Below are 71604 nucleotides of genomic sequence, written 5' to 3' on the forward strand. Positions count from 1 at the left end.
TGATTCAATTAAAAGTAGAGGGAAGAGGATGTGGACTTGTTACTTGTTACTTGGGAAGATCCACCCAGGTACCCATGCGTGAAAGGTTAACTTGAATCATACCCGGATTATTAAGTGATGATTGAGGTGAACTTGAATCATACCCGGATTATTAAGTGATGTCAATCATCATGAAGAACTTAAAAGAAGGAATGATGTTGAAATTAAGATGCTCAAATTTGCAGTTTTTTAGTTAGATCATATTTGTCATCTATCTTGTCACAATTTTTTTTATTTTTTTTCTTATTGGCTCCTTTTATATTTCATAGAAACATCCAAACGATTTTATTGTCACAATTGAAATTGAATTCCTTACAAAATGTACTAATTTTATTGAAATTGAATGGTTATGAAATTTTGTTGTGCAAATAGTATGAAATGGTACTTTGTATGTTTTGTGCTGTGTTTTGTATGTACACTATTAGAAGATATATATGGTTATATTATTATTATAGAATAGTTGTATTTGATATAGAATATGATTCATCCCTGAATTAGAGGAGGGACACCATGTATATATTAGGATTATTGGTTTATGAGAATCATCGAATTTTATCAGTTATCATGGTATCACAGCCATACCTGTAACCCTAGCTGTAAACCTTCCCTCCTCTAATGTCCTTTCTCCCTCTCATATCAATTTCTTTTCAGATTTTTTTCTCTTTTCTTCTAAATGGATAAAATACATCCAGTGGTTACCGTTACTAATATCAAGAACTTCATCCCCCTTGTTCTTGAAACCGAAAGCTCCCAATACAACTCATGGGCGGAGTTATTCAGAATTCATTGCAGAGCTTTCGAGGTTACTAACCACATCGATCCTAAGGCCCTCAAACCTGCTTCCTCATCAACAGATAAAGCTGAATCAGCATCTGTTAGCCCAGCCCTATGGAGTCGGTTAGACGCGATTATGCTCCAGTGGATTTATGCCACCATCTCTCATGATCTGTTACATACTATCCTAAAACCTCAGTCCACTGCTCTTCAAGCATTGACAACTTTGGATAATATCTTTAAAGATAACCAAGCCACACGAGCCGTCTACCTTGGTAGAAAATTCGCCTCCACCCGTTTGGATGATTTTCCAAACATGTCAGCATATTTTCAAGCCTTAAAAATGTTGTTTGATCAGCTTGCTAATGTGAACACACCGATGGAAGAGAACAAGTTGGTGATTCAACTCATAACAGGTTTGAATGAAAATTACGAAAGCACAACTCAAATTCTTGAAGGCACTACTCCCATGCCAAGTTTTTATGAAGCCCGATCTAAGCTCGTTAACGACGAAACAAGGAAACAACATCAGACCGCGATTAGCTCGCTTCATTCTGGTGGTACAACCCTTCATGCTTCCAATAACCGCACCAACGACACACACTACCACCAGTCCGATTCCCATGCTGGTTCTAGGGGACGGAGACGTGGTCGTGGTGGTCGAGGTAAAGGACAGTCTTCAAGCAGTCGTGGCAGGGGGTATTCGGGTCAGCAAGGGCCTGGTCATCATGGGTATGGCTCGGGTCAGCAGGTTTACGGGTCTGGGCATCAACACCTGGGATACAGTCAAACATCTTATCAGCATAATTCTGGTAAGCCATATTACCGACCCAACACTCAACAGGTTCCATGGGGCCAACATACTTGGGCTTACCCACCTTGCCCATACCCTACGCGGCAGCCTCCAACATTGGGCCCAAGACAGTCCTTAAACCCATCTTATGGTTCGCAAACAGGTAATGGACCTGGAATTCTTGCCCCCCCCCCAACAGGCTTACGGGGCGTCGGAAGCGAGCTATACACCGACCGATATTTAACAAGCCTTCAATACTATGACTCTTCACCCTCCTGATCATACCTGGTATGCAGATTCAGGAGCAACCGCACACATGGCACACTCCTCAGGTAACTTCTCGTCTTATTTTAATAAGGGTCCTTTTCGGAACATTATTGTCGGTAATGGGTCCCATATTCCAATCCAAGGTACGGGACATCAATACCTACCCAACCCGTTTCCACCTTTAAACTTGTCTAACGTACTTCACGTACCTGATATAATTAAAAACCTTTTGTCAGTACGTCGTTTTACAACTGATAATAACCTTTCTATGGAATTTGACTCGTTTGGTTTTGATATGAAAGACTTCCCGACGCGAACACCCATCCTTAGATGCAACAGCACCGGGGACCTCTGTCCATTTACTCTCCAGTCCCCATCCAAGCTTACAAGTCCAGCAGCCTTTGCATCAACAACCAAAGAGCTATGGCATCATCGTCTCGGTCACTCGGGATCATCTATCTTATTATCTTTGAAAAACAATTTGCCTTTTGATTCAGGTAATAAACAATCTTTTTCTGTTTGTTCTTCTTGTGTGTTTGGGAAACATATTAAATTACCTTTTATCAAGTCTACTACTTTTACTTATCTACCTTTTGATATTGTACATAGCGATTTATGGGCATCGCCCGTTCTATCATCAAGTGGTCATCGTTACTACATATTATTTTTGGATGATAAAACAAATATTTTATGGACCTACCCTCTCACTAATAAATCGCAGGTCGTCACAATTTTTAAACAATTTAATACACTCATTAAAACCCAATTCAACAAGCAAATCAAAACCATACAATGTGATAACGGTCGTGAATACAATAACTCTTTGTTTCAATCCTTTTGTACCTCAAACGGTCTACAATTTCGTTTTTCCTACCCATACACATCCCCACAAAACGGGAAAGCCGAGCGAAAAATTCGTTCATCAATAACATCATTCGCACCATCCTCGCCCACTCGTCGGTCCCTACAACCTTTTGGCACCATGCCCTTCAACACGCTACCTATTTACTCAATATCCTACCATCTGGCACCCTCAACAATATCTCTCATACCCAACTCCTTTACAACCGACATCCCAGTTATACACACCTTCGCACCTTCGGGTGCCTGTGTTACCCCCTCACACCTTCCATTAACATTAACAAACTAGATAAACGCTCCGCTCCTTGTGTCTTTCTGGGTTATCCATCCAACCACTGGGGATACAAATGCTACAATACCCAAACTCAACAAATCACCATATCCCGTCATGTCGTATTTGAAGAGACGGTCTTTCCCTTTGCTAATCCCGCTCCCGCTCCGACTGATCCTGCCTCATACAATTTTTTTACTAATCAACCCTCTAGAAATCCTTTATTCTGGTATGCTTCTCAGCCTTCCATTCCACCCTCTATAAATCATCTCCCAACCCCCCCCCCCCCCCTGTTAGTTAATACTTACTCCCGCCGTCCCAAACCGACATCAGCGGCTCCCACCGCTCAACCCACCTCAACACAACAATCTGTTGTGAACACACACCAACCATCTCCTACTCCCACTCTCCCGGCTACGGCTTCCACAGCTCAATGAACCCACCACCTCGCACGGTTCATACTCGCAGTATGTCCGGTGTCAATCTTAATGTTTCCACACACTCTCCTCTTCCCCGAAACCCTACCGTTGCTCTCCGTAACAAGGATTGGAACATGGCCATGAACGACGAGTTCCGAGCCCTTAATGATAATAATACGTGGGAGTTAGTCCCGAGACCTAATCATGCGAATGTGGTTCGCAGTATGTGGATTTTTAAACATAAGACTAAATCTGACGGTTCTTTAGAGCGTTACAAGGCTTGTTTAGTTTGTGATGGCAGGTCTCAGCTGGTTGGAATTGATTGCGGGGAAACATTTAGTCCGGTGGTAAAACCAGCTACCATCCGCACCGTTCTATCGCTAGCAGTATCTTACTCTTGGCCCATTCACTAGCTCGATTTCAAAAACGCTTTTTTGCATGGTAGCTTGCAGGAAACGGTGTATATGTATCAACCACCAGGCTTTCGGGACACTCGGTACCCGAACCACGTTTGTTTGCTAAAGAAGTCACTTTATGGCCTCAAACAGGCTCCACACGCTTGGTACCAACGGTTCGCCGATTACGCAACAAAACTTGGATTTCACCACAGCAAATGTGATCATTCACTTTTTATTTATAAACAGGGCCGAGAAATAGCATACATCCTACTTTATGTTGATGACATACTTTTGGTCACATCATCCAACCAGTTACGGGACAAATTCATGCTTCATTTGTCCACCGAGTTAGCCATGAAGGACTTGGGTCCCCTGAGTTATTTTTTGGGCATTTCGGTTACCAGCATGCGGGATTCTCTTTTCTTGTCACAACAGAAATATGCCTATGAATTGTTGGAACGAGCCGGCATGAGCTCGTGTAAACCGATTGCTACTACAGTTGACACAAATTCCAAGCTCAGTGCCACGGTCGGGCTGCCACTTGACGACGGGGGTACAAAATACCGTCAACTGGCTAGGGCCCTTCAGTGCCTAACATTTACACGCCCCGACATCAGCTACGCAGTTCAACAAGTTTGTATGCATATGCATGCGCCACGAACGGTTCACATGAATGCCTTAAATTGCATCTTAAGGTACATACATGGCACTATTACTCAGGGTTTGCACATATTTAAATCGTTAGTTGGCAAACTACTCTCATACACTGACGCCAATTGGGCTGGGTGTCCCGACACACGTTGCTCCACTTCTGGTTACTGTGTGTATTTGGGTGATAATCTTCTCTCGTGGTCGTCCAAACGTCAGGCCGTCATTTCCCGATCCAGCGCCAAGGCGGAGTTCCGAGGCGTCACCAACTTCGTGTCAGAAACTTGTTGGTTGCGAAACTTATTACTCGAACTTCATTGTGCACCATCTCATGCAACTCTAGTATGGTGTGACAATATAAGTGTCGTGTACCTGTCCAGCAACCCAGTTCAACATCAGCGAACAAAGCACATCGAATTGGACATTCATTTTGTTCGTGACAAAGTTGCAAGAGGTGAAGTTCGGGTTCTTCACGTTCCATCTCGTCATCAAATTGCAGATATCTTCACCAAAGGCTTGCCCTCATTTCTGTTTGATGACTTCAAATCCAGTCTCAACATTTGTGAACCTCCAGTTTAGACTGCGGGGATGTATTAGAAGATATATATGGTTATATTATTATTATAGAATAGTTGTATTTGATATAGAATATGATTCATCCCTGAATTATAGGAGGGACACCATGTATATATTAGGGATTATTGGTTTATGAGAATCATCGAATTTTATCAGTTATCATACACTACTCAAATGCACTAATGGTATGAAATGGCACCGTGTTCGTAAATGGTATTGTGAAAATGTTTGTATGTACCGTGGTTTGTCTTGTGCAAATGGTCTGTAAGGTGTTTGGCATTATGGTTAATTGGTTATGCAAATTGAACGGATTTGCAATTCAACTTAACAACATGGAATGGCTATGCAACAATACACATACATACACTGCCCACCATAGTCTTTATCATGAAAATAAGTCATTATTCTCTAATATAAAACATTGAGTTAAAATTAATTAACGAAACCAAGCTTGACAAAATTAGATGTTGGAAAATCACCATATAGGTCACTGGAGCAAATTGTCCGCATTCATCATGAACCCACACCATAGTCTCACCACCATTTTGTTGATTGGTATTTTGGTGATGGATTGAAGCAACCAATGATGAAGCAAGGATTGTGATATTGAATTCCGATGAAACGGTAACATGGAGATAGAGATATATGGTATTTCAAAGGTTTATTGATTGAATTTAAAACCAAGGAATAAATGGATTTAACTCAAAATTGACAATTTTGCCCCCCATGTGAGTGAGTACAAACAAATTTAGCGTAATAATAATTACAATAGTTTTGGACGGAAATAAACAATGCAGCACGTTCATATTATTTTAATGTGAAAATGCTTCATATAATCCTTTTAGGGAGAGAGAAAATGTGTTTTAACCTAAAATTTATAATTTTATTAAAAATATTTATATTACATGTTGTTGTGGACGGATTAAACTTGAATCTTGTCAGTGTATACGGATTAAAAATAAATCTTGTCGGTGTGGACAATATTTCAACTTATTCAAAGCCATAATCTCGTCTCCTTGGTACAAATTCCGTCTTCCAAGACTGCTTTTGAGATAAATATTTAGTAAGAAAATATGGACGTCTTTCTCAGTATTTTCAAAATTTTGGCCGGATTATCAGGAGTTCTTACATGTGATAAATTACCATTAGTCTAGATTTCTCGTCGGATCTTTCCCAATGTGTCATATCAGTCCATATCTTATTAGTTATTTTAATTTTGAAGAATTTCCCTATTTTAATTTTGAAAAAATTACAATTTTTGTCCTTTTGAATATGCAAAATTACGGATTGGATCCTTTTTGAAAATGAGTTTCACTATTTATCCTTTATTTGGATGTTTTGCTCGGTTTTTGTCCTTTGAACTAACGGCCATCCAAAAACCCAATTAAATGTTGGTATGTGCCAAACATGTGAGGGCAAAAATGTAATTTCCAATCTATATTATAACAAAAGGAATATATAATATATTTTAGAGGTTGTGTGCCCATCTGATCATCATCTCCCTTAATGTATCATACTCATCAAACCGTCATCCAATATTGACCATTAATCGGACCACAGTTACAACCATTCGGCTTACACCACCACCACCACTCTGCCACCATCTTAATTCATCAAAACCCTACTCTTTCCCTTTCACCATTTAAAACCCACCAACACACCACCATCAGTTCGTAACTCAGGATCGTATGATTCTAAACCCTAGCCCTAAGTCGAAACCAGAATCGAACATTTTTCTGAGCCTTATAATACGAATCGGCCATGCATATCATATATTTGGACATCATACAAGGTATCCAATGGCTTCGACTGTTTCACAGCCTCCCTTCACGTCCACGTAAATTCATATCCTCAGGAATCGAGCTTTAAGAAGCTACCGACGTCTATCTCCACGATTATCGTTGCCCACTGGCTCCACCACTACATGTATGAAGTCATCAGAAGCACCTCGGTACTATCCTAATGTTTATATTGTTGTTACCAGCGGCTGCCGCATGTGGTTGCTAATGGCAGTTAGTAGTGGTGGTGGTGGGTTAGGGTTAATTGGTGAAAGAAGAAGAGGGTTTTTGATGAAAATGAAGATTGTGGTTAAAGTGGTATAAGCGGCGGTTGCCGGTTGCTCAATGGTGGTCGGAGTTGTGGTAGTGGTTGAGATTAGGGTTGAAGAATATTTGATGGAGATGAAGCTTTGATAAAGATACGAGAGAAGATCTAATGGGCCACAAATCCAGAGTTCTTAAAATATATTATTTAATCTTTTTATTATAATTTTTTTCTATGATTTTGATTTATTATAATATAGATTGGAAATTACATTTTGCCCTCACATGTTTGGCACATACCAACATTTAACTGGGTTTTTGGATGACCGTTAGTTCAAAGGACAAAAACCGAGCAAAACATCCAAATAAAGGATAAATAATGAAACTCATTTTCAAAAAGGACCCAATACATAATTTTACATATTCAAAATGTTCTTTAATATTCAAAAGGACAAAAATTGTAATTTTTTCTTTAATTTTTAACAAGAAAAATATTCTTTAATATTCAAAAGGACCCAATACGTAATTTTTTCTTTATAAATTGGTTGTGGCTCAATGGTAGAGCACTCACTTTACTAGTGAGGCCATGTGTAGTGGGGCTACAATTTGGGCGATTTTGGGCGCAAAGGGGCGCGGACACCACCCCTGGGCGATTTTTGGGCGAAAAGGGGCGGGGGCGAGGTCGGCATATATGGATGTGTTATATATATATATATATATATATATATATATATATATATATATATATATTACTAGTTGTAGCCCCTACACCATTACACCCCAAAAACAAATTCTCACCCCTTGCTGACTGGGCGCCACATGGCGCAAAACGCCACAAGTTGTAGCCCCTCCAATACGCATAGCCTGAGAGGTAGGAGTTCAAACCTCACTACCACCAATTTATATGGGAGATATGAGGGATGACCATGGTTTGCCATGGTTCGAGTCCTGAGCTCACCCGGTTTTAGCGGTTCCTCGCTGTCGTGCCATTTGACGGGCGTGGGGGTCGGGTTTTATCCGGTGAATCCCTCAATAGGTGGACCGCTAGGGGCTTCGTCCGTCCGGACTAGTGGCCGGATCGGGCTACCTTTAGCCAATGGGGGCTGCGTACAAAGTACACGGCGTTACTTAGTTGGTCGTTAAAAAAAACAAAACAAGAAAAATACAAAATCCGACTTGGATTTGAAAGAAAGTACACATACATGGAAGCAATGTTGTAAAAGTAGGATTACAAGGCCGAGTACTCTCCGAGTACTCACTACAAGGTATGTCACCGAAGCGAGTTTCTGTAAATCCGCCTAGTTACTAAGAATCGGTCAAATGTGGTCAACCTCAGTCAGAATCACATCTTATTGGTGAACTTGGACCGATTTTGACTCAAAAAAAATAAAAAATAATTGTTATTTCAATAATATTAAATAACAAATATAATTTTTTTAATTAATGATTAGTAATTTTTAGAATATTATATATTTAAAAATGTATTTCCTTTATTTATATTGATATTTAACTATTTTGTTATAAGTATTAGTAAACTTATGATATTTGACATATATATAATAACCAAATATTATTTTTCTTTATATTTATCATGTTCGAGTACTCTCCGATTACTCCCTGAGTACTCTGAGTACTCCTTCCAAAAAAATCGGCCGCTTAGAGACCGCTTAGCGACTTTTGCAACGTTGCATGGAAGTAAAAATTCAAAACCACCAAGACCGGTGTATTCAAATTCAACCACCAAACACTGAGTAGCGTGGTGGCAATTTCGTAATTTCCAGTACCCACAAGGGCCGATCCATTTCAAAAAACTTCCACCTAAGAAAACAACCCCAACTTCTTCCACTTGACCTTTCCCTCTTCTCTAAACCACCGAACGACGCCGTTTGAGCGTGATCGGGATGGGGCAGCAGTCGTTGATCTACAGTTTCGTGGCGAGAGGAACGGTTATTCTCTCCGAGTACACCGAGTTCACCGGCAACTTCACCTCCATCGCTGCTCAGTGCCTCCAGAAGCTTCCTGCTACTAATAACAAGTTCACCTACAACTGCGACGGTCATACGTTTAATTATCTCGTGGAAGATGGATTCAGTGAGTCTCATCTCATCGCATCCGATCTAACCTACTCCGATCTGATCGTGTTTATTCGAATCGATTATTTGTGATTGTGAAATTAGGTTTCATTTGGAATTTATACGCGTTGTGACGATTGTACCTATTATTATTATTATTATTATTATTATTATTATTATTATTAAATGTTAGAATGCCTTAATTTGATTTTAGCTTGACTTGTGCTTATTTGAACTGGATTTATGTGATAAGCATCTTAGATTTAGATGTAGGTCTTGTTGATGAGCATAATGCTATTGATCCACTTCTATTGTATTTCGACCTTAATCTCTAACATACATTTGTTTAGCAAAATCCATAGGTAGAATCTTATTGATAAATTCTCCATATGTTGCAATATGTGAACTTCCATCAGTTTAAAGTGTCCGAATAAGCAGAGTAATTATTATTATTATGCTACATTTTTGAACTAGAGTAATATTTCTTTAATACACTACATTGTTTTTGAAATAAAGTAATAACTATTACACTACTTCATTTTGTTGTTGTGTTATAATTGTTGCACTACAACAAATGATGTGGTGTAACAATAATTACTTTAAAAACTATAGCGTGTGATTACTTTAGTTGTTTGTATGCTTCTTGTGTTAAAATTTGTTGGTATTTGATACGTGCCTAACTAGATATTGTAATATCTGTTCATACTTTATACACATGGTTACTAACTTATTTTTTTAACTTTTTAAATTATGAAGCATACTGTGTTGTGGCGGTTGAATCGGTTGGTAGGCAGGTTCCAATGGCGTTTCTTGAGCGAGTCAAGGAGGATTTCACGAAGAAATATGGAGGTGGGAAAGCTGCAACAGCTGTTGCCAATAGTCTGAGCAAAGAATTTGGGTAATCTCATGCAGTCATGCATACTTTGTTTAATTTGAGGCTCTGGTTTTTTAACTGACATGGTTCTTATGTATCAGCCCGAAATTGAAGGAGCAGATGCAGTATTGTGTGGACCATCCAGAAGAGATCAGCAAACTTGCGAAGGTCAAAGCTCAGGTTTCGGAAGTCAAAGGTGTGATGATGGAAAATATTGAGAAGGTAAGATTTAGTGTGTGTTGTAATTAAAGTTTGTAACTCCTTTTGTTAGAGGTTATTTATTTTTTAATTTTGGAATTTGCAGGTTCTTGACCGTGGAGAGAAGATTGAGCTTTTGGTGGATAAAACAGAAAACCTTCGCTCTCAGGTCAGTTTTACTAATTTATAAACTGAACACATTGTTGTCTATGTTTACTTTTATTCAGTGTTCACTCGGTTATGTTGGTTCATATATGTTTATACTATTTACAAATGAACAGAACACACTCATTTTCTTAACGAACAAACTCAAACAAGAAAGCTCTGTTTGTTTAGTTGATGTTTGACCATTTGTTCGGTTAAAGTTAAACGAACAAACACAAACATGCCACGTTTGTTTTCGTTCAGTTTGTTTACAAGTCTATCAGTGAGTCATGATGTTTCTGTTTACCCTATTAAACCAGAAATCCTTTTATCCAAATAATTAGATTATTATTGCAATAATAGTTGTATTCTCCTAGTTTATTAATTATTTATAGAAAAACTGAAAATCAACACAAAAATAAAATTGAGGGTGGTGAATGGTTTGTAGGCGCAAGATTTCAGGACACAAGGAACACAAATGAGGAGGAAAATGTGGCTGCAAAACATGAAGATTAAACTGATAGTTCTTGGAATCATCATTGCCTTGATTCTCATTATCGTGTTATCGGCTTGTGGCGGGTTTAATTGTGGGAAGTGAAGTAGATGTTTGTGGTCTCATGTTTGTTTGTCAATGATCATCTTTTGTTAGTTTCTCATCTTTTGTGACAAAGAAGGTTTTATTTTGTGATATAGTGGTTGTATAGTTTGTACCTTGTGTGGCTATGAATGTCAACATCTTGCTAGGAAACAATTTGATTAGTGTTTAATGTTTTGTGTTTTTTTTTCTTTAAGATGGATGTTTGCAGAGGTTGTTTGTACTAGTACCATTATATTCTCTGAAAGGCAACTACTTGCCCCAAGTTTTAGGCCTCTCTCAAACAACATACACCTTAAGTCCAAACACAAAAATTATATTTTGCTTAGCTTGTTTGATAAGGAAATATGAGTTTGAATTCTTACTAATTGCCCTTATGCCATTTTGGACATAAGAGCACTTGCAATTCTGTCACATGAAAACTTAAATTTCTCTAAGAAGCTAATCGAACACTCGACAATGGTTCATGGTGATCAACATTTTTTTTACAAGGACTCAAGATAGAGTTTCGTATATATTTTTTTCGGTTGTAAGTCCCCGCCAGTGCCTTGCTAACTAATCCGATTAGGTAAACAACAATTTGTGTTAACAATTTTTTCATGTAAAGCATACAAAGTAGTCATGATGTGGCACGCATTGGTTATCATGATGTGTTTCGCATATTTTGAACAAAGAATATGTGCACTATTATAATATAACACCATAATTGCATAACACACACATATATGATTAAGCTCAACTTTATAATCAACATGTGAATAATTACACGACATATGTTTATTATTGCATAACGTTATACACGAGTTACCAACATTTTCTATATGAATCATCGTTTTTGGTTTTAAAATATTACAATAATATGCTTAAATATAAAGATAATAAAATTGTTGATAAAAATTATTTGAATTCAAAAAGTTGGTGGAACAAAATTAATCAAAAAAAATTAATAGAGGTTTTTCGTTTCAGCTTCTTTCAAACAATTTCTATTTACAAACTTATTACCGTCTCAGCCTCAACTATCAAAACAGTTTCATCAACAGTCCAGAATCAATCACTTTCACTTATGAAGAGGACAAGTGATATTAGAAAAATAACAGTCAAAACAGTTGGTAGAGATGGTGAAATGAAGGCGGCAGGCAGAGAGCGAATAACAGTCAGTCAGGCCAGGGAACCAGTTGCATCAAAGTGTCAAAACTCATAATAATACAAACAATTTGAGTTGTTAATTCCTACCAATTTTTTCAACATAAAAACAACACCATTTATTACTTTACCCACTCACTTTATAAGAGTTTTTCATAATATAACACTCCACGAGTCAACTTAATATTATTTATTTCTCCTAATTCGCAATTATATTGCTATGATTGGTAAAAGTGAAAACTGAAAGGATGTTGCGCTCTCTCTCTCTCTCTCTCTCTCTTTATATAGAGGGAACTCAAAAAAAGTGGAACATTGTTGAGACGTACGTTCCCTCGTCTCTTATATCACACGAAGCCGATCTCTATATTTCTGCAACTCAAGGTTAATTCGTGCCTTCAGAATGCTCTTGATTGTACAATTGTCGGAATCCATTTTTTTGTTGTGTGTGGTGTTTTCATTCTCTTCTTATAGACAAGGTTTTATAAATTTTTTAATCTTTGTTTTTTGATTGTTGAAGAAACTTATTGTAATAGTTAGTTTCATATAGCTATGATTACACTATAAGTTACTTAATAACTGAAATAAGTATTATTACAATATAAGCATGATGACACTGCTAGTTCAAAATATGTAGTTGAACGTATTTATTGAATGTCTAATGAATTAAATCTTTAATTTTTTTCTCAATAAATTTTAGATTATCATTTGAACATTTAAATTTTAAAATCCTTTTTTTCCGATAAATTTACTATGTATGTTTTTGTTTTGTTTCATATTTTTGTTTATTTACGAGGGAGCAATTCTCAACCTGTCACCACACACACAATTTATTTGCACTTTTCACCACAAAAAGCTCAAACCTATCACCAAAAATGGATTGTCAAGGTTCCTCATCTGCATCATCATTTTCACCATATTTGTTAAAGACGTGTTGTTGAAGAAGATTAAAGACCAAATCCAAAAATATTAAAAATGCCGTGATAACACAAGATGAGTTCGTTAAATTTGCTGGTGTTAATATGGATTTGACGGATGATATAACAAAATGGCTAGTTAACATGTCTGGTAGTACTATTAATGATCTTTGTGCTTTGTTTCTGGTTGACATAGAAAACAGGGAGGTAGATGATCTTTGTGCCTTGTCTTTGTGCTTTGTTTTTGAAGACGGACTTTGTCAAATCTATATTGGATTAGAGTAATTCTATGTTTCTATGTATTTTGAATATCAAATTCAATCTTCTTTTTTTTTTTTTGTGAATCTTAATAATCAACTTGCTTGAAGTAGGTTTTGAGTTGGACTTCACATTCAACTCACCTTTTTCCATTATCGAATGCAGTTTTGGATTTCGATTGTTTGATTTTTGATGAACTGGGTATTTTATAGAAGATGATGATCGGGGGAAGTTTAATTGAATAAACTAATTTCAATCGATGACGAAAATACCCTTTTGATAACCGATGTAGCAAGAATTCAGTTGAATTTATATATGTCATTGCGATATGATCGAAGTTCTACGATGTCACGTACCATATACCATATGTAAGATAATGCATTATTGTACATTAACCATCCCTACCTATAGATAAGATATATTTACCCAGACAGCACAAGTGAAACGATGCAGTGTAGAAACGCCTGCAGAAGAAAACCCAAGTGCCCATGTAACCCCATAAACTGTCAGAAACTTTTTTAAGTATTAGATTCCATATCCCAATATCATTTCCTTCTCTCCTATCAGGTTTTCATTTCACAATAATAATCCAGAAAAATTAATCATATACCATATGAATATTAATATTTATTACATGGGTATTTCCATACGTGACACGTGTCTTAGTATAATTGTGTAATTAGTTAAAACTTGACTAGTCCTCTATCTCTCCCTCTCTCTATATATGTGTGTATATATTTATATATAATATAAAATCTTTGCAGTAGTATGCAGAAACACGTATTGGTGCACACTTATTCACCTATCCCTCTCTTATCTCTTCTGTTCCCAAGCCCATACAATACACCCCCTCTTACTACTCCATCTCTCTCTCTCTCTACAAACACATACATGTACACATATATATATATATATATATATATATTAACAGCTCACCTTCACATTTCCCAAACACAATAACTAGTTTCTGAACTCAACTCTCCTACTTCTAAACATCTTTTAACTCTGGAAAAATATATTTTGGATTGATTTTGCCTTCTGGTCACCTTTTCTAAATTCAAGGTTTCTTGAATCTATATAATGAGTTTTAACTTAAAAGTTAATTCCAATGAGAGTAAATTATAACTCATGTTTGAATTTTCTCATTGTTTCAGGCAAAAACAAATGGAAGGTGGAAATGAAGAACACAAAACCATCAAGTCTTTCCCATGTCAATTTTGTTCTAGAAAGTTCTACAGCTCTCAAGCTTTAGGAGGCCATCAAAATGCTCACAAGAAAGAAAGATCAGCAGCAAGAAGAGCTAAAAGGGCAGCAGCAGCAGCAGCAGCAGTTAATAATGCTACTTCTTTGATTCAACAACCTCCATTATTGTTTGCTCCAACAAATCATATTGGGTTTGTTAATCCAGCTGTTTATATGAATGCACATGCAACAGCCAATTTTTGTCAGTTTCAAGCTCATCAGTTTGGATCGGTGGATAATATTATGTTCTACAGAAGCAACTACTTCAATCAGAACCCTTATTATCAAGAATATGAAGATGAGCATCAAAATTTCTTGAATGCACCAAAAGATACTCAAAAGCTTGATCTTTCACTCCATTTATAAATGGATATAAGTTTCTTAAGATGATGTGAGGGTTGGTTTTATGTTGTAGAAACTAGAAAAAGAAAAAGGAGAAAACTTTTTTAAGATTCTTAGTTTTTTCTACTTTTGGCAAGTTTTAGAATTTTAGTCTTTGATTTCTAGGAATAAGAGAGAGATGGTGGAATTATGAAGCAGGAGTATTGAAAAGAACATGTTTGCATTTTGGAGATTAATTTGATGGATTTCATTTTATCAATTAATAATATAGTACAATGTTGATTTGCATACATGTTGGGACACTAGACAAGTTACAAACATAGATTTTCTTTGTTCTTTATGGTTTTTGCCTAGTACTTTTTGACTTCAACATTTTATATATGTATATATATTATATATACACACACTCACAAGAAAAATATATAAAATTTTATATAGCAAGAGAGTTGTTCATTTCAGAACCAAGAATATGTTGAACTGCAGAACCACATAATACAATTGTACGTAGTGTTGTAAATGTGATACAGAAACGCACCACTTTCCCGCTCTCGCTACTTTGACCATCTTCTATGCACTATGTACAAATGCATTATATGGTCCGCGCATGTATTAACATATTCTTGGTTCTTAAAAGGATTCTTATTTTTGAAATGAGTGCCTCTAAAAATTTGTACAGTATGCAACATGTATAAACGGTTTTTCTTAAGCCAGTAAACGAATCACACTTTCAGTGAACAGTTCAACGTGAATTTCGTTTATTTAACAAACGAACAACCTTGAACAAATTTTTTATTCATTTACTTAAATGAACGAACACAAACACATGCCTTATTCGCTCATTCATGTTCGTCAACGTCCATTTACATTTTATCATTTACGTTCGTTTATATACTCACTTCATTTTTTGGGACCATTATAATTAAGTCTAGTTTATGAAATTAAGATGTCATCCATTAAACTTTAACAAACTTTTATTTAATTTTAGACCCGATAAATTGATGTTCAGATTACTTATAATTGGCGATCGACCAATTATGTTTGTTCATCAACTTTCAACTATGTTTGTTCGCTTACGTTCGAGGACCGTTCGTTTATGCTATTAACAAATGTTGTCAAACGAATACGAACCTTCTCATTTTCTTAACAAAAAAACCATGTTTGTTAAATTATTCGTGGTCAATCGTTTGTTCAGTTAATTTAAAAACAATCAAACACGAACATGCTTCATTCGTGTATTCAGTAAGTTAACTCTGTTTTCAATCGTTTTTAACTTCATTGTTTCCATAACACAGGAACAAAAGAGAGACTAAACTAAAACCATTTAACTAGCAAATATTATAAGAGGACAAGATAACGATCTCAGCTTGCACCATCTACTTGAACCAAGAAACTACCGAAAACAAAAACAGAAAACTAATATACGAACTCCAGAGATCACTTACAGATGCATCCAAATGCTAAGAACTTAATCCATTCCCCATTGCCCTAAGCTCCTCCAACTTTGACTTCACTTCATCTTGCATCAACTCTATCCTCTTCGAATAAACCTCCAATTCCAACACGCGTTGCTTCCTCCATTTCTCATCACTCATGTCCCCAACACCATTCATATCCATTAACCCTAAACCTAAACCACTTGCATTGCCATAAGTCGGCCCATTCGACGAGCACTTAACCAGTTCTTTAAATAACGGCAGTAAAGACCTCTTCAAAGCCTCTTCAACCGCATTCGCATCCACAGCGTCTTCTTTCTGCTGCTGACTGCAATTCTCTTCAATTTTAACCGTATCCGACCTCGATCTCTTTTTCGACCTCCGTACTTTCTTCTCTGAGTAATTAGGATCATCAATTTCATTACCATTAGGTTTAGGCTTAGGAGTAGGGTTAATATTATTAAGTTCTTCATCGTCGATTCCGACGGGTATAGTAGCTAGGGTTTGATTCCAGATCTTACAAGATAAATCAAAAGTGGACTGATCGTGAGGGCTTTTAAACACGTAGCCTTTACCAGAACTAATTTTACTTAAAACATTCCTATACTTCTTCTTCAACCTTCTAATCTTCTCAACAAATTGATTCTTATTAAACTCCAGCTGCAATTTACCTTTAACCTGGTCATAAAACGCCGTCGTATCATGGTGATGGTGTCCACGTTGAACAATGTAGTCCAGAAGCCCGTTCAAAAGCTCAATTTCATCCTCATCCGTCCACAAACGCTGAAACAGCCGTCTGGAGTCGTCAACAGCTGCAGGCTTTTTGGATTCTGTAATTGGAGTGGCGGCGATTGGTGTGGTGGTGGTGTTTGGAGTGTCGGTGATGGAGATTGTGACGTCACCGGCGGCGGATGACGTGGAATCGTCTTCTTCTTCTTCTTCGTCGTCGTCGTCGATCACATCAACGTCGTCTTCGTTGTCAACGTGTTGATGTTCGTCTTGTTGTTCTTGTTCGCTTTCGTCGTCTTCTTCTTCGTCGTTGAGAAATTCATCGCCGTACGCGGTGGCGGTGTGATCGTCGTCATCGGAAGCCATCGTGATCGGCCGTCGTTGAGTACGTTGGTGTGTGCAGGGTTAGTTAATTAGGGCTCGCTGTTAAATGAACCAGCCGGCCCATATAAAAGTTAGGCCTATGATGACTTGGATAACCAGCCCATATGAAATTGTGTTTAAAAATTCGAACATTTTAGCAGAAAAAAGCAAAAAGAGTTCCTTTTATGGACTCTACACTCTCGTAGAGGTGTTCAAATCGGGTTTTTCTAGTACCCCGTTTTTAGGTATAGAATCGGGATCGGGTGTTGGAATTATGGTATTGGTAATACCCGGGTTCAGTTCCGAGTATTGTCTCTAAAAACCATACGCTATGCATCGTGTTTAAGTTGGTTGTAGAATCGTATATTTGAATACCCTATTTTGGGTATAGATTTGGCTTTTTTAAGGGACTGCATTTTTTGTGTATTTTTGTGGTATTTTTCAGGTATATACGAGTATAGATCGGGTATTTGGAATACCCAGGACTCTTGGGTGTTGGAAAAACCCGATTACGCTTTTCAGGTATTACCGGATACGAATCGGGTTTGGTTCCGGGTATGGGTTTTGGAACAAAAATTCATGTCCTATCCATACCCTACGCGGAGTAGGGTTAGGAAGTAAAAACATGGGTACAAAAAACCGACTCCGGGTTTGTTTGTTTGTTTATTTGGTCCGATTAGGTTCTTTGTGCACCTCTAGACTCTAGTGTTCTCAATAGCTATGTGTTACATTGTCACAACATTGTTCATTATTCATTTTCAACTCAACGACATACCATCACCTCCATCGTTTAAACCCACCATTTTGCCTAAGTTACACATATCATTCACCATTCACACTTTTTTCATAAAACATGTATTCGATAACAACGAACACAAGAGTAGCAAAGATATGAAAAACTTACGTAATTAATATCGAATATGTGATTCATTTCTACTTTAAATTTCTACCAATTTGGTGAGATCATAACAAATTGTATTAGAAACCAAGACAAACAATGTAACAAGACGAAACAATACAAAGCAACTAAATCGAATACTAAGTTCATCAAGAACTCAAAGACGAACTTCAACGATCAGAGAAGACGATGCTACTACCGGTTTCATTGTTGGTTTGTTGGTAGTGAATAAAGACTAACATGATTGAGAAACTATCTTGATGATGTGGTCCTTTTACTCTTATTTTCAAGATGTGAACCCGTAACAACATTTAACCAATTATGGGTCAGGCCCACTCTCTAAGTTGTGTCCCGTAATGTCGATTTACAAGTAAGACATTGAAAATATACAAGCTAAAAAGAAAAAAAATCAAAAGTAAGAAACTTTTTAGGTAACCAATACAAGCGAATAAGTGTCACCACAAAACAAAAGGAAATAAACAAATATTAAAGGGTTTTCGATAAACTTGTTTGCAAGTGAAATTTTGCATTGTTATTGGAAACAAAAAAAACAGAAGCAGCCCAATCAGTAAGGAGTGAGAACTTGTGTCACGTGTGCCACGTGGAGTGGAGGGGCTATAATTAGGGGCGAATTGTGCCACGTGACGTCCAGTCAGCAAGGAGTGAGAATTTGTTTTTGGGGTGTAATGGTGTAGGGGCTACAAGTTGGGCCCACAGTATCTTTTTTATTATTTTCTTTTTATAATTAAACTAATTAAATAAAAACCAATTTATTTAAATAATTAAATAAAAATGCATTAAAATTAAAAAGGAATACAAAAAAAATACATCACTAAAAATATAAAAAAAAACATATAGCTCGGTTGGCGTACATGTTTAGGTTCGGTCGGGAAATTGAAACGGATAGCTCGGTTGGTTTAGGTTCATCGAGTTCCATTGTAAGTTCACGTTCGGTTGGTTTTGCGAACCATGGTGTTGACCGAAAGGAGGAAATGGTTGGTTCGGGTTGTTTCTAGTATTCATTTTGCATATACATATATATACACACACAACATATATGCATATACATACACATATACATATATCACACACACAACATATATACATATACATATACATATACATATACATATACATATACATATACATATACATATACATATACACACACACAACATATATACATATACATATATATACAATAGTAATATAATAATAATAATAATATATAATATAATAATAATATTCTTCATCTTCTCTCCGGGCGATAAAAGAACTCCGCCTCCGCCCCAAATCGCCTGGGGGACGGTGTTCTAGCTCCTTCGCGCCTCAAAATCGCCCGAACCGGCGCCCAGTACAGTTACAATATAGAATTAAAGAGTGAGAATGCATAAACAACTTTACCTTTTGTTTTAACTGTTATACTTGTTTACAAACTCATTTAATTATAAAAAAACTATGCCAAAACCATGAACAACTCAAACATAATAATCAAAGACGGCCCAAAACTAATAATTCTTAACATTCCAGATACGAAAAATACAATATAATGCTTCTTTTAATCATACTATATAGAAAGCTATCTTGATGCATACTGCAAACTAAAAGTATCCGGTAAAACAAAATCCAACCCAACCCGAACTGACTCGAACCAAATAATCAAAAAGGTGCATCCCTTCCACTTCTTGTTTCAGCCGGGCTATACAAAGCCGACCGGTTCCTCGGTCTATTCTCCTCGAGCTGCTTCACAACTTCATCCATCGACGGTCTAACTGATGCAACCGGTGCACAACAACCCATGGCTAACTTCAATGCCTGAACCACTCCGTCTTCCATTGGGCTCCGAATCCCTTTTAACACATCAAGATCAAAAACCTCCATTGTTGTTTCCTCCAAAACCGCCACTTTCACAACAGCTGGTAAATCAACAAACCCGTCACGAGTACCCGGTTTTCCTGGGCTTTTCCCTAATAATATCTCTAATAATAGTATCCCGAACGCGTACACGTCGGTTCTTGAATTGCAGTTTTTCATCTTTTGAAGCTCGGGGGCTTTGTAGCCGTCGGTTTTTGCGGATGCGATGATTTCATCGTCTACTGCAGGGATCATGAGCTTGTAGAGACCGAAGTCTGTGAGCCGGGCCACGAAGAAGTCGTCTACCAGAACGTTTCTTGATCGCACGTTGCCGTGAGTGATGGGTGTGTCGATGCTTGAATGGAGATGGGCTAGTCCTTTGGCTTTGGCTAAAGCGATTTTGTGGCGGCAGGCCCAGTTCAGCACGGGCTTCCCAGGCTGCGGCTCTGAAGAAAACAAATCACATTTTATTAATCGGCTGCAAAACGGGGTCAAGCTGACATGAAAACTTTCGATTCAAAATTTTATGAATTTGTAAGAATTAATTAGTGCATGGTGTGTCAAACATGATTACAAAAACTATGTTAACTAATTACGAAAACACGATGTATAAATGTGCAAATTTAGGTGATATCTATTCATAATGGGTCAAACATATAAAAGGAAAAATGAACTGTTAGTATGATGGTTAGAAACTTCATTCACTTATATGGTTGTATCAAGCATTAGCTAATAACTAGTATTAACACCACAAAATGCATAGCCAAAAAAAGATAGCATGTGGCCACCAAACAACTAATCAACAACGAGCATCCAAATATCCAATATGCATATATTCATACCATGATGCACATTATGCAACGTAAAATCGTTATATAGTACATTATGTAACCATATATCACATGTAGTAAAGCAAGTTTGTAAATGTTATGCATATATATTGGGGCTTGTTACACAAAAGTGTAAGTTTACTTTCATATTTGCGTTTATAAATGCCAGAAACGCTTATAGGCGTATTTTCATTTTTTATACCATTATATGTGGGTAACCATTTGTAAGACTATAACAGGTAAAACGGTGACATGACACCACATAGAGTAATGTCACCATTTTACCTATTAGCATTTTACCTGTTAACAAAAGGTTACCCGCATATAATGGTAAAAAATGAAAATATGGAAAAGAAACAACTTTTCTTACATTCATAAACGGAAATACGAAAGTAAAGTTACATTATACTTTATAGAAGGTTACATAGATGCAATGCTAAAAGAATGAACTCAAAGATAAGAACACATTATTAAGGTTATATGATGCATGATCTCAACATTAATCAATAATAATTCATTCACTTGTATGAGTTAAAGGATATTACCATGTAAAAGCTCATGTAGAGTTTTGTTCTTGAGATAATCATAAATCAACAACTTCTCCCCTCTCTTCCCTTGATAAAACGCCCTTAACGGAATCAAACTTTCATGTCGAATCCTTCCCAACTGTTTAATAATCGGAAAACAAAACCCGACATCTTTACAACTTCCTTCCCTCAACAACCTCAATGCGATAGCCCCCCCATCCGCTAGTTTCACTTTATAAATCGTCCCATAACTCGTCTTCTCCATAACCTGACCGGTAGCATTCAACACATCTTCCAAAGTCAAATGTTCACCACCCTGAAACAATATCAACTTCCCTTCACCACCACCACCGTTATCATCTTCTTCACCGTTCTCATCAAACCCGTCGTCCTCTTCGTCAAAATGCTTCTTCTTTTTCCCTTGCGAGTAACCAATCAACAACGAAGCGGAAACTACGACCCCCATCATCAAACTAATCACAATCCCCGCAACCGCACCCGAACTCAACCCACCCGACCTTCCCCCACATCCACCCAACGGCGGCCCGCATAAATTCACATTCCCTTCAAACGACTCTGCCCCGAACTTCGACAAATCCGGTAACACCCCACTAAAATTATTATAAGAAAGATTCAATTTTTCCAAATTCAATCTATTCAATTCATCAGGTACTTCACCAGTCAAGTTATTATTACTAACATCAACTTCTCTAAGCGCCTTAAAACCGGTAAAAAACCGAGGAAAATTACCAGAAAACTGACCAAAGTCAAAATACAACAAATTCCCACAACTAGCATTTGGTAAAACCGGTTCGGGTATTGACCCGGATAACAAATTCCCATGAACCCGAATAGAAATCAACCGATCACAAAGATTCCAAACCGACGCCGGAACCGACCCGGTTAATAAATTGTTACCCAAATCAATATCCGATAACGAAGAGCTGTACTCGATTTCAAGCGGGATGGGTCCAGATAAAAAATTAACCGCCAAGTACAAGCTTTGAAGAGTCGAAAACTCTCCAAGCTCCGGCGGGAGTGTGACGGAGAGATTCGCCGACGGGAGCTGGAGCGAGAGGAGGTGGAGAGATGGGTCTTTGGCTAGGGTTAGGTTGGACCACTGTGGTGATGAAATGTCCGTACAGGTTAACGGAGATCCGTTAGTGTACGTCCATTTCAAACCCCTCCATTGGCAGAGGGGTACGGATGTGTTCCATGTTTCGAGTAAAAGGTTTTTAGTATTCCCGGTTTGGCCACCGAGTGCCGGTTTGATTCGGGTTAGAAGCAAATCGACGTCGGTGGAAACCGGGAATGTATTTAATGGAAACATGGAACAACAGAGGAAGAATAATAAGAAGAATGTGGAAGTTGCTGCCATGGTATGGTGGTGGGTGAATGAAGGTTGGGAGTGAGAGTGTGGGAATATGTGGAGGGAAAGAGAAAGGAGTGGTAGTGATTTTGTTCCCACTTTAACGTATTTGAAAATGTTAATATTATAATAAGTAATGATATGATAATATTATGGTGCTTTAAGTGTGGGCCGTTGGATGGTGATCGGATGGTAGGAAAGTAGGAGGATTGTTTGGGGAATCATAATAAAGGATGTGTATTTGTGTAAGATTTGTTGGATTCATGTCGTTTGACTTATTTACAACAATCCATGGTTTTAGACAATAACCGTTTCAAACTTTATTAATGATTTTCACAACTTTTTTTAAATAAAGTATGACGAAAATTTAATGTTAAAATTGAATGTTTATGAGCATTAATTGAAAAAGAAAGCAGTTTTGGTAATGTTAAAATGTATCATGTGAAGGCGCAGATTAAGTATGTGCGACCAGGAGACAGTAAAGCAGTATTTAAGGATTTCAGTTTAATATTATATAACGGCAATTCGCTAAAGATAGTTCGGTTTTTTTGTTATTAAATTTTAGCGTTGAATGTACATTATCAAGCATGACACGACACGTTGTTACATTAATTTTCGAAGGGATCTTATTATTTCCATGACTTTCTCTAATATGGTTATTTATAAGTTTCTTCTTAATAAAAGGGAGTCAAAAAAATTTTAAAAGTTTACTTTTTGAAAAAAAGACCAAAGATTACTTCCATTATAAATAATTTATAAAATGATCTAGAAGAAGGTATGCAATAGTGCCATTATCCTCATAAGTTGATGTTGATCTCATGGTCTTAGATCATGGTGTCAATTTTGAAAGGAGATGACAAAGAGATTTAAAAGAAGTATCATGCCACAGGAAATGTTCTATATGACCCACGTGTTTTGTGTGTATTGGTGGTGAATTAGATAAGAACTACACATTTAAGATTGTCTAGATGATGTTTTAGAAAGTCTTTATTTTAAAATGACCAAAAACAAAGTCTTGTATTCTTTGTGCCATCTACTCTTGAATTTACCATTTACTATATGATTATCACCATGTTTATAAGTGATGCATTACTTACTAATCCGCAGGGGCGCACCCACATAGTGTGGATCGGGGTCCCGGGACACCAATGTTTTTTAAAAATTTATTATAAGCGGTATATTAAATTTTTTGAGGACCCCATAAGATTTAATACTTGGAACCCATACTATTAATGTTGATGTGGTCTGGTGGAAAGTCCCTTGTTTTATCTTTGAAAGGTCATGGGTTCAAGTCTTACAAGGCTCAGTTTTTGGTTTTTTGTGTTAATTTTTAGTGTTAATCAATCATTTGATTGCTAATGTTGCAATGATAACTTTGGAAACATTCAAACACCTCTAAAATACATATCATTGTTTTCCACTTTATGCATGGTTTTCTTTAGAAACATTCAAACACTTTAAAATATCAGTTTTATTTTTCACTAGTTTAAGTTAATGGTTTTCAACACATGCTTATGAAAGGGTGGATCTAGGTTCTATCTCAAAAATGTTTAAGAAAGGGAAAACAAAGTGTTTATGTGTCAACCCGACCCATTTTGACCCGTTCAGGTAGTGATGATTGAAAAGAAAGTTTTATTATGATATTGTTTTTTATTATGTTCTTCGCCTCGACCCGACCTGAACAACGACCGACCCGAAAAATTTGAACACCGAAAATATGGGACCCCATTGGCAAAAAATCATGGGTCCGCCACTGCTAATCCGTATGTTATTTAGTACAATAATATTAACTTGTATTGGTATAATATTATCTACGTGAATTATATATAAGTGAAGAAACTTACAAATTAACCTAGTTGTTTATTACTAACACACACACACGTGTATGTGTATAGACGTAAATATGAAGAATGAACTGTGAGATGTTAAAGAAATGAAAGAAAATTCCAACATGAAATGTCTAATACATAATTATATATATAAATTATCCATGTCTTAACGTTTTATTCAGAAAAAAAAGGTTTAAGATTTATTTTTGCCGTTACGAACCCTACAAAGTACTTGAGATTTATTACGATTTAAGGGTTGTCTATGGTATCAATTACAACTAATTTTCTATAATAACTATCTTATGTATGAAAAAAATAGGGAGGAGCGTAATAATACAAGACAATGATAAAAAAATGTAGGGTTGGTGGGAATTTGGATAGAGATTACGAGATGATGGTGGTGTAATATGATGATTAGCTTTCACAAAGCATGCTAATCTTGTGCCATCATTGTGTTATAAATTACCCCCCAAAAAGAACCCTTCTACAAAAGTACATTATAAGTTATAGGTGGTGAGCACACTAAAGTTAAATTCAAACTACCATTTTTTTTTAACAAAAATTAAACTGATTTTTAAACCTTTTTATATCCATACATCATTTTATACATATATGATTAGCACAATCATACGAAAGAGAATTAAGTTTTAAAGAATCAGGTGTTCTTATACAATGAATTTTTTATATCATTCTCTAAATTTGAAAAATATCATCTCTTTTCATGCTAAAAACCTTATACACACACAAACACTAAATATTCTACGTGGGTGAAGGTATGAAGCCACCAGGTGCAGCATGTGGCTGGGAGAAACATGTATATGCACCGCGTTTTTATTACACACATGGTTAAAAAAATAAACATGTCATGTTGTGCGTATAAAAAACCACACAACAATATAAATAATCACAGAACATATACAAATGACAAAGCAACCTATATTATGCATAGGGGAAAGTTAAAATACAAAGGAAAATGAAAATGAAAAGTGTGAAAAGGATTTGTAGCCAACACCTCCATTTTGAAATGATAGACACCATACAACTAGACCATTAGGTTATATAAAAAAGTTATTTGATTTTTATTTTCTAAAATGTCGTAACTAGGTAAAACTTAAAAACCATAGGCTTTACCCATTTAGCCACTCACAAGGCACGTCCTTTTAGTTCGTTTATCATTTGTACACGTGGTGTCCCCGATCATCTCAACCATTGATTTGCGCTAATCAGTGGTTGAGATCACTGCTAAACTTGGTAAGACAAAAACACCTTGCATTTGTTCCTCATTTTAACAAGTCTTATGTATATTTAAGTTTATCTACTTTGGACTTATGTGTATTAATTTGACACCATATAATTGAGCTCAAGTTGAGTTTAGACTCGTTTAAAGTTTTCCTTCAAAATTATAAAAATAACTAAAAACTTATATAAATTATTTAATAAATAACAAGCGAGCCAAACCGAAATTAAAAAATCAACTCACGAGCCAAGCTCGAGATCTAGTAAACTTCTACCTTCCCTCAACTGTGAATCTGTGATGGGTTTTATAGGGCAAGCCTTAGAAGTACCAAGATAACATGGGCTAAACTTAGCAAGTTTCAGTCCATAATATAAGAATGGGCCTAACCATAACAAGCCCACAAACCCTCCGTATACAAAATTGAATCACACCATTATATGCTTTCTTGAACAGAAAGATAACCAATAACCACAACACCTTCAAAACCCCAATCTCAGATCCTAAATCAATCATCCAAATTCACAACCATGGGACAAGGAACACCCGGCGGCATGAACCGGCAAGGCCAGCCCGGCGACCGTAAAAACGACGGCGACAAGAAGGAGAAGAAGTTCGAGCCAGCCGCTCCACCGGCTCGCGTGGGCCGGAAGCAGCGAAAGCAGAAAGGACCAGAGGCAGCAGCCAGGCTACCAACCGTAACACCACACTCAAAGTGCAGGCTAAGGTTATTAAAACTCGAACGAATCAAAGACTACTTGTTAATGGAAGAAGAGTTTGTGGCGAATCAGGAGAGGTTGAAGCCACAGGAAGAGAAGACTGAAGAAGATAGGTCGAAGGTGGATGATCTACGTGGATCTCCGATGAGCGTTGGAAACCTTGAGGAGCTTATTGATGAGAATCATGCTATTGTTTCGTCATCTGTTGGACCGGAGTACTATGTTGGGATACTTTCGTTTGTTGATAAGGATCAGTTGGAGCCTGGATGTGCTATTCTGATGCATAATAAGGTGAATTAGTTAGTTGATTTGATTATGTTTGATGTTTTGGTTTACCTAGGGTTTGTTTCATATTGATGAATTGGTACTTTTGATGTTAGCCAGATTTAACTTAGGGTTTGAGTTGTTCAGAGTCAAATTAGCTTATGTTATTAGGTTGTGAGAAGTTTAATTTATTCTTTAGTTGTAATTAGACTGATGATGTAGGTTTTTAGCTTTGAATTATTATGTTTTCTTGTAAGATAAAAAATTATAGTTCAATCAGGGGGTCAGGGGTGTTTGGTTTAGCCTTTTAAGGTTAAGCTTATTAGCTTATATAGGCTAATTTGAAGAAGCTTGTTTGAAGATGGTTTTTTGGCTAATTTGAAGAAGCTTGCTTGAAGATGGTTTTTTGGCTTATTTGAAGAAGCTCATTTGTGTAAAGATATAAGCATAAGCCAAAAAATAAAAGCTAGGTCAAACACCCCCTTAATTTCACTAACTTATAACTTAACTTTTTGAAAAGTAATAAGTAATAAGGTGTTTGGGATTATTTTTGGTGTGAGAGAGAAAAGTAAATAAGTTACACTTTTGTAACTTATTGAAAAGTTATAAGGAGGTAAAATAAGGAATCCTAAACACCCCGTCGGTATGTAAAAGCTTAAAACCATCATATATTATTAGTTACACAAATATTAAGAATTTAAGATCAAACTTAGGGTTTGAGTTGAGTCTTAACATATGTATTTCAGTTACATGGATTTAGAGCTCAATTTTTTGTTTGATTGTTAATGGAGTTATGATATAGGTTTTTTTAAATAGTATGTGAAAGATTAAAGATTTTAAGCCATGATATATTGTTATTTACATGAATGTGTTAACTGTTAATCATTATATTTTCAGGTTCTTTCTGTTGTTGGACTTCTTCAAGACGATGTGGATCCGATGGTGTCTGTGATGAAGGTTGAGAAGGCTCCTCTAGAGTCTTATGCTGATATTGGCGGGCTTGATGCACAGATACAAGAAATCAAAGAGGCAGTTGAGCTTCCTTTAACTCATCCCGAGTTATATGAAGACATTGGTATCAAGCCTCCAAAGGGAGTTATACTCTATGGTGAACCGGGAACAGGCAAAACATTGCTTGCAAAGGTATGCGTTGTTAACTTCTTTTCATGATTCTGTTAATGGTCTTTAAGGGTGTAAACAAGCTGAGCCTAAACTCGACTAGCAGCTTGCTTGACTTACAAGAGGTCAAATTTGAGCACATCACGTTTCGAGCCCTTTTCAACATTTTTTTCTCTCTCTAAAGCCTAAGTTCGGCTTGTGAGTTGTAACTTTCTTTAAGTTCGAGCTAGGCTTCTTTTCTAAACAACTTGAAGGATAGAATAATACAGGTAACATTAGCAACGTTAATGTAAAGCATCTTTAACGTTCAAAAATATGTTGAGGGATTTTTATGACGGAATTGGTTTTTGGTGGTATTCACCTGATACATTTTTAATTATTTTTTTTATATTATTCAGTTATTTTTATCTTATCAAAATTTTATGTATAATAATTATTATTGTATAAAGATGTATATAATAGTTTGAATCATCATCATCATCATCATCGTACTCAGTATATCCCACCAATAGCAATGCTATGGTAGGGTCTGAGGAGGGTAAGATGTAGACAGCCTTACCTCTATCCCATAGGGATATAGAGACTGCTTCCGGTGAGACCCCCGGCTCGATAGTAGTTTTGCATCAAGCCTTGGACATAAGGCACATAGCACTCAATCATCGGGACACCGGCTGATTGGTGCATGTGCCCTTGTCTTTCGGCTATCAATAACAGGCTATGCTCAGGCTTCGGCTTGTTTATAAGATATGCTTATTTTAAGGCTCGAGCTTGTTAGCTCATGAGCCGGCTTGGTTCGTTTACACCCATGACTGTGTTGTTTGCTCAATTGAGTCACAATATATTTAAGGAATCTTGTTTATTATTCAGGCAGTGGCAAATTCCACATCAGCAACGTTCTTACGTGTTGTTGGTAGTGAGTTGATTCAAAAGTACCTCGGGGATGGTCCTAAGTTGGTGAGAGAACTCTTTAGAGTAGCTGATGATTTGTCTCCATCAATTGTCTTCATTGATGAAATTGATGCAGTTGGTACAAAGAGGTATATTTATGGCTAAATCGCACCATTGGTTAATTGTTCAGCCTGGTTATGGCTTAACCCTACCATTGGTTAAAATGTTCACTTCAGTTAATTCAATTTGGCTTTTTGGTGCAGATATGATGCACATTCTGGTGGTGAACGTGAAATTCAGAGGACTATGTTGGAATTGCTGAATCAGCTAGACGGTTTTGATTCGAGAGGTGACGTTAAAGTGATACTTGCGACTAATAAGATTGAAAGTCTTGATCCGGCTCTGCTTCGACCGGGTCGTATAGATAGGAAGATTGAGTTTCCGCTTCCTGACATTAAAACTAGAAGGCGTATATTCCAGGTATAGTATCTTGATTTTGTAATTTTGGTCAGCTGGTGCCGGTTCGGTAAGTTATACTTTAATTTGAATACAACTTCGTTTTCAATAAAGTTTATATCAGGATGTTGAAAAAATAGTTTAAATATAACTGTGTACTTGGATTTTTTAAAACGTATCTAATGCAAGTTATTGGAGAAGAAATAAATTCAATGAAAATATTATCAAAATGGGAAGCCAAACCATGAAAATGAATACCATTGTTGATATGCTGACCCGACAATGAAATATTATTTGAATTGGAAACAGAACCATAAAAACATTATATCGGCACATGCAGTGATGCTCGGTTTGTGTCGGTTTAGTTTGCTACAGTATCTGTACAGTTTGGTACTCGGTATACTTGACAATTAAAAAAAACTTTATTTTATTTCGTATGCAACTCCGTTTTCAATTAGATTTATATCAGAACGAAAAGAGAAAAAAGCCTAAATATAACTTGTGTATTTAGATTTTTAAGGTTAACAAACAGAATAACAACTACTATTCATAATGGTTACTAAATGTGTCTGCGTGTACACACACTAATATAAGTTAGAAGATAGTTTGTTAATGGATTCTTGTTGATTTAGATACACACATCGAGAATGACCCTAGCTGATGATGTGAACTTGGAAGAGTTTGTTATGACTAAAGACGAGTTCTCTGGCGCTGATATCAAGGCTATTTGTACCGAGGCGGGGTTGCTTGCTTTGAGAGAACGCCGAATGAAGGTACTAAAAATGAATCAAATATTAATAAAAGGTTGATTTATCATTAATTTTAAGTTGCTTAGTTATTAATCATATGATTCCGATAGGTGACTCATGCGGATTTTAAGAAGGCGAAAGACAAGGTTATGTTCAAGAAGAAGGAAGGTGTACCGGAAGGCCTTTATATGTGAAAACACTTATTATATTTATGCTTATGCCCCTGGGCGGAGTCCGTTAAGATACTTTGTTTTGTATGCATAATTGTGTGTTTCTGTGACGTCTTTGACTATGTTGTTTTTCGGATAGAAGTTCCTTTTTTCCCAGGCTTTGTTAATTTCAAGTGATATATAACCAGTAATCTTTAAAGTTGGAATTTCAATGTTGGTAAAATCTACCTATACTATTAAAATAAAACCATTCGTACACGTGTCATTCAACTAGAGTAGTCAATTAAAATACAATTATCTCTAATCGTACATTACGTGCGTGACACTCTCAACCCTAGATTTCAAAAAACACGTGGTGGTAATTATTTCAAATTGTTTCCATCCTAATTAATCGTTGCATCGATTCAACCATCGTCAGCGGCGTCATTTGCAAACACTTGCAGAAACTTAGTTGCAGACGTTTCATATTTTGTCCATATGATTGAATCGATGATCAAATTGACGGTCGATTGATAATTGTTTGATGATTACGAGATTATATGAAGTGTTTTTAGTGTTTAATTTCATGTTACAGGTGTTTAATTTAGATATGAACTTCTGAACGTCAAGTGTTTATGGACTTTTTTGTTAGTTTAGAAATTCTGAACATCTTTGAACGTATTAGAACGTTTAAAGAGTTTAAAGATGTTCTTTTTTGGTCAGAACTTCTTTGAACGTATTAGAACGTTTAAAGATGTTTTTTTTGTCAGAACTTCTTTAAACGTATTAGAACGTTTAAAGGTCTTCAGTTTTGTTTCAGAACGTTTAAACGTAATATTTTGAACCATAATCAGAGCTCGATTGAGTGCATTATTTATGCAATTCCATAATCGATTGATGAATCTAAATACTTCTACACATCAATTCGATTGATTAGATCATCATTTTTTTGATCAAATTTGAAGATTTCTTGATGTTCAACGACGCTCGATTTTGATTTGGTTTATGACTTTAGAGATTTCATACTTTAAGCTATGATAAGAGTTTATCAATTGAATTAGATTGAGCGACGAGTTCCGAATTTGGATCAGAGTCGATTTGTAATCGACGAATTTTGATCGCGAAGACGCGAACTATTGCTGGGTTATTTACGAAATTGCCACCACGTGTTTTTTAATCTAACGGTCTGAAAGGTCGCGTACGTAATGTTCGATAAACCATTATTGTACGTTAACCCATCAACTATAAATACTACCACAATGTATATAATTACTAATAAAATTATAAATATAATTTTAAATGTTGTATTAAATGAGGTTTTTAAATATTAATAAATTATATAATTCTATTTATCATTTTTATATCTTAAAAAACTATAGGGTATGTTATTATGTATATCATTAAATTTATTTTATTTGTTGCATTTTTTTAACCACCCATGTATTACACAGGTTATATCATAGTATATCAGTATGTCATCTCATTTTATAAAACCTTTTGACACTATTTTATATGCTTTACTAATGAAATCTGTAATGACCCGTCTTAATTTACTAAAACAGTCTACCATTGTTATCAAACTAGTTCCAATTTTTATGATCACTAGCAGTAACTAAGTCGATAGGAATCAAATAAAGATCAACTGTTTTAACTTATTTAACGTCACTTTCATTAAGCATTGTTTTGTTTATAAAACACCCAATTAAGAACTCAATTATTATTGAAATAGTTAATCTTATGGTGATTTAGATGGTTCAGAGAGTTATCCATGCAATTACAGACTTTAAATCTTACAAAGATTACATTATTTCATGAAACATGAAGACGGGTGATTATGTTGGAGACATGATAGGAAAGTTTGGGATATTGTCCTAGTCACATCTTAAAGGGTAAGACTCCCTTTTTGTGCTTATCAAGCTACTGAATCAACCAAAGAACTATGGGACTCACTTGAATCGAAATATGTCACCACTCCATCTTAGGTCTAGGAGTGTGATCAATAGTTGGTACCATGTTTGTAAATAAATCAGAGTAGCGGGTTATAGCGGAAGACTTTTATAAAACATAAGGATCAAACTTATTAATATTTACATTACAAAAAGACGAGACGAAAGTCTCGTTTGGTATTTACTTGTTTATATGTTTTACAAAAACATCATATTTTAATATTCAAACAAAATTATCCGAGCCATCGGATTCTTGAGCCCTTCGTCCGTCAAGCTCTCTTCTTGGTTACCTGCAAAATGTTATAAAATACGTCAGCAACGAATGCTGGTGAATATGCTGACGCTAAAATATTTTCTTTACTTAATCACCCCTCGAGACCACGTAAGTCTCGGCCCATCTTGGCTTAGGAATAATCAAGTTAAACAATCATTATAAACTCAAGTCTCTACACTAGGTCACTTCAGCAAAACACCGCAGCGTTTCGACGTACTTAGGTACCATAAATATACACAATGTCATTCTCACTTGAACATACTTTGGTTCGGCCCATCGTGGCTGGAGGTCGTGACCAGGCGTGGTGCAATGTGCCCACCGCATTCCACATATGTAAGGATCCAGACAAACATATACCACAGCCTGAGGGCTATGCTTATACTCTTATTTACAATGTTTTTAGAGACACGTAGCCTCATGTAAAGTTTTACACATAACACGTTTGATTGTTTGAAAACAAGTTTATAAAAGTGGGGTGTGTTCACCTTTTCAATGGGATCGGCTTCCAACACCGTCCATGAGTCTTTCCTTGCTATCTCGCACCTATAGTACGAGTATAACATTTATTAGTCAGATATACAATCCGGCTTAAGACCTTTAGTCTTATTACCTCGATGAACCTTTAGTTCATATTTTCTTTTACTTTAAAACCTTTAGTTGAAAAGTAATGTTTATAAACCTTTAGTTTATTCATTAAACCCTACGTTTCTTCTTTTATAAGAAACGTATTTCTTTTATTTATTATTTAAGAATACTCATTAAACTTAAATAATATATTTTATAACAAAGAATAATCATTCATATATATATATATATTCAAATATATATCTTACTTTTCTTTTCCTTCATTTTCTTTGTAATTTATTTCTTTGTTTATCGAGGCATCGAGTATAACCTCGACTTATGGTATTAAGCCTTTTCAATATTTTATTATTATCTTATTCGGGCATTATGCCTACCTTTTCTTGGCTTAATACACCCTACACACTCGAGCAGCACTTCGATTCCATTTTCCTTTTCTTGATCAACACCTTCTTTTTGGCACGCTTATCAAGACGCCAACTCTTTCACGACACGCACTTCAAGATGATCCTTGGGACTTCGAAACGGCGCCACCTTCATGTTCGGAATATTGTTGTGGAGTGGTAGGGATATCGATGTATTGGACACGGAAAACGAGGAATCGGGGCACGGATTTCGAGGTGGTTCGATGGCACGCTTCCCAATGTGTAGAGAGAGGTTAGAGAGAGTGGTATGTGAGATTTGGGTGTGAAAATGAGAAGACCCGAGGCTGCTATTTATAGAGCTGATTTTGGACCCCATCGCGCTACGCGATGGGTCCTTTGGCAAGCCCATCGCGTAGCGCGATGTAGGCTTGCTGAGTCAGAGGGTAGACCTGCCACGTGGTGACACGTGGTAGGTGTCGCGCCACGTGGCGGCAGACGGTGCCACCGTGTGCCACGTGGCACACGTGTCACATCGTGTCGCGATGGGTCTCTTCTGATCCATCGCGTATCGCGATGGAGGTCTCTTCTGATCCATCGCGTATCGCAATGGGTCAGGAAAACATATTTTTTATTTTAGCCCTTGGAGTTTGGAAATTGGTAGAATTGGTCCCTTGACTTTGGATTTTGGCATTTTTGGCTCGATATTTTCCGTGATGTTACAAAATATATGACCAAGAATGCCTTTAGTAAGAAATTCTTGATAAATAATTTAGTAATTACAAAATGGGCAACCTGAGGGTTGTAATCGTCACTAATCGAACAATATAACGATATGCCACATAACAAGGGGCAGTTTACTTAACGTAACACAAAGATGGACGGATGTATCTTCGTGTCGAGTGTTATCGATGAACCACCTATCTCTTGTTGAAAAGATTTTAAGCACATGTACGTTGAAGTATAAAAAGAACAATCATTGGTTTAACTTGGCAACCACCTTAAAATTGAGGAGTCCTTAAGCTTTAAGGGCTGATCAAGTTAACAAAACCAAGGATAAAGATATTGGTGGACCCTCTTGTGTGAATATGGTTGAAGAAGGCAGGCAAACAAATACATACACTGAATTCAAGGGTTTAAAGAAGTTTAAGAAAACACACAAGGAACCAAACAAGAAATCAAAATTGGCTTGTTGGAAGTGAGGTAAACCTAGATATTTTAAGAATATTGTCAAGTTGATAGAAGAAAAAATAAAGCTTGAACAAATGGTTATGCTTAAGGAATCAAGGATCCAAGGACTATAGAATATGCAACAAAGTCAATTTTTAGATAATAACACATGTACAAGAATCGTCATTGATTATGTCTTTTGGACGAATAGAATGCTTCGCATTGAAACATGTTAACAGAACTCATCCTTTGACAAGGAAACTTGAAGCTTCAATATACTTATGAAGGATTTTTTTTCTTTTCTTTTTAACCTGGAGAATATTTTATCGTGTACGAATTTAAAATAATCTTGTTTCTGGCGTTGTCTGCAAAAACAAGTGATGGACTTGACAAGGATATCTTGTCAATGCATAGTTCTTTTGTTGCATTTGGATATTTATGTAGCATGTTTACTAAATATCAATGATATGCTTAGTAATGAGATCGTATATATAGCTAGCAGCCTAGCACTAGCATTACTAAATCATATCTTTGATACGCACACATTTTAGACACTTACATTATGAAACGTAGTAATTATGCGATTAATTTCCGTGTGTAGGGGAAAAGAAGTATGTTATTGCATTTATAGATGATGTTCCAGAGATTTTCATGTATACTGGTTGCATACTAAAGATGAAGCTCTAGATAAACTTAAAATCCATAAAATAGAAGTAAAGTTTAACAAAATGATGCATGGGATTGAGAGAAATATGAAGCTTTTAAAGAAATGGACCATTCTAATTCTTATCATATATACTTAGGATTTAATTAAAGGGTTTTTGAAAAAATAAGGCAATAGTTACAAATAAAAGGAACACAGTCATGAGTCACTTATATTAAATTTTTCATAAAAGCTATAAAGACTATCTAATTACCCGAATTGACACAAGACCACAATGGTCAAAATTCCCATAAAAAGTGAAGCACATGCCATTCCTGCCACAAACTAGGAATTTAACTACAAAAAGGTAACATTTACAATTATTGCAACACCCACATCAACGACATATTTATAAAAGGATATTAATTTGATTTTCCATTCTCACAAATATCTAAATCACATATAGCTCTCAATCAACTTGTTTTAACAAGTCAATTCTGCTCTTTAATTATATATAACTGTAACAACTCACTGATACATCATTAACTCTTACATCTATGATCTATCAATACTCTTTTTTTTTTTTCGATATATATAATTTCTTCAATCCAAAATAACATTGTTGTCACGACTAGACCGGAATGACCGGTTTCTATTATTATTTTTAACTTTTCTTCTTTTAAGATATCATTTACTTGTTCATAATTTTAAATTTTTTTGCTTCATATTTTAAGTATTTAAGCGTTCGTATTTTACTAAGACTACAAATCTACACTAAAACATAGATTTTATTTATTTCAACGTTCATATTCTCTTAAATCTGAAAATCTACTTCAAAACATAAAGTACACAAAATTGCAAATATTTCGTAAAATTGTTTATGATGTCGTCTCCTTCCTAAATCCGACCCGACCGGTCCAGTGTTCGCTTATGTAAACATTGCATAACATGAGAAGTTTTCAAGGAAACATACTATATATATTTAAAAACCAAACAACATAATAAAAATGATTAACAAATTATATAAAGGAGTCAGACAATCGCTTGACTCCTTTATAAGAAGATGAGAAAGAAACGACCAAACAACATGCATATTGGTTAGCGACCAATTCTACTTTTATAATTAAATATATCTTGTAACGATAAAAATAGAATCAAATAACGCTATATATAACTATTTACATGAGTAAACCCAGCCGGTTTTGTTGATATATAGTCAACAATCTTTTGATCCTCAAGTCTTTCTTAGGCTACAAAATTTAGTCGGCTGTGAAGCCTGTTTTCTAAACAACCTTCAAAGAATCATCAACCTGAAAAAAAGAAAATACAATTTATTAAGTGTTTGTTCATGCTTAATAGTCTAGGTAATAGAAAATAAACCAGAAGCTTGTTCATGTTCGTTTACTTAACTAAATGAACATAAATTCTTGTTCATTTTCACTCGTTTAATAGAAAAACGTACACAAGGTTCACTGAACATTCAGTTAGTTTACTATAATGTTATAAATCTCTTGTTTAATAATTTTGTAATGTGTGTATGTTAAAAAATTATTTTTTTACACATTAATATCAAAAAACTAAACAAAATTAATTAGTCGGTTGGTCGAGCCACGAGCTGTCTCAAGCTTTTAACGAGCCGAGCTCGAACTCAACATTTCAGCTCGTTAAAATAATCTAGCAAAGCTGAGCTGGCTCATTTAAGTTCTGGCCGGAGCCCGACCTAGCTTAATCCAGCTCGTCTCCTTTAAAGGCACAGTTTACAACTATATTGACATGTAAATTAGGATTTAGGTTTACCGGTTCGATGATGATTGGTGTTGGTAGCATCTTTGCAGCTGCCCGGTTTAGTTCCAACTGGGGGCACACCTCCTTGACTCTGCCAAAAAACAACCAGTGTCAGCTCTGAGTTATGAATATATAATCAGACAAAATATAATACCTGAGGAAGCGGTAATTGTGTCGGATGGAGACCAATGTAATGTTGAAATGGATCCGCAAAACTAAGAGCTCGTGGTTGATTTAGACTTTGACTATTTAGAGTCAAGGGATTCATCATTGGATCTGGCATGCTAGCTCCTTGACTAGGTGCAGGACCCGCAATGTTAACCGGTGGCATGTTAAATCCTGGAACTGGAAACCGTTGACCGAGATGAGCTGCGGCTGCAGCAGGATTGGGCGGTAACGAACCGGGAAGCATGGCAGGGTATGGAACCATAGCACCATTCATCCCCATTCCCATACCCATACCCATACCCATAGCCATTGGGGGCATATATTGCTGGACACCCGGGAACATCATCGGTACCATATTGCATCCCATGGACATCATCTGCAAAAACACAAGTATTAAGTTGTGGGCCTATATATATAATTAGATAATAAAACATTTGATTATTCGAGTTTTAGTTACATACCTGAACTTGCATTTGAAGTGATTTCAAGTATTCGATTGCTTCATCCAGCATTGAAGCTTTGTCGGACTAAAATACAAATAATTTTGATGTTTAAGAGGGTGACAAATCATGAACGCGTGCTTCGTATATTACTTGAAAATTAGGGCATGTGTGCTACCGACCTTATTACATCGTGGTATTAGATCTTGCAAGGCCTTCATCTTTTCATTAATCCTATCTCGACGTCTCTACACAAGTATTATAATTATAAGGCGACAAATTTAGCAACTACCCATGCGGATATCATATTGCGACAAAATCACCAAACTAACTATTTTCTAAGTGTGTTACAACTTATTTAGCCATGAAGTATCAGACTTTTTTTCCACCAATAATAATGTAACACGCAGCACCATATCGCCTATGTATTAATATTATTGGGGTGGCATTTAACACAGATTTAGGCAAGTAAAAGTAGATACGTGACCAAAAGATCCACACATCTCATGATTTTTACCTGCAGCTATTCTAATATGACCTTATAAATGTAACACGCTTAAAAATTACTACTTTGGTGTTTTTCTCTTATTTATTATTTGAGAGGAAGAACACAAACCCTCTCCGAAAGATTGTGGACCTCCGCAGCACGAGACCTTTTAGTAGAGGTTGATCCAACGTGAGATTGCTTCTTTCCATCAGCATATTCAAACTCAACGTCCTTCACATGAAAGAATATAATCATATATGTAATGTAGCATAAATATTATTTAGCATGAAAAGTGCTTATAAGTTTAAACTGTTCCAGTTCCAGTCAGGGTCGGTGTCAAAATTTCATAGGGGCCAATCAGGATTTTAACATATATATACCTTTAAAAATAATTTTTCACAGGGGTTGGCCGACACCTACACCTTTGGTGTAGGTCCGCCATGGGTTGCAGTTCACCTCCTTTTTATTTTGATAGTCCAATTAGTTAAGGAATAAGGATATATTTACTTAATTAATTTATCATGTATGATCCCATAATAACAACTTAAGACAATGATCATGAATCCATTTATGTTTTTACTTCATGCTTTTATCCTTAAAATGAAATGTAAGCAATGGTGATTATAGTCGAATTACAAAATAATAAGATAATGATACCTATCGCAATATTTAACTAGACATGCATATATAAAATAGTAACAATCAAAATAAAAAATAAATAATAATAACTATGATAGATAATAAACTCGGTTAAAATTAGCACTCCATGTGAGCATATATACCATATCAACCGAGTTTGTGAACATGATATAGGGTGAACAGATTTTCTATTGGGTTGATAACAAACATTAATTTGTTAGAGTAGATGGGAAACAAACTTTCAATTATTCTTTTATTTTTAAAACATATAACACATTTTTTTACACATCTAGTAGTTATGTTTGTATATAAGTTACGAGACATAGTTTTGTTTGCACGCTGCACATTCAGTGAACATAACACATGTTCAGGAAATACACGTGCCATGCTAGTCAGTGAACTTAAGCGTGACGTGGAAACAAACAAACACCCACGCATGCATTGGAACTTGAGGATTTTCCCACCACAGAACATGATACTATGAATTCTACTTTTATCATCATACTCTTGGAAGTTTCCACAACATTTCTTAATCAAAGTGTTCCAACAAATAAATTTTCACTTTATCAACTAACTTATTAGCTTAATAGATATAAATAGAGATGAATTCTACTTTTATCATCCCTACTATACACCCACATATAAAGGGTAAATAAACAACAAATAAGGGTTGTTAAATACAAGGATATTACTAAATCCCTAATTGTTATTATTTTTTAAATTGCATTAACCTTAGATATATTAATAAAGTACTTTTAAGCTTAATAATAAGTTAGTTTCTTAAATCAACAATTTGTCTCGTGTTCAGGCTACACGACACCCGGAATGTATGGACAACAAAATATCAAGTTGATTCCAAGTTTCCAACAAGAATCGAGTGTACAACCCTCAATGCACACCTTAGTCATCAAAAATTCAAAATGTGATTGCGTACAAGTATTTATGCGTCATCATACATACGCATTATATAGATTTTCTTCTTTTAAATTAATAATATTATTATTATTTCTAAAAAGGTAGCGAAGCAGTTTCTTGTCTGCTTCCTTTCTGTTTCGATTTGATGCAATCACTACTTTTTTGTTTCCAATTTTTTTTTTAAAAGTCTTGTAATTACCTCACTGTGGCATTCGTTGTCGTCGGTGTCGACGCCTTTGCGCTTCCGATCATCAGTCGGCGGCGGTGGCATTTCAGAGGCCGGCTCCATACCGGCACTTGCTCCTGATCCACCCGAACCGGGAGACGACGTCACGCTCATGTCACACGTCTCTGTTTCCCTTCCGGCGCCAACACCAGAAACTGGCGCCGGTTTATCTGACACACGCGAAGCCCTAGATTCCTGAGGCTTCGCCGATTGCAACGTTCGCGATGAACTCGACGGACCTAGTTCCGGACTCCTAGGTCTCGCAAATTCAACCTCCACGCGCTGGTACGGCGGCACAGGAGGCCGAGGAGGAATCATTACTGGTGGCGGTAGTAAGGAATTAGGCGAGACGGTGGTTATTGGAGGCGGTGGAGGATAAATGAGATCGTTACCGTACAGATAATTTTCTAACGGATTATCCTCCACAGGATACTGAAGCCACGAGGCCATCTCGTCTTCGTGCATGAAAACATTATGAGATGGCCTCGTGTCTTCATCACCGGTTGCAGCGGTCTGAAGTGAGACCCCTGCAGCCGGCTTCTTATTAGATCTCGGATTCTGGTTGTGCATCACAACCTGTCCGTTATGCCATAGCAGCTCCATAATATCATCATTTCCTCCCCTGCATAATCAAAATAACCGAAAATTAAACCCTAATTCGAACCAAATCAAACACTCATCCAATTCGTAATAATTTACATTGTTGACTTGTTACGCAGCTCAGGAGTCGTATAATCTTCTTCCGTTTCAAAATTAGGAACTATATGATTCATCGAACAGTACTCTTTAGTCGTACTCGAATCGAAATCGAGAGTAAATTCAATTGAAACGTCATCAAAAGATAATAATTGATGTAGTAATAATAATAATAATGATCCGAGCTAGCTAGCTAGGGTTAGAAGTTTAACGAATCTGTTGATGCTTGTCGATCAAATTAACCGTGTATCGATCATCTGGAGCAGCTACAAAAGAAATCTGATCACAGTTGCAGAAAAATTCAGAAGAATTGTTTGATAATTTATTATTATTATTATTATTATTATTCATGAAAAGGATGTAGAGTAGAGGAATGAGTTGATATTTGAATGTCAGTGTGTGCCTCAAGTCGAACCTAGATGATAAGGCCTGTCTTTTTCTATCTTTTCTTTCTTTATTATATTGTTTTTGTGTTTCTTTTTTTTTTCAATTTTTATTAATATTAAAGATATTTCTTTTTAAAAAAAATTTCTAATCTTTTTTTATTTCATTATTCATCTCATATCAATGGTGAAACTAGAACCAACTGGTATGGAAATATTTATCATTAACATACATTATTTTTCTTTTTGAAATGTATGTTTTTGTATATATTAATTGTATTTATATGCTTGACTATTTTAATGGCATTTTACATTAATATTAGACCCTTTAATCTGCTTTGTTTGTAAATTTGAAGGAATATTTAGGCATTTGGTGAAAAAGAAACAAAAACTTAAACTAGACAAAAAAAAATATATGAAGAAATTCATTAAGGTCGTGCCACTCCAAATCCCCCGAACCAAACTTGAAGCATGTTGTGCCCGTATAATACACGGAAAAGCCTCATCAGGCATGATCGTGTCTCTCATCAAACACGCTTGGGCCAACTAGGATTAAAAAGAGGCACACCCATGTTGACAAAAGGCATGTCGACAACAATCCAGACAAAGCAGGGTCGTATCTCCTAAAAGGCATGGTCAGGCTGACAGTATTTGTGAAAGCCATGGTTGTGTTCACCTAATTAGCATGTGCGGGTCAACTTGAATCGCTAAACCTTGCCCGTGCTTTGACAAAATAGATAAAAAGTTGCAAATCGTACATCTGATTTTAGTTGTTCAAGAGAGGTCATTCTTCACGAAGCACCAAAAGTATTCTACCATCTTTTTTACTTTGTTATGGTTGCATAACAAAGTTTATACCAAGTGTAAGTGTTAATATTATCTTTATGCCACTTAGAAGCTAAACTTGTTGTATCTGCACTTTGGTGAGAATGAGATGCATATTCATGCACGTCTACAAAACTTCATATGGTCGAAAAGATAAATGAAATTTAAGATCGTTATTTAGGGAATGAGCATAAAACTTTACCAAATTAGGACCGCATTATTTATGGGTTCGTTTTCTTCATGGGTCCCAATCCAATTTAGAGCGAGTGGTAGATAGGAACATTTCATATCAAAGGTGTCATCTTTTATATTATTAATATTATCACCAATCATTGATTTTATATTTTCATGCATTTATGACTATTTTATCACGGTGTTATAGAAGGTGTGAAACTTGGGAACTTTAAAGGCGGGTGAGGTTGTATCTTTTTTCGCACTTAGAGAGTGTTTGGAATTGTTTATTTTTATTAACTTATAGCTTATTAACTTTTTAAAAAATAATAAGGTGCTTGAGATTGTTTTTAATGAGCGAGAAAAAAATTAATAAGTTATACTTTTGTAACTTATTAAGTTACTAAAAAAAACTTATAAGGAGTTCATAAGGAATCCCAAACACCCCCTTAACATCACCCCACTTACGAATAAGAGCAACTTTGAAATATATGTCTAAAAAAATCTATAAAGTAAACATAATTTATCTTTGTAATTAACCAAATTTTATGTATTTTTATCTATGCTTCGCTTTTAAATGATATGTATGTTCTTTTATCATAATGTGTTTTTATTTATTAATTAAAGATATTAAAGAAATTAATTAATATTTTTTATTTTAAAAAAAAAGTTTTAGGAAAGTTAGGGAATTTAATTTAGGCGACATCATGCATTTAAAGAAGGGAAATAGAAAGATTAGAAAATGTGATATGACACTGATGTGGAAAGAGATATAATACATGAAGTTAGATATAACCAACCATCCTTTTAGTTAACCTGCTCACAACTCGTGATGAGTCATGCTACCCATCTTGAGAGTCACAACTCCTCCGGCTTCACAGTTTTTCCAACTTGTTCTCCAGGCAACACTTCTCTGTTGCTAGCTCCCCAAACTCCTCCTTACGTATATGGCCCGGCTCCTAATAGCTCCTCATCCGTAGGATGTCATCCCACCAGCATGCTACGGATTGATGTGGATCTACCACTTCGGATGCTATTGCCTCTCTAAGGGCGTTCTAAGCCATGCTCAACCCGGCTATTTTGCTATTAGTGTAGGTTCCCAACTCCCAACCATCAGTTATGCGAGATTTTCGGTAGAAAACAAGGACTAGCATATACAAATTTAGAATCACTTAATTCAACTACAAACGACTTGCTATGTTAGGATTTTACAATTGAATATATATGATTCCTATAACTAAAATGTGGGGACGATTATGTAAAAAGTAACAAGAGTTATAATAAAAATGATATAAAGTATAGTAAACCTTCATTGACGCCACTTGGTACTCCTTTATGATATTGTCTCATTTCTCTGATCACACACACCTTCCTCATGTGTAGGAAGTGTCTTTATCAGCAGTAAGTTGTTAAACATCACGTTAGTCTTCATTTATAGTAATAAGATATTATTAGCAATATCTCATCAACAATTTACTCTATAACTTATATTGGCACTGAGTTACGATAGTAATCTTAGTGTTTAACACTGTGTTGATCTTTGACTTCTTCAATGATAACTAACACCACCAAGTCACGTATTCTATAGTCATTAACTTGCAATAAAGCTATGTATGACTTTTGAATGGTTTAATCCGTTTTAGTTTTAACAAGAAACACTTATTTTATTTTTTAAGTTAAAATTTTATCTTGTGAACATTTTATTTTATGAATTGATGAATCAAATGTTGTTATTGTTATTACTATTATTAATGTTTTGCCGGCTTTGAGTTTGACACATGAAAATAAGTGAAATAACACCCTTCATTTGTATTAGACTTTTTAGTCTGTCATCTTTTTGTTTACAACAATTCCAACCGTCGGTAGCTCAAGACACCAACCATTCAACATCCCTTTTAATCCATTGATAAATGATATCACTTAAATTAAATGAAAGATCCAACACCACCACAACGAAACATTTTCGTAACTATGTTCCTTTGTAAACCTCTCATGTTTAGAACCACTCATCTCTTTTTTCATATTTTATTAAAATAGTGAATTATTTTTATTGTATTTTTAGATTATTGATTTATTCTTCATATCTAATTATTAATTATTCAAATACAGTATTATAGTAAATACCTTGAAGTTATGTATTTAAACTACTTATCTCACAATAAAAAACAAATTAACAGTTTAATGGTAACTCCAAAACTTTTGAGATATGTTTGACACGGCATAAACATATTAACTCTCATGCCACTACCATTGATCCAACACTTCCCTCTGTGGGACACTTTTCAGTCCGGTAAATAATATTATCTTCTATGTCAACTAAATTTAAGTTAAAATTCATATTTAAAATAATAATTCGAACGAAATCCTATGACTAGGGGTCAGTAGAAACCCCCCCCCCCCCCCAACCCTCCTCACATGGTTCACCCTTATCTAAATTGGTATCTTAAGAGGTTGGGCGAGTTTGTTTTTAAATGCGATCGCACCCTTTGATTTTTGTGATTTTTTTATTTGTTTGTAAATTAATCCCGAGTGACTAATAAAATTTTAAAACCAACCCCATAAAATTTTAACACCGACAAAATAAAAGTTTAATTCAAATCTATCTATTATAATAAAAGACTACCTATTTTTGCCACTTGTCATTCTCATAGCCCTCCTAACATTTTTTTCACTTATTTCAATATATGGTCCTTATCTTTTAAGTAATGTCAATATATGAATTCAAGTTTGTTTTTATTATATGTAAATCCTAATCGATTCATTCATTAACATTAATGGTGAAATAAGAAAATAAGGATATATTAAAATTGACATTGCAGATTTGTTAGAATATAATTTTAAAGTCACATGTAATTGCAAATTAAAGCAAATAAAGACGCATCATTGTCTAAGAATTTGGATCTGTATTGTAAACTATAAATTTTTTTAAATTAGGATCCAAGCAACAGACACAATTTTTTATATAAGATTGGTTTCAAATTTGGATTTAAAATCTTCTCATATGCATTTGAACTCGATAAAATGTGTATTTTCTTAATTTTCTCCAAACGTTTTGTATAAATATTGCAAACATAGAGTTAACCTATTATATATATCTTGGTGTTTAGCATTAAATTATTGAAGTTGAATATTATAATTATAATCTATATGTATACTGATTTACTATATGAAGTATATGTCATTTATTTATATGACTTTTTTGTGTAGTATAAAGGGTTTTAGCAATAAGAAAAATCAATATTTAGTTATCAATATTTTTTTTATAATTTAGACCAAAATGCTTCAGAACATATATTTTCGTACTAATTTTAAAAAATAGTTAATTCGGTTAAAAGTTATTTACAATGCTTCCAACAAATCCGAATTGTTGCTTTTTTTTCTATAAGTTTTTAAAAATATATATATCGATTAATTAAACATTCTAACAACTCCCATTATATTAACTAATAACAGGGGATTAGTATTCAAAAATTAAACATTCCTTATCCAATACTTTCAACTATTATAAATAAGAATCACTACCTTCACTTTATGCAACTTTAAATCTTCTATATTATTCTGCTAACTCAGAAAATCACTTTTATTTGAACATGGTTTTAAGATTAGTATGTCTTTGTCATTTTCCATTAATATGAAATTAAAAAAATCATTTTGTTATATTTTAATTTCTGGTTTTATATATTGCTTGATTTTACAATGGTTAATTGTAAAATACAAAATCAAGTAAAAATTTGTCATACATAGAATATTAATGACACCAAATTTATCATGATCAATCTATTTTAATTCTAAAAATTATAAGGATGACTATATCATCAAAGTTCAGGTAATCTGGTTTTTTGGATAATCATGTTTTTGGAATAAATATGAGCACATGATCTCAAATGACATTATATATATATATATATATATATATATATATATTAGTTGATTAAAATGTATGATATTTTATGTGTATGAATATTTTTTTTGTTAGTTTCATAGATATATTATCGTTTATCTAGAAATGTACTTGAAAAATCTTATTTATCACACAAACAATTAGGCGTGGCTATATCAAGAGTTATAAGTATACATATATGTTACCTTATCAAGAGTTACAAGCATGCATATACTAAAGATTTTGATTTGTGATAAACAATGTATACCAACCAATACAATCATAAATGTAGTGTATGAAGACTGTTTTACTTATTTGTAATATATTTTTGTAATCTTAGTTATGTAATTTCTATAATTTTAATATAAATTGTAACTCTATAAAATATATGATCATTTTGTTAACTATATTTCACTTAATGGTTAAAGTATAAAATTTTCATCAATTACCCGTGTAATACATGGGCCTCAAACTAGCATATTTATATATGTTTGTTATAACTAACAAATATAAACCAACTAGAGATACGATACTTAGTTATAATAGTTATAACTGTATAATCACGTCTTCATTTTATTAATCATTATTGATTACTCATTAACTACTTACTAAACGCACAAATACTTAATCCCAAAATATATAAGTAAACACACATACTATCGTTAGAGGTGAGCATAAACCGGGTAATGCCTGCAACAGTAAACCGAATTAAACCTATTTGTTTACAACATAGTCAGTTCCTGGGTCCTAAGAATACCATTAAACGAGCCCGAATCGATCTGACCAGACCCAGTTATTTACAACAACGTTTGTTCCCGATTCCTAAAAGTACCACTAAATATGTCCGGGTCGGGTCGGGTCGTGTCGGGTCGGGTCGGACCCATTAGCTCACCCCTAAGTTTTGTGTATATATCATATGAATGGTATATTCCTACTAGTTAGCCCATTAAATCGTGTAGCACAATTTAGCCCATTAAAACGTGTAGTGAAATGCCCGAAACCCATTACAACTTTATTTTGGCTGAAACCCTAAACCCTACTCAATCACTTCACTGAAGCCTGCGATTCTCTTCGTCACTTCAGAATTTGATTCTGCTCAATTCAGTAGTAAGTCACTCATCTTCAATTAGTCGTTCGATTCAATTCGTATTCTATGTTTCATTTCATTTCATTCAGTAATTAACTCATTTTCAATTATCAATCATGTTAGTTAGTTAGTTAGTTGATTCAGTTATGATGCTAGCTAATTGAATTAATTGTTATGTTAATTAGCTCTTTGTAACGTGCTGCTGCTGTTCTGTTAAGTTAGGGTTATTCGGTTTGAAACTGAACTGAATTCGGTTTGATTTTTGTTAAATTCACACTTCAAATTTATACGTCTAACGGTCAATGTATAATATAATAATATTTTGATCATCATCAACATCATCATCATCATCATCTTACTCAGTATATCCCACAAATAGCAAAGCTATGGTAGGTATGAGGAGGCTAAGATGTAGAGAGCCTTACCTCTACCCTTTAGGAATAGAGAGGCTGCTTCCGGTGAGACCCCCGGCTCGATAGTAGTTTTGCATCAAGCCTTGGACATAAGACACAAAACACTCAACCATCGGGACACCGCCTATTGGTGCATGTACCCTTGTCTCTCGGATTTCAACGCCACCACATGATGCTTGATTAACCTTCCGCCACTTTTAACGTTATTTTCACGAGATAAGTAAATGACGTCAAAATTAGTGCAATTTCACTTTAGCCCACCCAAGGGTTCACACATAAAACATTATATGCGTGCACCGCAAGCAGGGTGAATATTTTGATCATCAATAATAATATTTTGATCATTTTGAATATTTTCATTTTACAGCAAAAATGGCTGTCAATGCAATGTATCTTTCCGTGACTAATCAGTCTTTACTTTCGAGTCCGGCTTCATTAAAGTCACTACAAGTTAGATCATTTACTGTCAGATGCTCCACTGGTTCTGCCTCCACGGGTGCTACAGTTTCCGGTACTCTTTCTATCTATTTATACAAAATTCAAGTTTCATTTCGTGCTTATGATTCTAGACGTTTGTGATGCCTTAAATCTTCCTTTAATGTTTATGTATATTAGCTCCTTGGAAGCTATCGGATGCTAGACTTGTGCTTGAAGATGGATCCATTTGGAGAGCCAAGTCATTTGGTGCTTCGGGGACTCAAGTTGGTGAAGTTGTATTTAACACTTCGTTAACAGGGTGAGATTGAGTTGCACTTTTTAACTTAAAAAGATTAATTGTGTGTCGTGTTTATTTTCCTGATGATGTGTATTTGTATGTGGATCTGAAGGTATCAAGAAATTCTTACGGACCCTAGCTATGCAGGCCAGTTTGTCTTGATGACTAACCCACACATTGGCAACACAGGGGTAAATATAGGTGAGTAAGATGTAGGATGTTAACCTGGTATTATAAGTTTTTTGTCATTATTGAAACATGTTCGTGTTTGTAGATGATGAAGAGTCAATACAATGCTTTCTGGGTGGTTTGATTATTAGAAGTTTGAGTATCAGGTAGGCTTACATCTAGGGATGTGCACAAAAACAAAATAACCAAACCGTAATTAGGATAACCGAACCTAACGAAAAACAAAAGGTTTGGTTTTAAGTTTTTAAGATACTGATTTTCCGGTGTTGAAAACCAAACCAAACTGAAAAAACCGGTTTTAAGTAATTTATAAGGAAGTAGTAAATGTCGTAGGCCAAAATTTTAGATCCAAACGTGTAATATCAAATTATCAATTAATCATCTATTAACCTAAAAAATATATTAGTCCCAAAGTTTTAGGCCCAGGCTCATAGTTTAGGGTCTTTTTTCAGCCGAAAACTTTGCGACCCAGATGATAAAACTGAAAAAGTTGAACTCGTTATGAAAAACGAAAACCGAAGAAAACAATTTTGAAGTAATTTATACGAAACTAGTAAATGGTGTACCCAAAAATTTCAGGTTCAAATGTGTAATAATCAATTAATTATTGATTAATAAAAATTCTAGCTTGAAAGCTTCAGACCCTAATTCATTATTTTGGGCGTTTTCTGGGCCAAAGGTTTAAAGCCCAATTGGTAAAACCCAAAATATCGAACTCATTGTGAAAAGTGAAAACCGAAAAATTAAAAGTCGAGCTGAGTTTACGGTTTTTGGTTTGGTTTGGCCTCAAACCGACCCACGCACAACTTACATCCATGATTTATGATCTTGCTTCAAAGTCAACCCAATCTGACTCTGGTTGACTAAATATTTTTGTTTTCAGCACTTCAAACTACAGATGCACGGAATCACTTTCCGACTATTTATCAAAACGAAACATCATGGGAATATGTAAGTTCTCTATCTTATATTACATAAGCCGTCTACCTACCCTAGTATTTGATTTCATGGTTATTCTTTGTATTTAACAGATGATGTTGACACTCGCGCAATCACCCGTCGGTTACGAGAAGATGGAAGCCTGATTGGTGTTTTGAGCACAGAACAGTCCAAAACCGATGAACAACTTTTGGAAATGTCCCGCACATGGAACATCGTTGGTAATTTATAATGACCAGTTGACCCGTTGACTAATTTAAGTAGACCCAAATTGACCGGTTGATTTGTTTGACATTTCGTTTAGGTGTGGATTTAATTTCTAGCGTGTCCTGCAAGAAACCGTATGAATGGGTTGAAAAGACGGGTTTGGATTGGGATTTTAACGCCAATCGAAGAAGCGAGGAGACTTTCCATGTTTGTATTTCTCTATTATTATTATTATTATTATTATTATTTATGAAAGAGACCATTGCAGTCTAAATTCAAGAGAAAATTGTAAAAAATGATTCTAAAAGTTTTAAAATTTCAAACTTCATGTGGACTAAGTTTGCAATTTTAAAACCCTGAGACCGAACTTGAATATAATTAAACTACAGGGATCATTTGTGAAACTTTTGTTAAATAAGTTTTTTTTGAATGAAGGTGGTGGCGTATGATTTTGGTATCAAGCACAACATATTGAGGCGGTTGGCGTCTTACGGTTGTAAGATTACTGTTGTACCCTCAACGTGGCCAGCATCTGAGACCCTTAAAATGAACCCAGATGGGGTTCTTTTCAGCAATGGACCAGGTGACCCATCTGCGGTTCCTTATGCTGTGGAGACAGTGAAGGAGATTATTGGAAAGGTTCCTGTTTTTGGAATTTGCATGGGGCATCAGTTGCTTGGTCAAGCCTTGGGTGGGAAAACATATAAAATGAAGTTTGGGCATCATGGTGGAAATCATCCCGTTCGTAACCTTAGGAATGGAAGTGTTGAGATTAGCGCACAGGTATTTAACTATTTAAGAATAACTAGCTTGGTGCCCGCGCGATGCGGCGAGTTACACGCTCAAACACATCAAACGCATAAGCGGTGACCTCACTATAGTACGCACGTAGCCTGACTATAGTATGCATGTAATGCTGCGTCGGACGTGTAACCATTCGTCGGTGAACGGGTAACTCGATCTGAAACATGACCTAAGCCCACCAGGCCTGTTGTGGCCCTAATTGCATTTTTTAATTTTTTAAAAGTATAGCAATATCATACTCAAATTAAAGAGAATAAAATGCTCGTTTTTATAGTGTAATTCTTTTATAAAAATATTAACATGTAAAAGAGTTATGGTCGTTAAAAACTTTGTGGGGTTGGTTTAGAATAAGGGGCTTATCATGTAACTATTTAATAAGTTAACAAAACTTACCTTTAAGTTTAAGGACCATAAATGTAAGTATGTTTGAAACTAAATTGTTAAAACTTTAACCGTGTACATGATCATAGTAGTATGCAAAGACTATAGTACCCCTAGATTTTCAAAATTGATTGCAATAGTGATTATACTTTATGCAATAGTGATTGTACCTCTTAAAATTTAAGAGGTCCTTCACTCATGTATTATATATAGTATAGATATAGATATAGATAATAACTTTCTAATAGTTGCAAATTTCTAACATATCATTATGGCCAATACTACAAAAAACAATTTTTCGTTATGTTTTTTCTTGTAAAAGTAACAATTTTTTGCATGTATAAAACCAACATATTTTATGTTTTTCCATTAAGGTTCTTTTAACAGTATTTAGCACAAAAACGTGTCTCCACATGTTATAATTATACAGATCTGTGATTTTTTTACTTGTTAGTATTACATGAGGAAAGAATTGAGATGAATTAATGTTTTAAGTTGGACTATGAGTGGGATCTACTGGGTATGATTGTATTGTATTTAATGTTTTAAGTATGGCAAGGCATAATCTTTCAAAAACAATATAATAAAAGTACATGAGCGTGGATGACCAACTAAAAAAAATAACTAAAAACATATAAAATTGTTTGATAAATTTAAAATCATTACAAAGTTATCAACAAATGATTTGTGTTGCTATTATATTGTAGTCAAATAAATGAAATAATTTTTTTTCAAGTTTAACTTGCTAAGTGACTTTTATGATTAAAAAACAGAAAATGCGTTGGTTTTTTATGTGCAAAAAATTGTTAATAAGAAAAAACAAAAAAGTATCCTGATTTTATGGTACTTTTACTATTTATTGTGATTTTATAATATATTTGGTTTTGATGCGGGCAAATGGGTTGCAGAATCACAATTATGCTGTTGACCCGGAATCACTTCCGAGCGGGGTGGAAGTAACACATGTGAATCTTAATGACGGAAGCTGTGCGGGTCTTGCTTTCCCTCAACAAAAACTCATGTCTCTTCAGTACCATCCTGAAGCGTCTCCTGGACCCCATGATTCAGACCTTGGTGCGCCACCTTTAATTCTTTGTTAATTTTAATAACCTCAATATCAAATTATTATTAACATGCATCATATGTGCAGTGTTTGATCAGTTTGTGGAGCTAATGAGAAAAGAAAAGCAAAGTTCATGATGGAAATCTTGATAAACGGGCCCGTATGGAAAGTGTTTGTATTGACCGGGGTACTTGTGTGTCCTTGGCTAACTATTAGTTGTCGCAGGAACATGGAGTACTTTAATAATGAATGTTTTTTTAGACCTGTATGCAGTTTTTATGCGTATTTCTTGACCACCGTGCGAAGACAGCAAGACGCCTCTGGACCCAGATGGTTTTAGATTTGCCAAGGCCGACCCAGCTGGGTCTGGCTTTGACTGATGTTTTTATGCTTCTCGACCAGTGGCTTAGGGTGTATTGGTGTATACAAGCTGAGTGGAGCTGAGCTTGTGCTCATCTTAAGCTCTTGGCTCTTTTCGAGCCGTCTTTCTAAGATTATGCTCGATTTTTTTTTATTATTTATGTATTAAGTTAGCTTATATATATAAATTATAATTTTTAATCAGGTAGTATATATATTATTTAGTTATTTTATCATTCTTTACTATATAATAACAAACCTTTAATATATCAAATAATAATGAATAAATTGTAGGCCTATTTAGACTTGTGGGGCTACTTGAGATTGATAAGTGAAGCTTGGCTTGAGCTTGTTTTAGTTTGAATGGAGTTGGGCTTTTAAAGTATCTACGAACTTGTAAATAGATTGTCTCGTCCACACCTCTAGTCTTGCTTGGATCGACATTAGTTTGGTGTAGACCAGAGCATTATACCGGGTTTGAACCGGACACCTCTGTTTCCATGTGTCTTTCTTTAATTTGATATCAGTCCATTGTGCCTGGTCGAAAACAGTGCAGCTGGTTTAAACTCAATAGTAATTATTCAAAGTTAATTAGGTTATAAATTGTATAGCTTGGTTGGCTAACATTTTATAAATTTGCATACTTATATATTGTGTTGGGATCAAATACAAATAACTCTTAACGCGAGAAACGTACATATAACTAGAGTAATTATTCTTCTGTCACAACGCTATATGTTTGTAATTTTTTGTCACCTTTTCTTTTACTAACCATCGTATCCAAATCGATCATGAACCCTAAACGTTGCATCCAGGTCTATGTGAAATTGTTAAGAGCCATAGTCAGAAACCTTTTTTATTTTCTTTCTCTTTCTTTTTCTTTTTTGATATATTTACTAGAATTTTATTTTAAATATATAAATATTTTGAAAACGCCTCCAACAAGACAGGGCGACGCAAAAAGCCGTATAGTGCGATTTCAACTTGATCGTCCATGAACTTGTTTCAACCAGTGGTGACCATCTTCGCCATAGTAAGAACAGTAGTGCAACATCACCTTTTGATTCGTCTTTTAATCAGGTTTCTAAATTTGTCAACTGTAAGTAGTGTTGTTTGCAATTCAAGATTCTGAAATGCCTTGGTTAAAATTTTTTTAAGCGATTGATATCAATACCATTTTTGATTCAGAATCCAATTCATATCGTCTAATGCATAACAACTAATTTTGTTTCCATGAAATTTTAGTTTAGTTATATTGTTGATGATAATAAGGAAAATTTTGTGCTTACATACGCTAATGGTCCCTAATTAGAAATCTATCCGTGAAAGTACGTATCTTTTTTCTAGTTAAGATATCCTTTCATAACTATCGATATATAAATATACATATAAGCTGTCAGTTCGTGTCTTAACGTATTTAACATGTTATAAACGATTAGTGGCGGACCAATGATTTTGTCCCAATGGGGTCCCATTTTTTCGAAGTTCAAAATTTTCACAACCAAAGATTAGAATTTTCGGGTTGCTTGCCATTCGGGTCGGGACAAGAAATGTAATAAAATACAAGATCATAATAAAAAATTATGATCATTACTCATTAAACAAAATACAATGTCATTTGAAATGAGAAAATAACATTACAAAGGTTTTAAAGTTATTCACTACGAGTATTCATATTTTGAAAACGAAGAATTACATCTTCAACCAAAATATTAGCAAGAAGCTCTCTTTTTGACCATTTTCCTTAAGAAACCAAGCAAAATACAATATCCGTTTTTACACTATACTCTAATCAATATCGAAAGTCCTGAAATCAATCAGGATCAATTTATCATTATCTACCGCCAATATTGAAAATACAAAATGGACAAGGAAACTATTAATCACATTAATCGTAAGGCTGTTTCATTTGTAGTTATTACTATGTGTCTTTCTATACTTGCACAAGAGTATTGACATGCATTCATGAATATCTGTAAATTAATAATCTTAAAGTTTATAAAAGTGAGTTTTGAATTACAACTGTCCACTAAGAGTGGATCTCCGCCCCTGAATACGCTGTGCTTAACACAAGTATCAATTATCAAACATGAATACGACTCATTTTTGTCATACCATACCTTTTTTATTAACAGGTTTTGTTGTATCTTAAACACGTGCCCAATGGACAGCCCTATATGGTCATACCGTTCACTTTTTTTATTTCTCCTTAAAAACTCATCGCTGATTCGTTGAACATTACTGACCGGCATGGGTGATGTTATACAAGGATAAAATTCAATTTTATAGTATGGTGGCATACATTTTTAGTGCAATTGTGCCCCTAATTAATATAGGATGGAAGATTATTTCTATTTGACGTTCACATTTAATGTTATTAACTAATGTGGATGATTAAGAAACAAACTAAATATATAAATAAATAATTAATATCAAGTAAAAGTAATAAATTTCATTCAAAGAATGCATGAAAAACACTCAAAACATTCTTCATAAACTTCTTATGTGTGCTACACATGCACTTTATTTTTACGAAAGTAAATAAATAGTAATAGAGGAAAATGCATGCAACTTGCAAATTTAGAAATCAGCTGAAATGCATCTTCTAGTGTCTAAGAACCCTCTTTTTTTTCAGGTTCCATTCTTTATTCCATTCTATTCCTATATCTTTTGATATTTTGATTGCATCAGCAGTAGCACCAGCCAGCCCTCTCCTTGTAAACCCTGATGCATATAACCCTCCTTTTCCCTTCCAGTTGTTTGGAAATGGTGTTTTCGGGAATCCATTTTCAGCGAAGAATTCATTCCCCTGTACGTTCAAGAGAAAGCGTAAGTTTAAAAAGTCGTTTTGAAACTAGAGGTGTGGATTTCTGACATGATATATGTGAACCTAATACAAAATTAGGGTAAATGGATACAGGTCAGTTTCAGGAGGAACATAAACGTGTTGTGTTCATGTCACCTACACGAATATGAGAGTTAACATGTTTAAACTATCTATTTTTAATTTTTATAAAGATGTGTGTTTTATTTGCACTTTTTGTAAAGCCTAAAAGTTAAAAGTATAAGTTGACATAAGTACATAACTACATTTGTATTATAAGTTCTAAAATGATAATTTTAGAGAATTAATATGCAAAATGAGACTAAACAAAAAAATTCCTGAATAGTGATCGTGTCAACCAATGAATATTTAGTCAGATTCATGTTCTTGCCAAATTTTCAGGTTCGTGCCTGGTTATGCCTACCGGCTACCAACGTCCAACAAGCACGACTTCTTTCATTAACACCCCTGGAATCAACATGTTGACACAAGCTAGGGTTGAATTTTAATTCTTACATGAAGCCAAAATGGGACGTTGCTGAAATAGCCAGTTGCTAAGATGACCGAGTCGATGTTGAGGATGACACCACTGACTAGTTCGACTGTTTTTCCTGTGAATCTTTTGATTCCAGGCACCACCGCAATGTCACCCGACCGGATTTTCTCAAGTGTTCCAATGTCAAGAACCGGAGTTTTCCCATGGTTGTTTTTAAGTGTTAATGGACCTAAGGCTGGTCGTGTTATACCGTAACTTTGCATGTTTCCCATCATGAACCAAGCAGAGATTAATATTATTTTGTCAACAATCAATAGAGGAAACCATTTCATCAGCGTCATGCCTAAATCAAATGTGGATTTACCAAACATCTCTCTTGGTAAAACATGAAACTGAAAATTATGTAAAATATATATAATTAGAATATTATTATTTATTAATTTTGTTGCTTTAGGGTTTTTTAAGGTTACAAACTACTCACCGAGCTTCGAACAACCATCGATGGCTTTGCGTTGTGGTTTGAGAGGTCAAGAGACACTTCCATGCTGGAATTCCCATAACCGACGACCAAAACTTTCTTTCCAGTGTATTTCACACCGGACTTGTAATCTTTTACATGGATTACTTCACCAGAGAAGTCTTTTAAACCTTCTATTTCCGGTATGACCCCCTCGGCATTTTCTCCGGTGGCCACGACAAGCATTTGGCAGGTATACTCTGTCTCAGACCGGATTAACTCGATTGTTGAGACGGTTGTAACCCGCCATAGGTTACAAGGTTCGTCATATTTAGCTGACTGAACACACTCGTTGAATTGTGGTTTGATGTCAAAGTGTTTAGCATAGTTTTCAAGGTAAGACACAAATTGTTTCTTTGTAGGGTATTCCGGGTATTCATTAGGTAATGGTATTTTTGGAAGTTGACAAAATTTCTTTGGGAGGTGGAGTTTGAGGCGACATAGGTGCATTTTTGCCATAGAGAAGCGATGCAGTCAGATCTTTCGATGACCACGAATGGAATCGTTTGGTCTCTAACGCCTTGTTCTTGAGTTTTTTTAACCAAGGAAAGAAAAGGAAATGAGAGGGAAGGATAAGAAAGGGAAGGGAATTTTTTTTTAATTAGGTGTGTTCTTGAGTTGGAAGGAAATTAGAGGAAATGAAAGGATAACTATGTTAAAAATAGTTATCCTTAGTAATCATCCCATTTTTGAGAGGATAACTTATTGAGAAAATACATTAATTTAATCTTTCCTAACTCCTCATACTCCTTTCCTTTCCATCCTAAAAAACTCAAGAACACTCATTTTTTAATTATCCTTAGTTTTCCTTTCTTTTCCCTCCTTTAAAAAAAACTCAAGAACAGGACGTAAGGCCGGCTGAGATGGCTAGCCTAGATGGACCAGCTCCTATTATGATTGGCCCGTTCACCCACTGAAGAAACACTAAGTGACCCGGTACAGATTATAGATAATCTGGGGGTTAAGTAATGTTTCCCACGAATGAGGTCTAGCTGAGAAGGCTGTTCTTCAGGAGACCTGCAAAACAAACACCGTAAGCTCGTCACTGAGAAGGGGGGGGGGTTCCTCCTTGTGACCACCCTCCGGCGTGAGAATCAGACTAGGTTGCTCTGAATATAAGTGTATATTAAGAGATTGCTAGATAACTGGATAGCAGATGATCTTACCATTCCAAGATGTTGGAGTATTTATAGCCGAAGGTAGGTTTTCTAGAAGGTACAGCCGGCTGAATAGTATTCCTGTTCAACCAACAGTGGATTGCGCACAGGCCATACTGGTTGGTGGGTAGGTTACGGCCAACAGTAACAAAGTCGGCTGCACTATTCCACCAACTGTAGACTATGCACGTCCTACTTACTGTGGATTGTACGCAGGCCATGCTGGTTGGTGAATAGGTTACGGCCAACAGTAACACTATTCCACCAACTGTAGGCTGCGCATGCTCCACAGTAAGGGTTGGTGAGTAGGCAGCGGCTAATAGTGACAAACAGTACTAGAGGGTGCTCCTCCTCGCACTGTTGTCGGTGAGCTGTCACCCTGTGATTGGCTCATGGGCTGTTCTGGTCAGATCGTCTGTCCTATCCATACCTTGGTAGGTATGGTACAAAAGATCTTTCAGAATCAGACTGGCTCATTTGGGCGGGATTGTTCCCGCCTTGCTCATTCCTTCACGTGACTGCTGAAGTAGCTAGTGTCTTGTGCGTGTAGCCCTGCTGTCTGCGGGTAGCCTTCCCTGATGGCTTGTATCCGCAACTGCGGGAACAGGCGGGGTACTTCACCATTGGGAGGCTTTCCCTGCGTGTACAGCTTGCGTACTGCGCGTAAGATTCTATGAGCATGGTAGGTCCTGCGGGAGCAGATGGCCTTTGCGCAGACGTCCCTGTTCAAGGTGAGTCTTGCGGGACCAACTGGTCTCTGCTGGGACCTACCTCTTCAAGTCCCCCCAGTCCAATGTTCTTCTCACGAATGTTTAATAAAGTGAGGTGAACTTTTGGACTTTAAGCAAGGGGTTTTGAAAAGGGTTTAGTTTTAAGGTTCTCCGTGGGGATTCTTCCCGCGGGTTTCCTAATGTCACTTGCAAAAATTCCCGATTTTTTTTTTTTTGCTTGATCTTTGGGTATGATGCGGGTAGGTATGTAACCTTCTCGCAAGTCAGGAGCGTTGAGTCTCACTTGTGTGGATTCTCCTTGAGGTTTTAGTGGTTTTGAACATAGTGATCAATTATGTTTAAACCACCAATTCCATCCTGGAGCCTCAAACAATGTAGTTCTCGACGTTCCCGCTATGCGGGGATGTTATTTCCGTTTCCGCAAGCATTGCCCAGAAGATCCTTCTTGGTTTCAATTCCCTGCGGAGCGCTAGGTACGTGAAGGGTTTTGCCTGAACACTGTATCCGCGCTCGTCTTACGGTTACTTTACTTTCAAGGTGCCCCTGGCATCAATTCCCTGCGGGTGCTAGGTATGTGAAGGGTTTTGCCTTAACACTGCACCCGCACCCGTCTTATAGTTACTTTGTTGCCGGGGTATTCTTGGCTTCAATTCCCTGCCGGTGCAAGGTATGTGAAGGGTTTTGCCTTAACACTGTACCCGCGTCCGTCTTATGGTTACTTGGTTGCCAAGGTAAGGGGTGTTTTCCCCGCTTACTTTTGAATCTTTTTGAATTTTGAAATTCAAAAGGTTGGTAAGGATAAGAACAATCCGAACATCTGAAACGTCGTGCGACAGTTTCTTCTGACTGTGTCAGGACGTGCAGGAAGTTATGGTGACGTGACAGAACATGGTCATTCCAGTCGCTTTTTCAGGCGCGTGGGCGTGTTTTTTCGGGCGCGTGGCCGCGAAGTTACTGGCACGTCCTTTCAACAGCTGTTGCCAGCTTGCTTTTTGCCACGTGTCATAGTTTCATTGCACTGTCGATTTCTCTCTCCTCCGCATTAAATTCACCGCATTAATTGCGATTACTATATAAAGGGGGAGAGGGTTATTTGCAATTCACACTTTCACCTCTCTTCTTCTTCTTAGTGATTTCCGGCAAATACTTCCCTTTTTCAGGCAAGCATTTTCCGAAATCACTCTTCTTTCTGCAAAAATGTCTTCTCATGATGCTGAAGCTGTAGCCGACGATAGGAGTACTGCTGGCGAGTGCCAGTATGCTCTACCTGTCGATCAGTACCAGTACATCGTCAGGAAGTTCATGCTCGAGTCTCTCGAGCCTGAGTTTCCTGAATCTCACCAGACTGTGTACGATGCCCCCAGTGGCAAGATCGGGGTATATGCTGCATTCTTTGTTTATGGAAACCTTAGGTTCCCATTGACAAAGTTTATGTACCGTGTCCTGGAGAGGCACGGGGTGCACCTGACCGAGGTGCATCCGATGGCGATTGCCAAGGTCCGGCACTTCGAGTGGGTGTGCCGGATTCTGGGTATTGAGCCCTACGTGGACCGCCTGATGACCTTCTATACTTGGAGGTGCGTCCAAGGGTGGTACACCCTGACAACCCGTATTAAGGGTTTAAAGATCTGCGTGACCGAGCGCAGTCTCCGATCGTGGAAGCGAGAGTTCTTCTACATCTCTGCCCGCGCCATCCCCATTGCTATGAAGTTCAAGAAGGGTCAAGCGCTTCCGAGCCTTCACGCTTCCAGCTACCAGGAGGCGGAATGGTTCGCGAAGATATCCCGGGTCCAATCTCCGGTTTACCGGTTTGCGGAGTCCGGGATGGTGCTGCTGGGATGAGCCGGGTATGGAAGGATGCGTCTCGGTTTCCTATCCTTCTCGAATACGGTTTGAACTCTATTCCTTATGGTATGTCTTGTCTTTCTTGCTGATATTAGTTTATTTTCTAACTGTTTTCTTTTCTTTCAGAGGGGAATAATTTGGAGTCGCTCCTGTTCCCGCGGGAAGCTGACAGTCCCGTGCGGGTGGGCACTCGTGCTCTGGACGACAATGAGTTGCCCATCCTGGAGCAAACGGCGGATAGGTTTGTGGAGGTCTATCCGCCGGGCCAAGAGATCCTGAGCCACCGGCGGCCAGGTAAGGAGATATTTTATCCCGAACCCCTCAATGCTGTACCCGCTGTTGGAAATCCTTACATCCTATCTTCTTCTGAGGAATCCGCAGATGGTCCTCCCCTTGTGCGGAAGAAGAAGACTGCTGCCGGCGTGAAGGGGAAGGAGAAGGCCTCCACAGCTGATCCAGTGGTTCTATCTGACACGGAGTCAGATAGTGAAGAGGTGGCGGGGAAGCCCGGTGGTGAGAAGACCACTGCTCCGGAGGCTACGACCGTTACCTCCGGAGAACCAACGAAGACGACGGTGACCGGTACCAAGAGGCCGGCTCCATCGGGTTCCTCCCCGCCCGTCCGTACGTTCAGGGTCAAGAAAACCCGTAAGTATAATCATAATGCCTTTGTAGATTTGTCACTTCATAATTTTCTTTTCTTCTTTGTGCAGGCGTGGATGTTGACGCAATCCGGGGTGAAACGCTGGGGAGTACCTCCTCGCCAATGACGGTAGGCTCGGTCAGCCTTCCTGAGGCGTCGACCCAGTCGCCTGCGCCTGCATCCGCTGGTCCAGTTGCTCGTTCCGTCGAGCCAACTGTTCCGGCCGAGATGACGTCACCGCCGGCCGTGAGTGCGATTTTTACAGCATCCTTCACGGAACCGGCGGTTACTGCTGCTTTTAAGGAGGCGGCGACCGCGGCGGAGACCACGACGGCGACCACGGCGGCTGCCACCATGCCCGCGCCACCGGCACCGACAGCCGGACCATCAGGTACGCGCAGGGCTTCCCGCCGATCTTTGCCACCTTCCCATCTGCCTGACCTGTTGGATGGATTTCCTTTAGGTTCAGGTGATGGGTTTGGCGGATATCGGCCTGTCATTGACCCTACAGGTGCGTAGGGTTCCTTTGTTTTTCCCCTTTTTTTTTTTATCATCTTTTCCTTACTGTCTTTGTTTCTTTTGCAGTGTCGGATTCCAATGAAGTGTATGTTCCACGATGGAACATACGCCGAGGAACAACCCTTCGTACCCCTGTGGAGTGCGTGGACTGGGCTCGCCACGCTGCTCCTCATGGTGCGTTGGGGGAAGCCATGGCTAGCTACCAGGAGGGTAGGCTAACCAATGAGCTTCGGGTTCTCCAGGCTCGGATGCAGCCGCGCATCGAGCTGCTTTGTCGTGAAAACGACAAGTTGAAAGCAGCTCGCGCCAAAGACGTATCTGAAGCGCGTGCTCTCCGGGAGGAGAACCAACAGCTGGCGGCAGCTGCCGCCGCCAAGGAGAAGGCCTTCAAGGCCCTCGAGGTTGAAGTTCAGGCGCGACTCGAGGCCCGTTCCAAGGCTGCCCAAGCTGTGAATGAACAGCTTCGGCTGGCCAGGGAAACTGCGCGAAACGCAACCGAGAGGGCTGCCCAGGCTGAAGCCGTTGCTGAGCCTCTGCGTTTGGAGAATGAGGAGCTGAAAGGCAAATTAGAGGCTCTCCAACGCGCTCATGATGCCTTGGCAATGGAAGATGCCAAGAAACTCCAGGAAATCCTGGACCAGAGGGGGGTGCTTGACCAAACCGAGCGGAAGCTTAAGGGCGTCGAAGAGGCTGCCGCTAAGGAAGTTTTACTTGCCAACCTTAACAAGAGCGAAGCCGAACGCGCCTATACCGAAGCTCAAGCTGCCCTCCAATGGCTTCTTCGAGAAGCGTTGCCTCAGGTATGTTTAGATTTATCTTCACGCACTTCTTTTGTAAGAAAAGGTTCTAATACTTGTATTTTTTTCTTTGTAGGTTGTGCGTCGGGTCTTTTCAGAGACCTCCTACGATGATGCTATGACCGCAGCCCTCAACGCTTCTCATGATGATGGGGAAAAGGCCGGCTTCATGCTTGGTCTAGGGTTTGTTGAGAAAGGCGTCCCGCCTTCCAACTTCCCTTTGTTCGATGTGGATACCGAAGCCATTTACGACCAAGCATTGAACCAATACGCCGCCTTCCCGCATCCAGTGGTGGAAAAGGTGGATGAAGTAGCTGTTGCTGATGATGGGTTAGCTGTCCTCAAAGCTTTCCTCGAACCACCCCGTTCTTCTGACGGAGCGGGTCCTAGTGGAGGCGGCCCTGAAGCTTGACCCCGAAGATCCCTTTCCATTGCTTAGACTTGTATAGATTCTCTTCTAGGCGGGTAGTAACCCGGCCATTCTTGTAATATATTATTGAAATATAAATCTTTTTGCGTATAAGATTGTTATTTCCTTCTTTGGATTCCTTGCTTTATAAACTCATGACTTGCATACTTAGTTTAAGTTAGCAATTTTCCAAGTGTTCTAGAATAAGTTAACCTCTTGAACGTGGTTGATGATGGGTTAAAGTTTCGCTTCCTCTTTCGTGATTGTGCGGGTAGAACCGTCACTTGCACTTGGTAGGATGGCTAAACTTTAACCTTTATCTGACCTGCGTGCAGGTTTTCCTCATTTCTAAGTATTTAGGATAAGTTAACCTTTGAACGTGGTTGATAGTGGGTTAAAGTTTCGCTTCCTCCTTCGTGATTGTGCGGATAGAACCGTCACTTGAACTTGGTAGGATGGCTAAACTTTACCCATACCTGACCTGCGTGTAGGGTTTCCTTTTTTCCTTGTTTTTTTTTTTTTTTTTTTTTTTTTTTTTTTTTTTTTTTTTAGGATAACCTTTGAACGTGGTAAATGATAGTTTAAAGTTTTGCTTCCTTATTTGTGATTGTGCGGATAAGACCGTCACTTGCACTTACAAGGATGGCTAAACTTACATCATACCTGCGTGTAGGTTTCCCTTATTTTTAACGTTGTGTTTATGCGGGTTTTGCCGCCTTCCACACGTAACGACTTACTTCTCCCCCTTTATGTGGTAAACACCGGCACCAGTGGGGAGTTCATAAGAATAAAGGTAAACACATTATGAAAGGAGAATCATTTCCATTAGAAGTGGCTCTTGGCCTTTTCTTTACAAGTTTTGGAATTGATCTACATATAACATTTGCGTAATTGAGCTCCATTCCATGTTCTTGGGATGGGAGTGCCATCGAGCCTTTCGAGCCGGTATGCGCCCTTTCCCAGAACTTGTTTGATAACATATGGCCCTTCCCAGACTGGGGCCAACTTTCCTGGGCGTTCTTGGTTCGAAGCCTCGTTGTTACGCAGTATGTAGTCTCCTTCCTTGAAGTTGCAGAGTTTTACCCGCGTGTTGTAGTACTTTTGCATTTGTCGTTTGTAATTCTCTTCACGCACTGCGGCTAAGTCTCTGCGTTCCTCGGTTAGCATAAGATCCAACCGTCTTTCCGCATCATTGTCTTCTGGCTGACTCAAGACCCTTGGTGAGGGTAGACCAATTTCGACCGGGACCATGGCTTCCGTGCCATAAGTGAGGCTGAACGGGGTTTCCCCCGTACTGGCCTTCTTCAGCGTTCTGTTTGCCCAAAGGACGTGCGGAAGCTCGTCCACCCAGCCGGATCTGTGTTTCAAAAGTCTTTTCTTGATGCCTTCGACGATGCTCTTGTTTGCTCTTTCCACCTCACCATTACCTTGCGGGTGTGCCACTGAGGTAAAGGTGTGGGTGATTTGAAGTTCTTTCAGCCACTGTTGTAGCTTCTTGTCAGCAAAGTTGGTGCCGTTATCGCTCACCAAATTCTGTGGAAGTCCAAAACGACAAATTATAAATTCCCAAATAAATTTTTTGATATGCTTTGCGGTTGTTTGGGCTAAAGGTTTTGCTTCTATCCACTTGGTGAAGTAGTCGATGGCTACCACTAGGAACTGAACATTTCCTGCTGCTGTAGGAAATGGGCCTGTCACATCGATGGCCCACTTCTGAAATGGCCACGAAGAAGTGACTGGAACCAGTTCGTTTTTTTGGGCGATGCGTGTTAGGTGCGTAAAGCTGGCAAGACCTGCATTTTCTGATGTATGCCAGTGCATCCGTATGCATCCCCGGCCAAAAGTATCCCGCGTTGTTTAAGCTTGGCTACAACAGCGCGGGGGCCTGCGTGTACCCCACAGATGCCTTCGTGTACTTCCCTTAGGAGGTAGTCGGCATCTTGGTTGTCCACGCATCTCAAGAGTGGGCCAAGAAAGTTACGTCTGTAAAGGATGTCATTGACGAGTTGATAATTCAGTGCTTTACAGCGTAGTTTTCTTGCCTGTGTTTTTGACTCTGGTAGTATTCCTGCTGCAAGGTAATTTATTATTGGTGTCATCCATGTTTCTGTATTGTTCTGGATGACACAAATTTCCTTGTGCGGGACTGATGGTGCTCGAGGAGTTCAATGAGGATGTCCTTTCCCAAGTGGGTGAGGCTAGTGATGCAAGCTTGCTTAACGCATCCGCAGATTTGTTTTCGCTGCGCTTGACGTGTATGACTTTACAATCACTAAAATCACGCATAAGGGTTTTTGCCTGGGCGAGGTACAGGGCCATGGTGTCATTCACAGCCGTGTATGTTCCATTATTTGGTTGGCCACCAGCATGGAATCCACGTGGGCTTCTAAGTTTTTCACTCCCATCTTACGCGCAATTCTCAAACCGGCCAAGAATGCTTCATATTCGGCTTCGTTATTCGTACTTGGAAAGTCCAGCCGAATAGCGTAAGTATATTCTTGGCCTGCTGGGTTGGTTAATTTTAACCCTGCGCCTGAACCCTCGTTACTGGCTGCTCCATCAGTGTAGAGTCGCCAGACATCATTGACGTCCTGTGCTGGGGAGGGTTGAGCCTCCTCCTGGCACTCTTTTTCCCGCGAAACGGGGACTTCTGCAATAAAATCGGCCAAGACCTGGCCTTTTAATGGCTGGTCTTGGCTTGTACTTAATTGCATATTCTCCCAATTCAATTGCCCATTTGGCTAGACGTCCGATAATTCGGGTTTGCCTAGAACATTGAGAGTTTGAAGTTGGTGAGAATGGTGATTGGGTGGCCCTGGAAATATCGTCTTAACCTGCGTGAAGCGTGTATAAGTGCTAAGACCAATTTTTCGAGGGTAGAGTACCGGGTTTCTGCGTCTGTTAGTACACGGCTAACTTAATAGATTGGCATCTGGATGCCCTTTCGTTCTACTAGCAAGACTGCCCCGGTTGCTCTATCTGTTGCGGAAAGGTATAGGATTAACTCCTCTCACGCTTGTGGTGCTGTAAGCGTTGGGAGTTCGATCAGGCGTGACCGAATCTCCTGAAAAGCTGCTTCCGCTTCTGGTGTCCAGCGGAAGTGCGTTTTCTTCAAGCAGTTTCTCAGTGTTGACACGAAAGGAAACGACTTATCCGCATGGTTTGCCAAGAAGCGATTAAGTGCGACTAGTCGCCCATTCAGTTGTCTGAGCCTGTTGATGGTGGTAGGTGATTCCATTTTAACAATTGGCTTCGACCTTTTCAGGGTCGCTCTAAAGCCATCTTTAGTAACAATGACTCCCAAGAACTTCCCTTCTTCATCCCAAATGAACACTTGCTCGGGTTGAGCTTCATGTTTATCTTTCGGAGCGTGTTGAAAGTTTCTTCAATGTCTTTCAACATCGCCTCAGGCTCGAGGCTTTTGATGACCAAATCATCCATATAGACTTCCAAGTTTCTCCCGATTTGGGCATGAAACTCTTTGTCCATTAGTCGTTGGTACGTGGACCCTGCATTCTTAAGTCCGAATGCATCATTTTATAACAAAATGTACCATCGGGCGTCCGAAATGCGGTTTTGTCCTGGTCATCAATGGCCATGTGGATTGGTGGTACCCCTTATACGCATCCAAGAAGCATTTAAGGCGAAATGGCGCCAACGAATCCACTTTGAGATCAATTTCTGGTAACGGATAACAATCTTTGGGCATGCTTTGTTCAAATCTTTGAAATCTATGCACATGCGCCATTGTTTGTCATTCTTCGGTACCATTACGGGATTTGCAACCCATGTTTGATATCTACTAACGCGTACGATGCCCTGCGTCAAGGAGTTCCTTGAATTGGGTTCTACACGCGTTAGTTTGTTCAGGCCCCATTACCCTGCGCTTTTGTACGATTGGCGTAACAGCCGGATCGCATTTGAGCTTATGCTCCGCCTTACTTCGGGGTACACCAGTCATGTCAGCTGGTGTCCACGCAAAGATGTCAGCGTTTTTTCTGCAGTAAGCGCTTGAGTAAGGTGCGGGTGGGATCAACAATTGTTGGTCCAATGGTAACGGCCTGGTCGGGGTATTTGCCATTGAAGGCCCATTTTTCCGGTTCAGTGACGGTTGGTTTAGCCTTCTTCGGTTTGGGTTTAGATGAGACAGATGCAATGCATACCTAGGGAATGCCAGAGATCATTGCTACACCCTCAGCTGTTGGCCATCCCATCATGCCGTGGACTGAAGATACCACGGCGTTGAATCTTGCCATCCCATCTCTTCCGAATAGGATGTCGTATGTGTGGTGTGGCTTTTTCATCACGACAAAATCCACGTCTTCTGTGCGTGAATGATTCCCATCAGTAAGAGTAACGGGGAAAGATAGGATACCCAGGGGTGTTTCTGTACTGCCATCAAACCCTTCATTGAAGCGTAGACCGTTTCCAAGCGTTCCTTGTCTTCATCATCCAGCTTATCAAAGAACTGCCTGTACATCACTGTCGACGAAGCGCCGTTGTCAGCAAGAGTGCGGGAGGTGATGTAGTGCCCCAGCTGGCTTCTGATGACGATGGGCCTTCTTTGCTGGGGCCTCCTGGCACTCGCGGGAAGCGCACCTCAGCTTCCTTCCACGCGCATGGTTCTATCACCCGTCTTTTTCTTCCTCTGACCTTGCCATGAACCATGTTGATGCTGATGTCGACGGGCTTTCGTCCGTTACCTCTGTACCGGTTGTCATTCCTTCCTCCCTTCCTGATCGATGCCACGAGATGTGCAAGCCTTCCATCCTTAACAAATGTTTCAATAATATCCTTCAAGGATGTGCACTCTTCAGTACCATGACCCTTTGTCCCGTGGAAATCACAGGATTTGCTTTGATCCGCATTAGGTTTCTGCCGGATCGATGGGGCTTTGGGCCATGGCAATTTTTCCGTGGCAAATATCTCCGTGACGCTCTTTGTGAGTGGCGTCCACCGGTGTTTTCGATTTGAAGGGTGTGTGTTGTCCCTTCCGCCAACAAGAGGGCGAGAGCTGGATGAGGTGTCAAAGTTTACCTTGACTGCCAAATACCTAGCCTCCTCTTTTTGTTCTGCCGGGCGATCCGGACATTGTTCTCTCTTGTCCTCTGCGTGTAGAGGTGCGTACTCTGGGGAAGGTCCCTTCCCAGTTGCTTTTCCCGTCTCGGCAAAGCGCTTTGCCGCCGTCATGATGGCATCCCATGTGGATGGCATGCCATCCTTACCCGTCAACGTGCGGATAAGTTCTGGGTATTCGGCGCCTTGGATGAAGGCGGCGCGAACCAGATCCTCACTTATGTTGCCGAGACTAAGCTTTTTGGAGTTGAAGCGAGTGATGAAGTCTAGAAAAGATTCATCCTCCTCTCTCACGCAGTTGAGGATCGTCCACTGCTCTTCAGTGTACTTCCTCTGTTGGCTGAAGTGCTGGCTGAACTTGTTCTGAAAGTCCGCCCAGTCATATATGTGGTGGATCGGTAAAACGATCGAACCATGCCCTGGCTGCTCCGACCAGAGTCTCTGGAACATGTAGCACCACGTGGGTTCCGTCCAGTTGCTGACGGTAGCCCCCGCAATGAACCTGTTCAGATGGTCGTCTGGGTCGGATAGACCTCATAAGTGCCAATGTTTGACATTTGTTTGGCACTTCTCGGGGCGATTGCCTCCACAATGTCTCTTGCGAATTTTGACCTTCCTGCATTTGTAGCAGTTGGTCTAAAGGTTTTGGAGAAGTCACGCGGGTTTCTCTCCGCGATTGGTTTAAAAGCTTCCCCAAAATTCCTTTTTGGTTGGACGTCCGTGTCCTTACGCTTCCCTTTCGCCTTATGGCGAGGGTTCGCGTCGGTATCAGACTCCAACTCGTCTTCTGAGTACTCGCAGTCACTGCTCATATTGAGGTGTTGGCGAGTACTGGTGAATTCGTCAGCCTGTTGAGCTGAACGCAAGCGTTCATCCAATTCGGCTTGGAATTCTCTTTGCCGTGCTTCGGCCCACGCCTTCACTTGATCTAGTGTTTGCGAGGGACCTTCGTTCGTTTTTCCAGTTGGGTATCGGTGAACCCCCAATGGAATATTTACTCCACTTGCCCCGGCTTGAGTAGTCGGGGTAGTGTTCGTAAGGATGTATAACCGCCGGTGTTCCCCCCAGTTGCTGGGGTGGTTACCGGGGTTTCTTTGTCAGTTACAGCCTTTGGACCGGAGTAACGTTAACCATTTCTTCAGAGATTGTGAAAACTAAAATAGTTCTAGCTTTTATGCACGGATGGCGCCAATGAAGAACACTAAGTGACCCGGTACAGATTATAGATAATCTGGGGGTTAAGTAATGTTTCCCACGAATGAGGTCTAGCTGAGAAGGCTGTTCTTCAGGAGACCTGCAAAACAAACACCGTAAGCTCGTCACTGAGAAGGGGGGGGTTCCTCCTTGTGACCACCCTCCGGCGTGAGAATCAGACTAGGTTGCTCTGAATATAAGTGTATATTAAGAGATTGCTAGATAACTGGATAGCAGATGATCTTACCATTCCAAGATGTTGGAGTATTTATAGCCGAAGGTAGGATTTCTAGAAGGTACAGCCGGCTGAATAGTATTCCTGTTCAACCAACAGTGGATTGCGCACAGGCCATACTGGTTGGTGGGTAGGTTACGGCCAACAGTAACAAAGTCGGCTCGCACTATTCCACCAACTGTAGACTATGCACGTCCTACTTACTGTGGATTGTACGCAGGCCATGCTGGTTGGTGAATAGGTTACGGCCAACAGTAACACTATTCCACCAACTGTAGGCTGCGCATGCTCCACAGTAAGGGTTGGTGAGTAGGCAGCGGCTAATAGTGACAAACAGTACTAGAGGGTGCTCCTCCTCGCACTGTTGTCGGTGAGCTGTCACCCTGTGATTGGCTCATGGGCTGTTCTGGTCAGATCGTCTGTCCTATCCATACCTTGGTAGGTATGGTACAAAAGATCTTTCAGAATCAGACTGGCTCATTTGGGCGGGATGTTCCCGCCTTGCTCATTCCTTCACGTGACTGCTGAAGTAGCTAGTGTCTTGTGCGTGTAGCCCTGCTGTCTGCGGGTAGCCTTCCCTGATGGCTTGTATCCGCAACTGCGGGAACAGGCGGGGTACTTCACCATTGGGAGGCTTTCCCTGCGTGTACAGCTTGCGTACTGCGCGTAAGATTCTATGAGCATGGTAGGATCCTGCGGGAGCAGATGGCCTTTGCGCAGACGTCCCTGTTCAAGGTGAGTCTTGCAGGACCAACTGGTCTCTGCTGGGACCTACCTCTTCAGAAAAGTTATTTTTCTTTGAAAAGCTAACATATTTTGTAGGTTTCTTGGAAAGATTGATTAATGACTTTGAATGAGAAGAAATGAAGGATGGAGAGGTGTTATATAGGGTTACGGAAAAAAAAACGGGGGGGGGGGGGGGTCTAAATAAAAAGAGAAACCAATATTTAAATGTGCTATTTAGTAAAATAGTAAATCATAATGCAAGCAATTATGTTTATGTACTTAATAATTTAGCATAAATTTATTAGAATACATTTAATCGTTAATTAGATTCCCTATTATGACGTTTCGATACAGTAAGATCAAAAGTTAATGAGTCTGATCACCGCCAAGAGGTTCTTGGTTCTGACCTTGTCAATCATCATCATCGTACTCAGTAATCCCACCAATAGCAAATATATGGTAGGGTCTGAGGAGGGTAAGATATAAACAGTCTTACCTCTACCCTGTAGGAATAGAGAGACTAGCTTCCTGTGAGACCCCCGACTCAATAGTAGTTTTGCATCAACCCATGACATAAAGCACATAACACTCAACGATCGGCCCGATTAGTGCAATGCACCCTTGTCTTTTGGCTATCAACGCCGCCACATGATGCCTGATTAACCTTCCGCCACTTTTAAGCGTTATTTTCACGAAATTAGTAAAATAACTTTAAAATTAATACAATTTCACTTTTGTCCCCTGAGGGCCCCGCACATATATACATTATATGCGTACCACTGTATACAGGGCGTTTGGTTCTGACCGTGTCTAAGGTAAAAATTAAAAATTCTATCATTCAAAAAAAAAAAAAAGGTTCACGAAAATGTATAATAAACTTTTCAATTATAAAGATACGAGCAATATAAATTACTTGACTATCTATAACTTAATCAAATTACTTTCGCATATATGATACTTGGAATCTCACCCGCACGCTACTCGTAGAGATACATCGCATATAATAATATACTCAAATCGTAAATATCATTAATAAATGATATGCGACTCTAATTCGAGTAAAATATATTTGCTAATTTAGTAACATCTAAAACGAATTTACAAGCACTACATAGGACGAATTCAGCAATAAAATATAAATGAGAAGAACTAAACCCTTTTAAATGTTAAAAATGTTGCAAGTGACAAAGTAAATCGAAGTATATACATGCTAAATGAAGTAAATCCATGGCCAACCATTTTAAGAAGCAAATACATGTGGAGAAAGTAGAAACAATGGTTAATGAACAGCAATAATGGAAGATGTGAATTAAGATTTGAGAGTAACGGTCCCAGAATGAACTAATTGGCTTTAATTTCAATGTATATGGTCTAATATTATCTCTGTCATTCACTCAAGTGTTTAGAACTTGGCTGGCATATACACACACAATCGATCATAGGCAATCATTAAGGATAAAAAAAATGGAAGCGTTGCGAAGAGTAGAGGAGGGTTTGTTGATGTCCACATGGCTCGTAAGACGTAACGTGTCAAAATTTGGTGAGTGTGTGCACATATTAGAAGTTTTATATGATAGTTTTGTTAGATTTGTAAGTTTTCTTTAAATTTCAAATAGCTATTGGATGATATTAACAGCTTGGGATGTTTATAATTCAATGTGTTCTTGTATCTTCTCTATGTTGTTGTTCCAAAAAACAAAAACGTGTTGTTTCAAACACGCAACACGCAAACAATTGTATCTTCTCTATGTTGTACTTGGGAGACTAGTCATCTATATAGTTGTATTAGTTGCTCTTTCACCAAGTCGTTCTCCTTTCTGTTGGTGTAACCAAAATTTGAGGCTTGGTTCGATGTCAAGGTCACACACTTCTGTTGGTGAGTTGATTGTTACGTTTCCAAGATGAATGACCATGTACCACCCAGCCTTGAACCGCCATTACCATCTCTCCTCGATCCCCAACCAAGCCATTTTCTCCAAAACCAATTTTACATCAAACACACCCATCTGAAACTAAGAACCGCACACATCAGTACCCAAAACCATCACCCAAACCAGCTCCAAAACAAACGCCATCTACTGCGACTTTGGCACTAAAAATGGTACCAACACCACTAGGGATGGCAATGAAAAACCCAAACCCGAGTAGTAAACCTGAAACCCGACACAAATGGGACGGGTAATACCCGACCCATTAGGGTTTAGGACAAGTTTGGGATTAGTTTTGAAATTTTCGTGGGTTTGAGACGAGTTTGAGATTTATAATATACCCGATAGCATTGACCCATTTAGCCGATTATATACCAGACAACTTTTATTATATTATATATATTTATATATAGTATATTCTGAATATATTATTTGTCAAAACTTGTTTATGATAATTATTTGAGACATTTCAATTTT

The 71604-nt window shown here is 37.7% G+C and overlaps 6 protein-coding genes and 1 pseudogene across 6 annotated transcripts; 3 read left to right on the forward strand and 4 right to left on the reverse strand.

The window, feature by feature from the left end:
• Positions 1-8937: 8937 nt before the first annotated feature.
• Positions 8938-11090, forward strand: LOC143560500 (vesicle-associated membrane protein 722). The gene is made up of 5 exons (XM_077048790.1): positions 8938-9179; positions 9917-10058; positions 10136-10256; positions 10339-10401; positions 10825-11090. The coding sequence occupies exons 1-5, from the start codon at positions 8990-8992 to the stop codon at positions 10972-10974; spliced, it is 666 nt and encodes a 221-aa protein (XP_076904905.1). The 5' UTR covers positions 8938-8989; the 3' UTR covers positions 10975-11090.
• Positions 11091-16125: 5035 nt separating this feature from the next.
• Positions 16126-17449, reverse strand: LOC143560498 (putative transcription factor At5g28040). The gene has a single exon (XM_077048789.1). It carries the CDS (start codon positions 17396-17398, stop codon positions 16328-16330), a length of 1071 nt encoding a protein of 356 aa, XP_076904904.1. The 5' UTR covers positions 17399-17449; the 3' UTR covers positions 16126-16327.
• A 2503-nt stretch (positions 17450-19952) lies between these two features.
• Positions 19953-22903, reverse strand: LOC143560501 (putative kinase-like protein TMKL1). Its single transcript, XM_077048791.1, has 2 exons — positions 21523-22903; positions 19953-20593 (listed from the first exon to the last, which is right to left on the reverse strand). The coding sequence occupies exons 1-2, from the start codon at positions 22880-22882 to the stop codon at positions 19953-19955; spliced, it is 2001 nt and encodes a 666-aa protein (XP_076904906.1). The 5' UTR covers positions 22883-22903.
• A 3506-nt stretch (positions 22904-26409) lies between these two features.
• On the forward strand, positions 26410-30509 carry LOC143560502 (26S proteasome regulatory subunit 4 homolog A). The gene is made up of 6 exons (XM_077048793.1): positions 26410-26946; positions 27817-28062; positions 28906-29075; positions 29190-29406; positions 30015-30155; positions 30242-30509. The coding sequence occupies exons 1-6, from the start codon at positions 26467-26469 to the stop codon at positions 30323-30325; spliced, it is 1338 nt and encodes a 445-aa protein (XP_076904908.1). The 5' UTR covers positions 26410-26466; the 3' UTR covers positions 30326-30509.
• Positions 30510-36304: 5795 nt separating this feature from the next.
• Positions 36305-40831, reverse strand: LOC143560503 (transcription factor PIF1-like). Its single transcript, XM_077048794.1, has 8 exons — positions 40617-40831; positions 39891-40539; positions 38267-38368; positions 37833-37898; positions 37672-37737; positions 37197-37586; positions 37055-37133; positions 36305-36567 (listed from the first exon to the last, which is right to left on the reverse strand). Exons 1-8 carry the CDS (start codon positions 40688-40690, stop codon positions 36563-36565), a joined length of 1431 nt encoding a protein of 476 aa, XP_076904909.1. The 5' UTR covers positions 40691-40831; the 3' UTR covers positions 36305-36562.
• A 6070-nt stretch (positions 40832-46901) lies between these two features.
• On the forward strand, positions 46902-52171 carry LOC143560504 (carbamoyl phosphate synthase small chain, chloroplastic-like). Its single transcript, XM_077048795.1, has 11 exons — positions 46902-46979; positions 47740-47883; positions 47988-48108; positions 48200-48288; positions 48362-48422; positions 49160-49227; positions 49308-49436; positions 49520-49629; positions 49858-50205; positions 51516-51681; positions 51758-52171. The coding sequence occupies exons 2-11, from the start codon at positions 47745-47747 to the stop codon at positions 51805-51807; spliced, it is 1281 nt and encodes a 426-aa protein (XP_076904910.1). The 5' UTR covers positions 46902-46979; positions 47740-47744; the 3' UTR covers positions 51808-52171.
• A 2464-nt stretch (positions 52172-54635) lies between these two features.
• LOC143560499 (putative indole-3-pyruvate monooxygenase YUCCA8) lies at positions 54636-56780 on the reverse strand (annotated as a pseudogene).
• Between the last annotated feature and the right edge of the window lie 14824 nt (positions 56781-71604).

The sequence above is a fragment of the Bidens hawaiensis genome, unplaced genomic scaffold (assembly GCF_021521415.1).
Source record: "Bidens hawaiensis isolate Kalapana, Puna unplaced genomic scaffold, B.hawaiensis_p1.1 tig00020342_1, whole genome shotgun sequence".
Classification (NCBI taxonomy): Eukaryota; Viridiplantae; Streptophyta; class Magnoliopsida; order Asterales; family Asteraceae; genus Bidens; species Bidens hawaiensis.

What these genes read in the sequence shown, in the direction of transcription:
- LOC143560500 (XM_077048790.1), top strand. Translation starts at nt 8,990, where the DNA reads ATGGGGCAGCAGTCGTTGATCTACAGTTTCGTGGCGAGAGGAACGGTT. An exon ending in TGATGGAAAATATTGAGAAG is followed by an intron (nt 10,257 to 10,338) that starts GTAAGATTTAGT and finishes TGGAATTTGCAG; the next exon opens with GTTCTTGACCGTGGAGAGAA. An exon ending in CAGAAAACCTTCGCTCTCAG is followed by an intron (nt 10,402 to 10,824) that starts GTCAGTTTTACT and finishes AATGGTTTGTAG; the next exon opens with GCGCAAGATTTCAGGACACA.
- LOC143560498 (XM_077048789.1), bottom strand. Translation starts at nt 17,398, where the DNA reads ATGGCTTCCGATGACGACGATCACACCGCCACCGCGTACGGCGATGAA.
- LOC143560501 (XM_077048791.1), bottom strand. Translation starts at nt 22,882, where the DNA reads ATGGCAGCAACTTCCACATTCTTCTTATTATTCTTCCTCTGTTGTTCC. An exon ending in TCTACATGAGCTTTTACATG is followed by an intron (nt 20,594 to 21,522) that starts GTAATATCCTTT and finishes TGTTTTCTTCAG; the next exon opens with AGCCGCAGCCTGGGAAGCCC.
- LOC143560502 (XM_077048793.1), top strand. Translation starts at nt 26,467, where the DNA reads ATGGGACAAGGAACACCCGGCGGCATGAACCGGCAAGGCCAGCCCGGC. An exon ending in CTAGAAGGCGTATATTCCAG is followed by an intron (nt 29,407 to 30,014) that starts GTATAGTATCTT and finishes TTGTTGATTTAG; the next exon opens with ATACACACATCGAGAATGAC. An exon ending in TGAGAGAACGCCGAATGAAG is followed by an intron (nt 30,156 to 30,241) that starts GTACTAAAAATG and finishes TGATTCCGATAG; the next exon opens with GTGACTCATGCGGATTTTAA.
- LOC143560503 (XM_077048794.1), bottom strand. Translation starts at nt 40,690, where the DNA reads ATGAATCATATAGTTCCTAATTTTGAAACGGAAGAAGATTATACGACT. An exon ending in ACAACGAATGCCACAGTGAG is followed by an intron (nt 38,369 to 39,890) that starts GTAATTACAAGA and finishes TTTCATGTGAAG; the next exon opens with GACGTTGAGTTTGAATATGC. An exon ending in CACTTCAAATGCAAGTTCAG is followed by an intron (nt 37,587 to 37,671) that starts GTATGTAACTAA and finishes GTGTTTTTGCAG; the next exon opens with ATGATGTCCATGGGATGCAA.
- LOC143560504 (XM_077048795.1), top strand. Translation starts at nt 47,745, where the DNA reads ATGGCTGTCAATGCAATGTATCTTTCCGTGACTAATCAGTCTTTACTT. An exon ending in CACGGGTGCTACAGTTTCCG is followed by an intron (nt 47,884 to 47,987) that starts GTACTCTTTCTA and finishes TATGTATATTAG; the next exon opens with CTCCTTGGAAGCTATCGGAT. An exon ending in CAACACAGGGGTAAATATAG is followed by an intron (nt 48,289 to 48,361) that starts GTGAGTAAGATG and finishes TCGTGTTTGTAG; the next exon opens with ATGATGAAGAGTCAATACAA.